This window comes from Salmo trutta, unplaced genomic scaffold (assembly GCF_901001165.1).
Source record: "Salmo trutta unplaced genomic scaffold, fSalTru1.1, whole genome shotgun sequence".
NCBI lineage: Eukaryota > Metazoa > Chordata > Actinopteri > Salmoniformes > Salmonidae > Salmo > Salmo trutta.
Window position 1 is genome coordinate 3,062 of NW_021822974.1, and position 72,089 is coordinate 75,150.

The window sequence follows — 72,089 nt, forward strand, 5'->3', positions numbered from 1 at the left end:
GCGCCGAATACAACATGTGTTGACCTTGCAGTGAAATGCTTACTTAACGATCCCCTAACTAACATGCAGTTTAATAAATATGGATGACGGCACCAACTACCCTGAGATCAATTCCAAATTATTCGCGATTCTTCCCTGCCGTCATCCCCCCTCCCTGAGGACCCCCATCCTTGGAGCGCCCCCCTGAAACTCCAGGGCAGGGCACTTCAGCTCTGCCTCTCCAGGTCTGCCAAAGAGCCCACAGGGTTGATAATCCCCATCTTCTCCTTGAAGGTATGGAAAGAGAGAAGGCCATTCAGAATCACAGGCTATAACAGCACAGGGCCACCAATGCCATTGACACCTCAGAACATTCAGAGTAATAAAGGAATAACATCACAGACATTGAGAGAGGAGAAAGGAGGGTTTAGTAGTTATTGGTGAGCAGAGGCGTAAAACAAGGAGATTGAGGCGTTTTAGCATATCCTGTTAGTATCGAGGCAGCCCGTGCAAGAGTAGTCGTGGGAAATCAAAGGCAATAAAGCACATGGAAGACAGACGACTGGGGGCCAGATCTGGTTGTTTGTGTGACACATGTGGCTCAGTTCTGGCACCACAATGTGTCATATGGCCCAGATCTGGTTCGAATGTTAGAGATGCGAACTGGGGGAGGTTGGCACTTTGCTTATGGGCCTCTCTGGCTTGAGTTGTGTGGCCCTAACAACTTCCCCATAGTTATTGGGCTACTTTTGGTCTGAAGTGGGCCACATCCACCTTGCCAGGCAAGCTCTGGACATTCATGCTATAGATCCACTTCAGTATCATAACACCAGTGGTTAACTGGGCAAAATGGTACATCGTTATATTGTAGATTAGGGCCGAATTTGGGCCATCGTATATTCTGCTGTCTGGGATGTGTGAGGGATGCTGTCTACCACTGAGACTTGTTGGGATTGGGGCTGGGTTGTTTAGGAACCTTACCGTGCTCTCCTCTAGAATGGAGTTAGAGCTTCTGGGCTCAAAGTTTGTCTTAAGCTGTGCAAGAGTAAGGGAAGAGAAAGAGACAGAAGGCAGAGAAGCGATGAAGCAGAAAACAGTGGTCTGGAAAGGCTATGGTGGCAGCTAATCCAGTGGTACTGGGACTCTCAAGCTAGGCCAGTAGTTGGCTGAGGAAATTTACATTTTCTCTAACATAAGAGGTTATATAGGTTAATCTCCACGGAACAATCCCTTAATCTACATCAAAATAGGTACATGAATTGAACGGGTGTTACAAATCCCTTTTGGCCCTGCAGTCTAGGGGGGGATGGATACGAGACCCATAACAATCATTATAGTGACAAGTAACAGTGGAGAACAAAAAAAACCACAGACAACTGAAATCTACCGTCAACACTACAGGTTTATTTTTAAACACACGGTAATGGGGGTGTGAGAAAAGGGGCTGAGCTGGACCCAAGCAAAGAAACAATAATCCAAAACACCCCTAAGCTAGCCTACTTCAACAACAGGCTAGCTAACTAAACAAAAATACAGTGGGTGGTCCACCCAGTTCTAACTAGAGTACTTAGACAAAGTATTCCTACGGGTAATGTAGGCCCATGGGCGTCTTGTCTTGGTATCCCTTTTCTCACCAAACATACAAACAGTCAACACTTTAACAAAAACAATACTCAGGTGGGATGGACAAAGTGACATGTAGTTGCAAAAACAAAAGAGAGAGAGAGAGAGAGAGACTTGACTTTTTGTCTTTCTTTATTGAACCATTCTCATTTCATTTAAAACTCACCACCCAACCTCCCCCTTAAAAATAAAACCAAAATACATCCTGTGATGCATACATGTACCATACTCGCCTTTCCAGCAACCACATGATACAAACCAACATCACAATACTCAAAACAATACCCACTCCTACAACCGTATATCCAAAACATCTTCCCCAGCTATACAGACAGCCAGACACACCATATCTCATGAAACATCTCCACATTTTTTATCATTTTATAGAACTCAAACTCAACCCTAAGGCGCGCAGAGACCATCCCATTAAACAATAGTAAGGGTCTGTTATCCCCCCACCTTTGACCCTGTTCCTCCTTGTTAGCCAAATAGAACACTTCGCCTGGCAAACAGAAAATTCAACAAAACACATTTGCCTTCTCCTTATTTGAATACCTGTACCCCATTATAAACACCCCAACAGTAAAGACCACCCCCAACCTCTCACACAGACATTCCAACAGAGACATTAATGGAATTAACCTGGTGCACACAGAAAACACATGGTGCACTGTTTCTTTCATTTTACAGAAAGGACACTCCTGCCAGCCAGCTGTTAGTGGCCAGGGCTCCATGTAGAACCCTCCACTGGAGGTCCCCTGACCTCTTTGGTGCTGGGGGTTTGTAGAGCCCCCTCCATCTAAAACCCACCATACTCTCCGCCCCACATACCCCCTGCCACTGATGTGCCTTTACTCCTGTTAGGCTCCTAATGTTCCTCACCTTAACACAGAGGTTGTAGCGGGCTTTACCCTCCCACCCCTTCAAACTCCCCCAGGCTCGGAGTGTTAAAATCTAACAAGTCCTCCAGACCCCCCTTGCCAGTCCTCCAGTCTCTTGCCGTCACCTGCAGTGGCGGAAAGCTTGGTGGCCCCTCTCCCTTTGGCTGCTCAAACATCCCTCTTACCCGGCTCAGACAGTGCCTCCTGGACCTCCTCCAGGAATCTCTCCAGCAGCCTAAGAGACATTATCCCTGTTTGCTGTGCCAAGACTTCCGGGCTTTTCCACCCCTCCTCTCCCAGCAGTCTCAAGTCACCCAGCCTTTTTACACCCCCTGCCATCAGTTGTCTCTGCAGGGTGGGCCGACTGGACCGATCTCAAAGGGATGGCTGGGTTGTGGAAGATAGGCTCCTCCCACACCCACACAGCCCAGGCTCCACACCCCCTTCTCGTGTGGGCCTTAGCAGCTGCCAGGCCCTCAGCACCCCAGAGTAAAAGTCTGAGAGACCTGCTGTACTCAGCCTCTCCAGCCTTCATGAGGAACAGCTGCCGATCCAAACCCTAATCCGCCAGCTCTCCTCAGCAGCGCGCATGCTGGTTCCCTCCAGCCAACATCAGTATGGTACAGCAGTCTCTGCACCGCCTTTAGCCGGAACGCAGCCATCCTGCTCTCCAGTTCCACCAGGCCCTGTCCTCCTTCATGGACGGTCATATACAACACTGCTGCCCTCAGCCAGTGATGGCCCGACCAGAAGAAGTCCACCAGCTTGCGTTGCAGGTCTGCGAGCAGACCGGCAGGGGGGGGGGTTGAGGACAGCCAGTTTATGCCACAGGGAAGATGCCACCAGGTTGTTAATTATCAGCACCCTCCCTCTATATGACACTTGGGACAGGAGCCACCTCCACCTGGCCAGTCTTGACACCACTGCCTGTGACAGGCCCTCCCAGTTCTTCCTGACCCACCTCTCCGAGCCCAGGTACACCCCAACACTTTAAGCCCTTCACAACCCCACTGCAAACCCCCTGGAAGCAGAGGAGGAGCCCTATCCCCCCATGCCCCGCATAACAGAGCTTTGCTCTTGCCCCAGTTTACCTTAGCTGAAGAAGCTCCCTCGTTACACCTTCAGACTGGTCTCCAGTGCCTGCATATCTTGGCCATCCCTGACCATCACAGAAACATCATCTGCATATGCTGACACTGCTATTCCTGTCAACACATCCATGCCTGTCCAGCACACTCCCTGCAGTCTCCTGCGTAGCGGTCCTAAAAAAAGGCTCAATGGCTAGTGTGTATAACTGCCCAGATAGAGGGCATCCTTGTCTAATGCCCCGTCTCACCCAGACTGGCCTACTGAGCCCCCCTCCCACCTTGACCATGCATGACGCCCCAGCATACAACAGCTTCACACAGGTCAAAAAACTCCTCCCAAACCCAAACACAGACATCACATTAAACAGATACTCATGGTCCACTCTTCAAAAGCCTTCTCTTGATCTAAAGAGACCAGTCCGAAGTTCACATTAGACCCTCTCGACAAGTCCAACATGTCCCTAATTAAGAACAAATTGTCCGTGATTGAGCGTCCCGGTACACAATATGTTTGGTCCTTATGTACTATCGAGTCCAAGTGGGACTTCAGTCTGTTAGAGAGGACCTTGGCAAATATCTTGTAATCCGCACAGAGCAATGCCACAGGCCTCCAGTTCTTAAGTTCACACAAGTCCCCTTTTTGGGCAGGAGAGTCAGAGCCGCCCGACGGCAGCTCATCGGCAACTCTCCTACCCCGACGCATTCACGCAACACGCAAAAGAAATCCTGTCCAATTATTCCCCAGAATTTTTTATAAAACTCCACTGGGAGTCCATCAACCCCCGGTGCACGACCGGTGGACATCTGGGTTACGGCCTCTGCCAGTTCATGGGACAACAGAGGAACGTCCAAATCATCCCTCTGTGCCAGAGAGAGTTTAGGGAGTCCTGTGAACAAGACCTGAGCACACAAAGGATCACACTCTTCTGCCCTATACAATTCAGTATAAAACTCCACAGTCCGCTCCCGCATCTCACCCACCACAGAGGTCACCCCCCCATCAGACAGCCGTAGACAATGCATACCCTTGGCTTCACTGCTCTGTCTTTCCAAACCAAAGAAGAAGGAGCTGGGAGCATCCATCTCCTTGAGCATGGAGAATCTAGCTCTTACAAGTGCTCCCTTTGCTTTACCTGGAAAAAAACTGCCCAGGTCCCTGCGTAATTCAGCTAAATTAGCCTGGAGGCCTACATTGCCTTGCCCCACCATCTGTACCTCCATCTCCCTAATACACCGCTCTAGTTCCCCCAAAACTCTCCTAGCCTCTGAGGATGAGAGAGCTGTGTACTGTTGACAGAAAAGCCGAATTTGGACTTTCCCCACATCCCACCATTGGCTCAGAGACTCATAATCCTCTATTCGCTGCCTCCACCTTTCCCAGAAGGTCTGGAAACCTGCGCAAAAAGTGGCATCTTGTAAGAGCTTTACATTGAATTTCCAATAGGATGCCTGCCGGGGCCCTGGTGAAATAGACAGCCGAGCCATGGTTATGTGATGATCGGAAAACCCCACCGGGAGAATGGTAGCGCCCAACAGCCTATTGCTCCGATTCCTAGACATATACAAACGATCAAGTCGGGCTGCACTCACCCTAGCCCCAAAAACCTTCACCCATGTATACTGTCTTGTGTTCGGATGTTTAGTTCTCCAAACATCCACTAGGTCAAACTGATTAATAATATCCCTTAACACTCCCACTGACACTGAATGAGGCTCTTCCCCATTTCTGTCTTTTGTAAAATCCATTGTGCAGTTCCAGTCCCCTCCAACCACCAGTGTCTCCTCAGGCGCTACCTGTGAGAGTTCCTGTCTAAGACTCCCAAATAGAACCCCTCTTTCTCTCCCTGTGTTAGGCGCATACACATTTATAAAGACAAACCCATGTTTGTTAATTTTCTGCTTTAACAACAAGGAGCCTACCCCTACACACCTCCTTTGAGGAGCAAATTTTACAGACAGACCCGGTGCAAAAAAGGGACTGCCACTCCTGCACTAAGATTTGTCCCATGGCTCAACACACTTGCCCCTTTCCACCAGAGCCCCCAATCGACTTCATTCAATACATCACTATGTGTCTCCTGCAGAAACAACACCTGTACTTTTTTTTGTTTTACATATTCACCCAACACACTCCTCTTTCCCCGCATCTCTGGCGCCATTTATATTGAGCGAGCCTACCCGTAGAGTCTCCATAAGAAGTGGGAGAAAAGGCCAGCAGAGAAAGGACCAATAGCAAAAGCTCAAAAACCCCAGTGTCAGAAAGAAAGTATACATCTAAACAGTGTCCCGAAGGTAGACCCTTACGCACTGTTGTGACCCACTTCCTCAACCTAAACCGTTTCCTGGGTGAGAGGACACCATGCCCCTCATTTCTCACAGCATGTTGTACTGATCGTACAAACTTCTTGAATCAGGGAAAAAAGCCTCAAGATTGACTTTTTTTCCCCTTGTCTCATTCAGGAACCTTGTCAGTTCCCTCACCGTGTACTTAGACCCCTCTGCTTGACTGGCTGTCAGCTCCGGGCCTATTGAAGAGGAGTCTGAAAAAAATAACTCCTCATCCTCTTCCTCAGACTCACTTTCCTCCTCATCTCTATCTCCCACCCTGACCACCTGCCCTTCCTCTCTGGTCAGGGCATCTCCCACAGCAACAGGCAAAGATTCCATTGTGCCTTTAACCACACCTTTTTTCCTTTTCCGCTTGGCACCCTCCTCCTCCCCCCCTAGTCTCTTACACTTCCCCACTGTACTCTCCTCATCCACTGTCATAACCTGACTAGACTTAGCATCCTCTACACCACCCTCCATATCATAGCTAAGCCCAGCCACCCCACCATCTCTAGCCTGACAAGGCTCAGCCTCCACTACCCCACCATCTCTAGCCTGACTAGACCCAGCCTCCACTACCCCACCATCTCTAGCCTGACTAGACCCAGCCTCCACTACCCCACCATCTCTAGCCTGACTAGACCCAGCCCTCCACTACCCCACCCATCTCTAGCCTGAGAGACCCAGCCTCCGCTACCCCCACCATCTCTAGCCTGACTAGGCCCCAGCCTCCGCTTACACCACCATCTCTAGTCTGACTAGACCCAGCCTCCGCTACCACCACCATCTCTAAGTCTGACTAGACCAGCCTCCTCTACCCTACCATCCTCTTTGCCTTTACTAGACCCAGCCTCAGCTACCCACCCATCCCTGGTATGACTAGGCCCAGCCTCTGCTGTCTGCATCTCATTACCCCCTGCACTTTGATCTCGATTTCCCCCACCAGCGCTTGTACCCTCACTTTGTCTACGGCATTTATGTGGGCATGCAAAGCTCTTATGCCCCAAATCCCCACACTCAAAACACCGTAGACTGTCTGTGCTGGCAAACCCTGCATAGAGCCCCTCCCCATGCCTCACTTTAAAATGCACATTTAGCTGTTGCTCATTGTTGTTCAGAAACATAAACACTTGCCTCCGGAACGAAACAACGTGCTTAACAGCAACTGCCTGAAAACCTGCCGACAGTACACGAAACCCGCTAGCAAACTTACCAAAAAGACTCAGCTCTTTCCTGATCTGATCGTCCGTAATAAACGGAGGTAAATTTGCAACGACTACTCTTGTCGAAGGGGTAGAAAGAGGTAAAACTGGCACCAACACATCCCTTACAAATATTCCGCTAGCAATTAGCCTACCAACCAAATGTTCTCTTTTCATGAACACAACCACAGCTTTGTTCATTCTAGAAGCAGAATGTATAAATTCAGCTCCTACCTGTTCGCCGACCGCGAGCAGAACCTCCTCCACCTTAACTCCATTCTCAGGAACACACCTGAATCCATGCCGTATAGACAGCATCTCCTCCGCGCTAGGCTGAGAAGCCATCGCGCATACCACACCTTGCAAACCCCAGAAAACTTACTCTGTCCTCTTCCAACCTAACTCTGAAAAAAAACTGTGGATACCGCTAAAACAAATATTGCATTAACCGTACACCATAGAAAATAAAATGTAAGGAAAAGATCAGACAAGAGTCTAGAAAGTTAGTTAGGACAGAGTCCTTCCTCACCAAACCTCAAGACTCCCAAAATTCCCAGCATGCGCGCGCGCACACAGAGAGAGAACAGAGAGAAGAGAGAGAGAAGAGAGAAAGAGAGAGAGGGGAGAGAGAAGAGAGAGAAGAGAGAGAGAAAGAGAGAGAGAGAGAGAGAGAGAGAGAGAGAAGAGAGAGGAGAGAGAGAGAGAGAGAGAGAAGAGAGGAGAGAGAGGAGAAAGAGAGAAAGAAGAGGGAGAAGAGAGAGAGAGAGGAGAGAGAGAGGGAGGAGAGAGAGGAGAGAGAAGAGAGAGAGAGAGAGAGAGAGAGAGATAATGAACACAAAGATTGATCTGGAGAGAAAACAACTGACTGGGTTTTTAAACCAAGGGAAAGGGATGTGATTGGGTGAGGGGGAAGAGGAGCAGGTGTCTTCTGTTTGGGGACTGATTGATGACTGATTGGGGAGTGATGATTGTCACCTGTGAGGGGAGAAGGAGAGAAAGAAATACAAATACAGATACACACTACGTGTATCCGTAACAACGGGTATAGTATCAGCAACGGGTAAATTATTATTATCATGTTCATCATCATCATCATGTCTCACCACTTTCTTTCTCAGACATTGTTTGTCCTTCTTGACTGTGCTGTAGTACAACGCTGGGTTCTCCAGTTTAGAGACCGTAGTACAACGCTGGGTTCTCCAGTTTAGAGACCAGGTACCGCCCAGGGTTGCCATTTCTCCGTGGGGTGGAGTTACAAGATCAGACTCGGTCTCATGGCCAATAACTCAGGGCGACACTCCAAGCCTGGGCATCCATTTTAAAACAAGTGCCTGTTTCCCAACGTAGTTAATAATCTTACATTTTATGGTTGATGGTTGACGTTCATGGTTATTGTTTCAAGGGTTTAGTTGTGGTTGAGCTGGCACATTGTCTTGGAGCGACTTTCTGTAAAAGCTTTCGTCGGAAATTTCAATCAAATTTATTTATAAAGCCCTTTTTACACCAGCCGATGTCACAATGTGCTATACAGAAACCCAGCCTAAAACCCCAAACAGCAAGCAATGCAGATGTAGAAGCACGGTGGCTAGGAAAAACTCCCTAGAAAGGCGGAAACCTAAGGAGAAACCTAGAGAGGAACCAGGCTCTGAGGGGTGGCCAGTCCTCTTCTGGCTGTGCCGGGTTGAGATTATAACAGTACATGGCCAAGATGTTCAAACGTTCATTGATGACCAGCAGGGTCAAATAATAGTAATAATCACAGTGTTTGTAGAGGTGCAACAGGTCAGCACCTCAGGAGTAAATGTCAGTTGGCTTTTCATAGCCGAGCATTCAGAGTTAGAGACAGCAGGTCCGGTAGAGAGAGAAAGTTGAAAACAGCAGGTCCGGGACAAGGTATCACGTCCGGTGAACAGGTCAGGGTTCCATAGCCGCAGGCAGAACAGTTGAAACTGGAGCTGCAGCACAGCCAGGTGGACTGGGAACAACAAGGAGTCAACAGGCCAAGTAGTCCTGAGGCATGGTCTAATAAACTATTGCAGCATAAATACTGTGATATATTGCTATAATTCTGAAGCATCTTAGTTAAGTTATTTTTAGCATAGCAGGCTAAGGATACAAAGCAGTATCAAAGCAGGGAAAAGAACCTGCAAACTTTCGGCTACGGTTAGACTGGCTTGCTAACCCAATCCACCAGGCAGCCATTTTGGATCTCCATCTCAGAGGATTTCAGAAATGGGACTAGGGATGGCAAATTAATTGAACTCGCTCTGGCGTTAGCATAACTTATGATTATCACGTTGTCCATCGTTCAATCATTTCCGCTAATGAATACACAGGTGTTTTAGAATGGATGGCTGGCTGAAGGGTTTCCTTATCGTCAATTCAAACAGGAAATTACTACCTGTAACTCGCATTGACCCCTGTCACAGTTAGTGAAGGGTGGATACTCACTTCTTGTTGTTATGGCCCACATATCTCACTGCTGCGATGATGAAGGCGATGACAGCCACTCCAACGATGGTGCCAACGATCCCTGCCATCATGTACTTCTCTAACATCGGACAAGCACATCATATTGAAGACAGTGTAGGAACAGAAATACAATTTAGCTAGGTACTATAACGTATTTACATTCAAGATAATGCCATTGCCATATCAAGCCAATGGGGTAGCCAGTTGGTGCTGTTACTTATACAGTCAACCTAGATATCATATAAAGGTACTACACTTCTGATTTCAGTTCTATCTCTCATGTATGCTTGGCTATACAATGTTTTGCATTTTAATTGTATGCGTTTGTTTCTGTGTTTAACGATAAACCTGAACTTGTGTACTCACTCTCCTGCTGTAACTCCAGATAAAAGCTCTCCGACCGTACATGTTGCTGACGCTGCAGTGCCCAGGTTGCTCACCCTTCTCCCGTAGTTTTATCATGCCCATGGACATGTGGCCATCCATGTGCATGTAGTAGTTGTAGAGGCCGTCTGTGTCGTTGATGTTCTTGTCGGGGAGGTAGAACTCAATGATGGGCTCAGGGTTACCCGTAGCCAAGAAAACACACTGGACTCCTTCCCTCACCACTGTGCACATGGACTCTTCCAGAATGAGAGTTGCATCTGAAGAGAGGTATGACTGATATGTAGAGTTGGGATGGTGTAATGTGGTACAATACTATTCGATTTTTACCTTGTCAGCTCGGGGATTTGATCTAGCAACCTTTCGGTTACTTGCCAAACACTTTAACCACTAGGCTACCTTCCACCCCAGAGCTGCTGGCTCGTCCATCTTTGTTCTCTGCCAGGCAGCAGTACTGTCTGTCTCCCATTGTGCATGGGCTTGGTGGTGAAGGTGAGCGTGCTTGACAGTGCGGCTGTGTTGCTCTCTTCCACGTAGTCTAAGGTATAGTGGGGTTCAGGCATGTAATCTGTGTACATCCATTGGATCTCTAGGCTATTCTCTGGACAGTTGTCTGGAGGATGCTGTAGCATGCCAACGTCATCAGCAACTATCTCCGCAGGGATGTCAATGTGGGCTGGTGTGGGGGACAGAGTGAATGAGTTAAAATAAACCAGTTCACAACATTTACCTATTCTCATTAAATTGAAAATAATTATAATCACAGCTAGGGCAATCCTAGGCTGGTCCCATATCTATTTGTGCTTGCCAACTCCTACTGTCATTGTTATGCCATGTCAACACAAACAGTGGCCACAGTAGTTGGCAAGACAGCACAAACAGATATGATACCAGGCGAGGGCAATCCAGACCATAAAAAACACTGTTAAAAAAAGCCTCTCGGGGTCTCAGCAGGCTTACCCAGCCCTTGAGCTCAGAGAAGTCTGGGTAGGTGTAGATGTTGGCACCGTCCAGGTCGGCACGGAAGTAGTACCTCAGGGAGTGCTCTGTACCTATATTACTGATGAGCAGGGTGCAGTTCCTTTGGTGCAGGTCCCCAATGAGCTTGGTACGCCCTTTGTAACTTTCACGCGCAATGTCTTGAACACCACAGGTGGGAAGAGCTGGGGGTAAGGCTTGCCAAAGTACCAGATGTCGTGGATGCCGCGGTGTGGCCGCATACATGAACGTGAAGTAGATGACCACGCAGGAGTTGGTCATGGCCGAGACGTCCCTTGGGACCCAAACATTCCACTGGCCACTGACATCTGAGAGAGGGAATGAGGGAGATTGGAAATTGGAATATTGAGAGCGAAACTGTATATCAATGAACAATCTACAATACATATACAGTTTCAAATGGAATCACTGAGAAAAGATGAGCAGAGAGAACAAAGAGAGAGAGAACAGAGGATGATATCATGAGGATCTCCCTGGGTGAGATGGTAGAGCAGACCCTATGTGGAGGAAGCATATGTCTCACTCTCACCACTCGCAACACTTTAAGTGAGAGGGACAAGGTTGATCCAAGATGGACGCCAGCCATCCCTCAGCACTGGAACATTAGTCTGATTCCCTGCTGCCATGTGTGACAGTTGGAACCTGTGTTTACTCTGTACCCTTTTGTTTTAGTGTTGTTTGCTGTAAGTTTGACACACTCCGTTATTTCGATTAAGACATTAACGAGCGAGCTAAGCCCGACGTACTGAATATAACTATGTGTTCAGCACTTTGAAATGTACAGCGACATAATTAGAACATGGGCTGTTCTTACAGTATTCTCCCTGTACACCAAGTCAGAACTGTAGGATAAATAAAGGGGGCAAAGAAGCAGACATTGAAAGCTCTTACAATATTCGAAAATGACTTTTCTCTAAAACAGGCTACAGGCTACATGTGCACCACCAAGTCAGAACAGTAGGCTAAGTTATGAGGGGGAAAGGGACCGAATTATTAGTGTGAGGCACATGGGCTACTAACAGCTTACTACACAACATACACTTAGTATTACTTTCTTGGAACAGTATAGATATCTCCCTGGCATTTACATTTACATTACATTTAAGTCATTAGCAGACGCTCTTATACAGAGTGACTTACAAATTGGTGCATTCACCTTATGATATCCTGTGAACAACCACTTTACAATTATTTATGCAGCAGCATACAATATATTTTTGGACTCACCTTGTTGTGCTGTGCTCACTTGAACAGGAATGGTGGCACGGTGGTCCTTTTGTTGGAAATGTTGTCATCAAACTTTGTCAAGTCTGGCATTCTCTGGATTTATGGGGCTTTTCAAGACAACTGGGAAACTCTGAAAAAACAAAGTCGAATCATGATGTCAGTGATCTTCAAGTCGGAGTGCTAGAAAGAGGCCCGAGTTCCCGACTTGGAATTTCAAGTTGGATGACCGTTCAAAATGTATTTTCCCAGTCAGAGTTTTTTCAGAGTACCCAGTTGTCTTGAACTCCACTGAAGTCTGAGATTTCCCAGTTCCGTGTTTCCAGTTGTTTTGAATGCGGCAGAAGTCATGCTGGATTGACAGCATGGCCAATGTATTCAACCTATTCTGGCCCATGGTTTTTGCATGTGAATGTTTATCCTTTTAAGCTTGGAAAAAAAGATCCTCAAACCCACACTTGGACCCACACACCCTCTCCACTGAATAGCAGGCTAGTGTTTGCTTTGCAAGTTAGCCACTGATTCCTTCCAAACCACTCACTGTTGAATTTGCCATTTCCAACTTGTTGTGTAACTCTTATGTCCAATGGTCGATGAGTACCGAAATGTTTTATGTATAATTTCTCTTCATATGACAAGGATTGAAAAGGATTTGCAAGTAGATTGTCAACTAGATTCATGATGATGACTGCTTGTCTGGCTTGCTAGCTAAGATTTTGAAAGTATGATGTCGACATGATGTGTCCAATCAATGCTGATTTGACATTTTATCTGTAGACCTTGAACCTTCTTGGATGGGCACTTCTAATGTAAATCTATGGCAGCACCCCAAGGGCTTGAATTTTCCAGCTCTACCCATAGATTTTGCGGTGCCGTAGTGTCCCCATGTGTGACCGAACACTGAGCCAATTGTGGCACAACTAGAGAACATTACCAAACCCTACGCTCCATATTTTCTGCTGGCTGCCCCACCACCAGAGAAAGGACTGAGCTAGGCTGAAACACCTGCATTTTGGAGATGCCTTACTCAAGAAAGCAAAAAAGATACCATGTTTATTAACTTAATTATCTTTTTTTTACAATGTTTGCGTACTGATAGGTGACACGTATTAATGCCAAAATAACATCCAAAACAGGCAACATCATAAATGTCTATATATAGGTTTTTGCTAAACATGTAAGGCTCTGCCACACCTGCCCTGAAAGACGGGTCACCACTTGATAGAAGACTCTTGAGCCCAAAGGCCGATTGTAGCACAGGCAGAGCCATTGAGGACTTAAACTATTTTGAAGTAGTCAACGGGTGGGACTTCCTATGGGTTAAAAACGTCTTCAGGATTGGTGGGTCCTCTGCGGGACAGTTGAGCTAACATAGGCTAATGCGATTAGCATGAGGTTGTAAGTAACAAGAACATTTCCCAGGACATAGACATATCTGATATTGGCAGAAAGCTTAAATTCTTGTTAATCTAACTGCACTGTCCAATTTACAGTAGCTATTACAGTGAAATAATACCATGCTATTGCTTGAGGAGAGTGCACAGTTTTGAACATGAAAAGTTGTTAATAAACAAATTAGGTACATTTGGACTGTCTTGATACAACATTTTGAACATAAATGCAATGGTTCATTGGATCAGACTAAAACTTTGCGCATACACTGCTGCCATCTAGTGGCCAATATCTAAATTGCACCCGGGCTGGAATAATACATTATGACCTTTCTCTTGCATTTCAAAGATGATGGTACAAAAACAAACAAAAAAACGGTTGTTTTTTTACTTTGTATTATCTTTTACCAGATCTAATGTGTTATATTCTCCTACATACCTTTCATATTTCCACAAACCTCAAAGTGTTTCCTTTCAAATGGTACCAAGAAAATGCATATCCTTGCTTCAGCTTTATACCTGTCCAGATAACACACTCTAGGTGGCAGTATGCACCATTTCAGTTTGTTTGCCCACTCAGAAGTTGGAAGAAGAAAATTCACTACTTCAAAATGGAGATGGCCTCAGATACAATGTCGAACTGAATCTATGTGTCGAATGGATACGTGTTCCAAAGTCAACATAGAATAAATGGTAAATGAAACTGAAATAGTTCTATAAAAAAATATATTCATTTTGGAGAATAAAAAAATATTCAGATTAACATTTATACCAGGGATGCCAATTGGTGGAGGCCCCCCTTTTGTAGGGCCACGGATCAATTCCAAAGAAAAATATATATATAATAATATTTTGGGGGAGGGAGGGGAACTCAGTCAGGGTCTCAGCTTACTGTTGAGAGTTAGGAATAGTATAATACACAAGGTGTAATTTCGAAATGTGGTTTTGCATCAGCAGTTTCTCTCTTGTTATGTCAGTCACTGATAGTTACTCAATTAGCCCATGTCAGCAAAAAAAAAGATTGGTAAGTTAGTCTAGAGGGCCAACTATCTAAACTTGTAGTTATCATGGTTGAGTTATCGACCGAGGGGGGCCCCATTGATTTTGCTAGTCACTCTCACTCAGATATCATATTAAAAGCTGCAAACATTTCTCTCCACCCTATGGCAAAATATGTATAATTGCAGGAGGCTAACTATAAAACTGCACATTTTTCTCTCCGCCCCATGGGAAAATGTGTGGATTTGAAGCAAACTTGCTCTAAAACTGCAACCTTTTCTTTACACCCCATTGCAAAATTTGTAGAATTGCAGTAAATTAACTCTAAAACCTCATTGTTTCTCTCCACCCTCAAGAGGGGAGACGTAAAATGTTGTGCTCGCAAGGTGGTGGAAAACAACATTTAACTTAGGGCCTCCAAAAGGATACGGCCGGCTCTGACTTCATGTGTGGGTATGGATGTGGGTATGCAGACCTCTGAGCCACTGAGGCCCCCTGTGATGATTTTTTTTCTTGTGGCCTCCACCCCCATCAAAGTTGCCCATTCCTGATTTATTCAATTGGTAGCCTATAATTACTGTTGAATGAAAAATGGTAAGTTGGAAAATATACTATTTATACATTCTTTTAACAGATTTCAGAGAACAAACAAATTAATATACAAAAAAAGATTGAGGTAGTGCCTCAATGTAAAACAATATTGCAATAATGCCCACTTATGAATAGAAAAATATTCTCATAAACGGGTTAGCTGACAATGTCATGAAAACGATATGCACGCTTCAATGGGGCAGAAGACTGTGTGTTGTCGTGATTCTGGATGGCCAGATATCTAGCAACAATGACACAATGCTGCCATGTGGGGAATTGTAGGTGGATTGTTTCATCAAGTTGTATGTTGTTCTTGAAATGTCTTTTTGAGTGTGTTATTTGCTAATATGGCACAAAAAAATGCTACATAGCTAACCAACAAACTAACAATGTATTTGAGAAACAACGTGCTCATTGTACAAATGTATTTATATTTTCAAACATTGGAGACTAAATATAGTTTACATGTTGTCAACAATCTAAGCCAACCCGTCTGTTTTACCCCATAGTTGTGTACGCATCTGTTTTGTTGCTAAACAACCAACCTGTCTATAGCACACAACCATTAAAAGCATGATGTACTTTTTTTATTGATTCATTTCATTTGAGCTCTCTGGCTAGCCCAAAATGAGAATTCTTAATAAATTTTGCCAACATTTCGCCCAGTGTATAAGAATAGTATTACAGAAATATATTGATTACATCCACACATACTACATAATATCCCCACCCACTTGTCAAATCAAAATGCTAAAATGAAAGGAAAGAGGAGAAAAAAAATATTAATGGTTTGACCTCTCTACTTTTCCAAACCACATCTTTGTCAGTCCTTCCACCTGGTGACAAAACATAATCATTACAAAAGTAAAATGACACATCCTTGAAAAACATTACCAAAACTTGCTTCTATGTACAACTAGAAAATATTCTTATTGAAAATATAAAACCACCAGATACATACAGTACCATCTGACACAGGGCTGTAAAATAAATCATTTACCAAAACTTGATTCAGCCACATGAGGAAACAACACCAAAACTACAGTAGTTTCAGTTTGAACAAAAGTCCCAGTATCAACATAAAACTTTCATTCTGGATTGAGGAAATGATATAAGAACACATGGCTATATAATGCTGCATGCTATCCCCCACGTTTCTAGCGAAAATTGCTTTGTCACTCACCACCCATAATAGCCCTTGACATTGGAGTAAAGCGCTGTATTCTCATCTCTCTGCTGCTGGCTCGTTCTCCTCCTCGTCCATCACTCCACTCCCTTCCCCTCTCCTCCATCTTCATCCCCTTCTTTCTTATTCTCTCGTTTGATTTTGGCGTACTCTGACTCTGTTGTGGTGGTCTTCTTTTCTGCCTCCTCAGAAGTCTTCTTCAGTTGGGAGTAGTTGATAGTGGCGTAGTGCACATCTTTTGGTTCTTCCCCTTGGCAGAGTTTCCTTCAGCTCCACTGGTCTGGGGTCCTGTGTTTTCAGCCCCCTCCATCAGCACCACTGTAGAGGGGTCTGTTCGCCCCGCACAGCCCGTCCTGCATCCGTCTATGGAGGTAGATTACAGAAAGCACTGTGTTAGGAATGTTGTTAGCTTGGTGGTCCAAGATCTGTTTATGCTGTCAATGCTAACTGAATGTTTATAAAGCTGAATAAAGAAGGAAACTGGTACTGCACCTGTTGGTCTTCACATGCCACCATCTCCAGGTTCGTTAAAGGGCTTTTGGAGTCTGAGTCCTTTGGGATCCTCTCTTTGCGTCTAGGGAAAATATTATAAATAACATGTCTCAATAACTATATGTTAGAGGGATTAGCAAGCACCTCCATTACAACATGGTGCAAGGCATTGCAACTTTTGACAATATATCTGATACTCTTGATAGGAAATATGATTTCTGATGACAATCAACCAACCTCATATAACACTAACTGTACTCAGTACAGAATGCATGTACCTTTACATTTCCCTGGCCAAACACAGAAGATACAACAGATTGGTGCTGAGAAGGCTGCACCAATCGCAATGCAGCAATCAGTGGTGGGTTTCAACAGCATAGCCAAGATGTCTTTAGATACTTCCTCTATGAAGAGAACAAAGCATGTATGTTTTCAGAAGCGGCTTGCAACTGTGACATGTTGCAAACACAAACTCACTTGAAAATAAGTATATAATCAGTTTATCATGGTCATGAAATATAACTGTTGAAGCAGCAACAAGAGTTGGGTTTGCAAACAAAAGTAAGGTCAGATGATGTAGGCTACTGTCATGACTGTCCTGATCAGTCGGGTACAGGAGACCACCACCCACAGATTATCTCCCAAACCCCCAACAGAGGAGGAGAGATCTAGGGGTCTGAAGATGTGGGGGTTTTATGACACCTCATGCCCATAATACAGAGAAATTCCTTTGTCCTAACAATGGAGAACTGGCCTCAGAACATTAAACATGCAATAAAGGGACTTTGGAACAATGGTTTCCGTCAGCCACAATGGTGGTTATGACGAAAAGTGGAATATTAAATGTATGTAACTTTTGTATTTGTTTTTTAAAGGTTAAGAGATGACGTTATTATGAAAACATTGTACCTTTAAGAGTTTTCCCAGTATATGCCTGATGTTTATACATTGTACGCTGTTTGGAAAATATCCAAATCAAACAGAATGTTTTGATAAAGATGAAATGTGAAGTTAGTGTCTAAAATCGGATTTTTAGCCAAATCTAAGCCTTGCCCCCTTTACTTGGTCCGCCCAGAGAATTGCCCTAAAGGCTGTTACACCCACTTCTGACCCGAGGGTATAAGACAGGAGAGTGAAGAATTAAGATAGAAGACTATTGACCCCAAGCTGCAGCTAAGGTCTAACAAAGTCGACGAACCCAAAACGAAAAACACACAAGGTTGAAGACAAAGAAAATTTTTCTACACGAGCTACGGACGAGTAACTGTGTCTAAGCGGGTGAATTCAAGCCGAACCACCCAGCCTCCACTCTCCATTGAATCGTGGTATCGACACCATTCGAGCCGAAGCTGTGAGCTCTGAGCTACAGAGCTGTCTGTCCTCAGAAGACCCCTTTCCGATCAAGGGTGAGGATCAGACCACTTAGCCAAGAAGGACACTGACATCGTGAGGACAACCAGAGAGTTGCGCCGGAGAACTGCGTCATTTAGAAGCCTAAACGACCCACGCGGAGCTTCCCACCTGAGACTCCAACACGTAATTACATCATTATATTCTGACCCATAAGAGCGGCAGTTCGGGGCAAGGCTAGTTAAATAAGCATGGCTGACAAATGAACCCAAATGTATATTTCTCTCGTGTACTTCCTTTCTTTCTCTCTCTTTAAAATCCCCATTTTGGGTAACAAGCGCCATAGTGTGTTGGCCCGTTATACTAAGTCCTAATCAATAGCTAGACTGTGTTTTGTGTATGTGCATTTTTATCATCATTTTAGCTTGCTAGTAAATAATCAACTAAGATTGGTGTGGTAAATTCAGTGGTAAAGCCCGGGTCCGTGCAGATTCCCGGATTATACGACTTTCAGATTATGAGACTGTAGAGGAAATTGATTAATTTAGCGACTGTTGTAATCGATATTCTGATATCCTTTGAGTTAATTTGGGAAATAGAAACTCAATCAAAACAATGTTCCCATGGTGCCCCAGGTTAATGAGTTAATAATTGCTTGATTCATTGCTTAATTCATTTAATCACGTAATTATAAACCGTTAATCATTCGATGAGCAACAGTCGTCACATTAACTAATACAACGTCACGACACTACTTACGAGTCACATTCAAAGTCACTGTCTCCTCAGTGGTGATGTTCCCTTTGAATGTCACTTGGCACGTGACCTTGGTGGTGTGGTGCTGAGCTGAAGGTGTGAAGGTCAAAGTTGAGAAGTGGGTTGTAGTGACGCTGGTCAGATCCTCTCTCTTTTGTATAGTGGTGTTATCTCTGAGCTCAGTGATGTTGTCTCCTGTCCCTCTCCATGTCCATGTGATGTTAGGAGGAGTTCCAGAGCAGATCCCTGGGGCAGTGCAGGTCAGAGTAGCTGGTTCTCCCTCTGTCAGAGGAGGAGTCAACACTGAGGGCTTCTGGGTCAGAGCTGGGAGACAGGATATAGAAACACAGACTGAGGTCTAAATTCAATCAGGATCGTGGAAGATTCGCACAACAGCGTGATTTACATTTAGAGACAATGTTCCCGTATTCATGGTAAATGCACATGTCGGCTCAATAGGAATTTGCCTTTACATTTAAGTCACGCTATAACATGGATTTTGTATCCATGTAGAAACCTGCAGAAACATATACTCATATAAAGTATGAAATCATAGAGCCGGTTTAGAAAAAGAAACACTTTGAAATGGGAGACTTGGGAAATCTTGGGCTTTGTAAATTGGATCTACGTATGCTGCAGTCAGTGTACATGATTAATTACACTAAAGTAATACTCATGTCACTGTAACTAACAGTAATAGTAATGCTGCACCTTTCACTGCAATTTTTATTTTCTCTCGGAATGTAGATTTATTTTTTTTCCACTTTTAAATGTTCCGGACAGTCTTAGTTGATAGTCTCCAGCATCAGTCTTAGTGATGTCGTTGATGATCATACTGCAGTTCTTCTTTGTCAGGTCTGTTTCCAGTAGGGACGCTCGCCTTCTATAACCCTCCTGAGCTTTAGATGGATTTCTTGAGTGGAGAATAGAGTCAATTTCGACTTTAATACTACAGCGTGCATCAGGGCATTTAAACCATATTGCTATGCGAGGAATGAAGTCATCAGGGTGAGTGAACGAACATGGAATAACAGCACATAGTCCAGTCTGTGGTGTTATCTCTGCTGGACTGAAGGTGATGTTGTATGCTGCTGCAGGGGCCTCATCTGATGAAGGGAAATTAATACAGTCATGAGTAATACAAGAAGCACTGAAACTACTTCACTTGTTCGTCAAAAATTGTTATGAGATAGTATCTGTTGGGATGTATGCCATGTGTGTATTAACAATAGTAGTGATAAAGGGGACCTTACTTTTGCACGTGACTCTCTCTGTCAGAGAGAGAAGTAGAGCTGCCCAGATGAGGACCCACATCCTTCCTCTACTGCCTCGATGAGTCAATCACAGCACCGGGGTCTCTCTCCTCTTTCTCTAATGGTCACTATCTCTGTCTGTGTCTACTGGTCTGGAGCACAAGACGAGTGTGAAATAGAATATGAAATGGTGTTGTGATAATAACATATAGCAATACACATATTAATATTTCATTACACCTTTATGAGTGCTACAGTGGCATTCATAACAACCTTCTTAGCACTTTTATTCAACTAAGATATATTTTGCTGTAACGCCTAGAGAGAAAGTCAAAGAAACATTTATGGTAACAGTTCATATGAATGCCTTTTTCTCTATTGCTCATAAATATATTTAACTGCATTCATAAATATGTATTTCTATTCTATTTAAAGCCTTATGAAGCAATGTGTTGTAATTCCATAAATGAATAATATTACCATTATATTACATAGCCATAATCAAGTTTTAACAGTCCTTCAATGTAACGAGTCAAACATATTTAATGGTTTAATAGCTTGTCTGTTGATCCATGCAGAGAATAAGACTGAATCAGCACATTACCTCTCTCTGTGTGCTCTCTCTTCCTGTTGACTGTGAGCTCTTTGTGAGACTCTGATGGGTGTGAACTGTCACTTCATGTCCCCAGTCTGTTACTCCACCCTCTAACCTGGTGCTGCAATCCAGGACGTCCCTCTGTACTGCATACCACCCAGCCATACTGTACTGTATCTAGACCATAATCAACCCAAACACATCAACCAACCCATCAAACACCACCAATCCACACTTATCAACCAACCTTGATCAACATTGAAATCCTCTTGCCTTGTATATTCAGATGAAGCTTTATTTCACTATAAGAACATTTCTATAAGATTTCTATAAGAAAATGTGTACATATTTCAAGATTGGCTGTTTGTAACATGTGCATGTGAATTATATAGAGAATGCCTTGCATTGGATAGAGATAAGCTGGCAATAGTCTCACTGTTTTTGATGCCCTCTGTGGTCTGAGAAATTAAGCCCTGTCCCCAATATGAAAGATCTGCTGCAAAAAGGGTACTGCCATAATCTGTAGTAACTGACAAGTAACTATAGTCAGTATAGTGTGCTAAATGCACTTATTATGGGCGACAGGTAGCTTAGCAGTTAAGAGTGTTGGGCCAGTAACCGAAAGTTTACTGGTTTGAATCTAAGGGGCCGGCAAAGGGTAAGAATATGCAGGGTAGGGTTAAATGCAGAAGGCACATTTCGGTTGAATGCGTTCAGCTGTGCAACTGACTAGGTAATCCCTTTATTATCAACATTAGAGGCTACTGGGTTGTATTCAATATATTTTTGTGTTGGTGTTATACCACAATCTTTCACATATACTGACATATCAGACCCACTTTGGAAGAGTGATGATTCCTCTTTCACCGTTACATTATGTTGACCTAATAACAAGAAGACATGGTAATAATGCAACTGATCACAGCCTGAAATGGAAGAAATTGGTGACAACAACGCCTGATACTTTATCAATAATATGTAAACTGTCAGATGAATTTCAGTGTCAATTTGTGTAGATGTAATGGAAGTGCATGTAGTCGTAAATAGTTTAGTTCCTCTTCACACTTTGAGACTGTGATATTTGCTATATTATTTAGGTCGGGTGTTACTTCCCAGAAATACTTACATTTAAACTCTACACCATGTTCCTTGAAATATACAGTGCCTTCGGAAAGTATTCAGACCCCTTAGCTTTTTCCACATTTTGTTACATTACAGCCTTATTCTAAAAAGGTTTAAATAAATAAAAAATGTCATACATCTGCACACAATACCCCACAATGACAAAGGCAAAAAAAATGTTTTATTCAATGTTTGCAAATGTATTAAAACAGAAAACAGAAAACAGAAATACCTTATTTCAATAAGTATTCAGACCCTTTGCTATGAGACTCGAAATTGAGCTCAGGTGTATCCTGCTTCCATTGATCATCCTTGAGATTTTTTTCCAACTTGATTGGAGTGTGGTAAATTCAATTGATTGGACATGATTTGGAAAGGCACACACCTGTCTATGTAAGGTCCCATAGTTGATGGCACATGTCAGAGCAAAAACTAAGCCATGAGGTCGAAGGAATTGATGGTAGAGCTCCGAGACAGGATTGTTTCAAGGCACAGATCTGGGGAAGGGTACCAAAAGATGTATGCAGCATTGAAGGTCCCAAAGAACAGTGGCCTACATCAGTCTTAATTGGAAGAAGTTTGGAAACACCATGACTACCTAGAGCTGGCCACCCGGTCAAACTGAGCAATCTGGGGAGAAGGGCAAGATTCTCTAGTGTGATCAAATCAAGATTTAACGTCTGGAGGAAAGCATGGTGGTAAGTGCATCATGCTGTGGTGATGTTTTTTAGCGGCAGGGACTGTGAGAATAGTCAGGATCGAGGGAAAAATGAACGGATCAAACTACAGAGAGATCCTTGATGAAAACCTACTTCAGAGCGCTCAGGACGTCAGACTGGGGGGAAGGTTCACCTTCCAACAGTACAATGACACTGAGCACACAGCCAAGAGAACGCACGAGTGGCTTCGGGATAAGTCTCTGAATATCCCTGAGTGACCCAGCCAGAGCCCTGACTTGAACCTCATCTAACATCTCTGGAGAGACCCTAAAATAGCTGTGCAGCGATGCTCCCCATCCAACCTGACAGAGCTTGTGAGGCTCTGCAGAGAAGAATGGGAGAAACTCCCCATTTACAGATGTGTCAACCTTGTAGCTTCATACCCAAGAAGACTCTAGGCATGTCATCGCTGTAAAAGGTGCTAATCAGATGGCGCCGGAGGGGATGGCTGCCGTTTTATGGGCTCATAACTAACCATGCTTTTATGTTTGTTTTTTCGCATTGTTTGTAACTTATTTTGTACATAATGTTGCTGCTACCATCTCTTATGGCCGAAAAGAGCTTCTGGAACATCAGAACAGCGCTTACTCACCTTGAACTTGGACAAACATTTTTCTTTAATTGAGCCGGACGCGATGGATTTACTCCAGACACCTGACAAGGCCCTCATCCCGTCATTCGCAGGAGAAAGAGGCGGAGATATCGCAGATGGAGGTCAGGGTTGCCTTGTAAGGTTGCGGCGATGAGTGGCTAATCTGCAGCTTTACCATCGGTCTATTGGCCAACGTACAATTATTGGATATAAAGGGACAAACTACAAGCACATGAATAACATACAGCTGGCGGGTTAGACACTGTTATCGCAGGAAAGAACAGCAGCCTCTGGTAAGACACGGTGTGTGGGTCTATGTATATTTGTAAACAACAGCTGGTGCACGATATCTAAGGAAGTTTCAAGGCTTTACTCGCCTGAGACCACCTTTACGGCTGTAGACACACAGAGACGCGAACACAAGCTCTCCCTCACCCTCCATTTGGCAAATCTGACAGTAATTCTTCTTCCTGATTCCTGCTTACAAGTAAAAACTAAAGCAGGAAGCACCAGTGACTCGGTCAATAAAAAAGTGGTTAGATAAAGCAGATGCTAAGCTACAGGACTGTTTGCTAGCACAGACTGGAATATGTTCCGGGATTCTTCCGATGGCATTGAGGTGTACCCCACATCAGTCACTTGCTTCATCATAAGTGGCATAGATGACATTGTCCCCACAGGACTAAGATCGAATCGTACTACACCGGCTCCAACGCTCGTCGGATGTGGCCAGGACTTGCAAACTATTACAGACTACAAAGGGAAGCACAGCCGCGAGCTGCCCAGGGACACAAGCCTACCAGATGAGCTAAATAACTTCTATGCTCGCTTCAAAGGCAGTAACACTGAAACATGCATGAGAGCATCAGCTGTTCCGGATGACTGTGTGATCATGCTCTCCCCTAGCCGATGTGAGTAGGACCTTTAACAGGTCAACATTCACAAGGCCGCAGGGCCAGACGGATTACCAAGACGTGTTGTCCGAGCACGCGCTGACCAACTGGCAAGTGTCTTCACTGACATTTTCAACCTCTCCCAGTCTGAGTCTGTAATACCAACATGTTTCAAGCAGACCACCATAGTCCCTGTGCCCAAGAACACTAAGGTAACCTGCCTAAATGACTACCGACCCGTAGCACTCACGTCTGTAGCCATGAAGTGCTGTGAAAGGCTGGTCATGGCTCACATCAACACCATTATCCCAGAAACCCTAGACCCACTCTAATTTTGCATACCGCCCCAACAGATCCACAGATGATGCAATCTCTATTGCACTCCCACACTGCCCTTTCACACATAGACAAAAGGAACACCTATGTGGAATGCTATTCATTGACTACATCTCAGCATTCAACACCATAGTTCCCTCAAAGCTCATCACTAAGCTAAGGACCCTGGGGACTAAACACCTCCCTCTGCAACTGGATCCTGGACGTCCTGACGGGCTGCCTCCAGGTGGTAAGGGTAGGTACAACACATCCGCCATGCTGATCCTCAACAACGGGGGCCCCTCAGGGTGCGTGCTCAGTCCCCTCCTGTACTCCATGTCCACTCATATCTGCATGGCCAGGGACGACTCCAACACCAATCATTAAGTTTGCTGATGACACACAGTGGCAGGCCTCATCACAGACAACGATGTGACAGCCTATAGGGAGGAGGTCAGAGACCTGGCCATGTGGTGCCATGACAACAACCTCTCCCTCAACGTGATCAAGACAAAGGAGATGATTATGGACTACAGGAAAAGGAGGAACCGAGCACACACCCCTTATTATCGACGGGGCAGTAGTGGAGCAGGTTTAAATCTTCAAGTTCCTTGGTGTCCACATTACCAACAAACTAACATGGTCCCAGCACACCAAGTCAGTCGTGAAGAAGGCACGACAAAACCTATTTCCCCTCAGGAGACTGAAAAGATTTGGCATGGGTCCTCAGATCCTCAAAAAGTTATACAGCTGCACCATCAAGAGCATCTTAACTGGTTGCATCACTGCCTGGTAGGGCAACTGCTTGGCCTCCGACCGCAAGGCACTACGGAGGGTAGTGCGTACGGCCAAGTACATCATTGGGGCAAAGCATCCTGCCATCCAGGACCTCTATACCAGGCAGTATCAGAGGAAGGCCCTAAAAATTGACACCCTAGTCATAGATTGTTCTCTCTGCTACCGCACAGCAAGCGGTACCGGAGTGCCAAGTCTAGGTCATAAAGGCTTTTAAAAGCTACTACTCTCTGCTTATTATCTATGTATAGTCACTTTAATAACTCTACCTACATGTACATATTACCTCGACTAACCAATGCCCCCGCACATTGACTCTGTACTGGTACCCCCTGTATATAGCCTCGCTATTGTTATTTTACTGCTGCTCTTTAATTAGTTGTTACATTTATTTCTTATTTTTGTAGGTATTTTTCTTAAAACTGCGCTTTTGGTTAAACCTGTTGGGGATAGGGGGCAGTAATATGCACGGCCGGATAAAAAAACGTACCCGAATTAATCTGGTTACTACTCCTGCCCAGTAACTAGAATATGCATATAATTAGTAGATTTGGATAGAAAACACTCTAAAGTTTCTAAAACTGTTTGAATGGTGACTGTGAGTATAACAGAACTCATATGGCAGGCCAAAACCGGAGAATATTCCATGCAGGAAGTGGAAATGTGATTTGTGGAATCACCTTCAACACTTTGCCTATGAGAAACACCGTGAGTTAGGATTCATTTAGCACTTCCTAAGGCTTCCACTAGATGTCAACAGTCTTTACAAAGTGGTTTGAGTCTTCTATGGTAGAAATTCACCAAAAGAGAGGCTTGGAAAGTTGGTCACAGGGGGAGGGCCATTACTACTATGATCCGGGCGCCCATGGGGTACTCTCTGATTCCGAAACATTTAGTAAGACAATGCAATCGTCCGCCTTGAATATTATTGAAGCTCTGGTTGAAAAAAAAACCTAAGATTTATGTTATACAACGTTTGACATGTTTGAACGAACGTAAATATATATTTTTTTCTCTTTCGTGGCGACAAGTCCCGCGCGCTACAGTACATTATGAGTAGCCTTCGGAACGCGCTAACAAGAAGAAGCTATTAGGACATAAATTATTAACTTTTTCAAACAAAACTACATTTGTTGTGGACCTGGGATTCCTGGAAGTGCCTTCTGATGAAGATAATCAAAGGTAAGGGAATATTTACAATAGTATATTTGATTTTAGATGGTTCCAAGATGGCGCTAATCTGTATCGCCTAGCCTATTTTTCTGAACATACCACGTCGTTTATTGCAAGAGTGTGATTTCCCAGTAAAGTTATTTTTAAATCTGGCAATGTGGTTGCATTCACAAGATGTTAATCTATAATTCTTTGAATGACAATATTACATTTAACAATGTTTTCTAATAGTAATTTTGTAAATTGTAGCCCTGATTCACCGGAAGCATTTGAGAGAAAATATTTTCTGAACGTCATGCGCTGATGTAAAATGCTGTTTTTATATATAAATATGAACTTTATTGAACAAAAAATGCATGTATTGTGTAACATGAACAAGGAGATTCATCTGATGAAGATTGTCAAATGTTAGTGCTGCATTTAGCTGTGTTTTGGGTATTTGTGATGCATGCTAGTCGCTTTGAAAATGGCAGTGTGATTTTTTTTTGACAGGGTACTCTCCTAACATAATCTAATGTTTTGCTTTTGCTGTAAAGCCTTTTTGAAATCAGACAACGTGGTTCGATTCAGGAGAGGTGTATCTATAAAATGGTGTAAAATAGTCATATGTTTGAGAAAATTGAAGTTATAGCATTTGAGGTATTTGTATTTCGCGCAACGCAATTCCACTGGCTGTTGACTACGGTGGGACGCAAGCGTCCCAGGTTCCCAGACAGGTTAAGGGCTTGTAAGCATTTCATTGTAAGGTCGCATGTGACAACTGACGATTGATTTGATTTGAACAAAGTACTGAGTAAAGGGTCTGAATGTACATTAAATATTTGTTTTCTTATTTTTATACATTTCCCAAAATTTCTAAAAACCTGTTTTTGTTTTGTCAGTATGGGGTATAGTGTGTAGACTGATAAAAAATATTATTTTATACATTTTAGAATAAGGCTGTAATGTACAAAATGTGGGAAAAGTCAAGGGGTCTGAATACTTTCCGAATGCACTGTATAGGTTGTTTATACTCAGTTTATGCAGAGTTTAATAAACTATAGTTTATAAAATCACCTCTTTATAAAACACATTGTTTCATGATTTGGACTAGGCCCATTAGTTCCAGTGAAGGGAAATCTTGAGGCTACAGCATACAATGACATTCTAGACGATTCTGTGCTTCCATCTTTGTGGCAACAGTTTGTGGAAGGCCCTTTCCTGTTTCAGCATGACAATGCCCCCGTGCACAAGCGAGGTCCATACAGAAATGATTTGTCGAGATCGGCGTGGAAGAACTTTACTGGCCAGCAGAGCCCTGACCCTCAACCCCATCGAACACCTTTGGGATGAATTGGAACGGCGACTGTGAAACAGGCCGAAATCGCCCAACATCAGTGCCCGTGGCTGAATGGAAACAACCCCCGCAGCAATGTGCCAGCATCTAGTAAAAAGCCTTCCCGAAGTGGAGGTTGTTGTGGGAGGCTGTTACAGCAGAAAAAGGGGGACCAACTCCATACTAATGCCCATAATTTTGGAATGAGACGTTCGATAAGCAGGTGTCCACTTACTTTTGGGTCATGTAGTGTGTCAGTTACCACATTTCCATCCACAATGTTTATTGCTGGTAAAGTCAACCTCTTATTCAGAATGTCTCAGGATTTATGCACAAAAAAAATCTATTATAACCAAATTGTGTAGTATTTTATGTAAAAGCACAAGTTTTTATCTTCAACTATGTTGCAAATATTATCAAGTGAAATGGTTTAAAATAAGCTTTGTGAGATGTAGCAACTGCAAACAATGAGGGGTGGTGTGGGGGGGAATAACTGTTACATACTGTATCAATAAAGTAATACTAATGCATGGAGATACAGAATGTATTCAGAAACATGGCTTTGCTTGAGGCGGGACAGACTTGTAAAATAAAGAGAATGATCAAACGTCATCATAGAGCTCTTATTGTCATTAAGTAATAACAGTACTAATTTGCAGAAGGATTGCAGAATTCTGATCGGAATTATTGTGTCAAAGATATAATTTTTTTTTTTAAAAATCACAATAATAATGAATACCACAAAGTAAGAAAGTACAAATCTGCTTTACCAAACACACTGAGACAAACAAATTAGATAAGACATGAACAACGCTTCTCCATTTTGTTCCCAGGTTCAGAAAGAAATAAACCCCCCCATGAGGCGTTCAAGAGAACTGACGACAGTTAAGTGTTACTAACCGGATGTCCATATTGGCATGTCTCAATGTTGGGTAACACATCTTGAACGCTCTGCCATTAGGTCTAGTGACTTAACCATGTCAGAACAATTACATAAAATATGTTATTAACAGTCATGACAGCTGACATAAGCTTGACTGTCATGGCACAAATCTTTGCTTCAGTCAGCTTATTGGCTTAGCATACCGCTAGCCAACTCATTTACATAAATACCAATTTGTGTCATGACAGTGTAAAGGGTTGTCAGTATTTTGACATCAGTTTTCATGACCGAAAATGACGTGTTATGTTATGACAGCGTTATGTCACCCTTATGACAGAGAAGTCAATTAAAGTGTTATCAAACGTGTAAACCATTGTTGTAATAGTGAGCATGTACATACCGTAGTGTATTTACACATATGGCTCACAGCATAATAGTCATGCAGGGTATTTATTTACATAATGTATACTGGTATCCTTTTACCCATCCATATGCAGCGTATTAATATTGTATTAACAGTCATTGTTATCTAGTGTTGCCATTAGTGAGCTTACATTACATTACATGAGTTGATAAATTATATTTGAATAGCACAACCAACTGGTATAACAACTTCATGTTGTGCCACTCAAATGTCTCAACTGATACAACCCTATAGGATTAGGCATCGATTTCACACTCCACAACCTTTGAAGACATTTTGTGGGAAGCGGTCTCAGGTAAAGTGATCTTTTGAAACAGCCACAGTGATCAGTGTTCGCTGATCTTTCAGCACTGTTTACACAAACACAGTCTCAACGAGATACATTTTGGCCTGCTGTGCGAGTGTTACAGTGGAGTCATGTATGCCAGATTGATCCAAAATGTATTCTAACCTATTGGTTCCCATTTAAGGATAAGTAACACTTCCCCTTAGCAAAACAGAGAAATCGTCCAAAAATACTAGTAATTAAATCATTGGCAACGGCATTAATAGAACATTCTGTGTTACCCCAGCATATTTCCTCAAGAGCAAAACACAATGCAATCAGTGCTTATAATGCATAAAAACAAAAAAAAAAAAATCAGGCCACTTCTTGCACAAACAGAACCTTGTGTTCGAGGCTCGACAAACCTCTAAGAGTATCCATCTTCTCCCTTCATATAAAATCTAAGAAAAAGTCATTTCTCATCAAAAGCCACTAAATCACAGTACACATCACTATTGAACTATATGTGGGAACAGAATATGTGAGATGAAGATGACTGGCTTCAATTGGATGTGTATCAGGCCTGACGTTTGTTGAACACTGGTCAGTGTTGACAACCACTGGATCAGGAAGAGAGAAGAGATCCCTCATTTCCTCCAGATCCAGGGTCACAAATAGAGGTATTTAAAAAAGTACAAAACACACACCTTTCCCTGACACTTCGACTGGCAGCGGACACAGTGGAGAAGAACTATAACGGACCGATCTAGAACAGGAGCAGGTACAAGGTAGCCTGGTATCCAAACTGAATGTGCTGCGTTACAGGAAAATAGTGGTGAGCGCAGCGTTCAATCTGGTTTAACCAGGCTAGCTATGAGTATGATATAGGGTGACATGCAGAAGGGGAGCCCCAGAAAATGTGTTACCGTTTCCCAAGCATGACAGCAGTGCCAACAATTAATGGTGTAGAGATGGAAATAGCAACATTGAATCTAGATGATACAGTACAGTATCAAACCCATTGCACCTGTTGTGAGGGAATTGTTTGACTATGAACAGTAGAGTAAGAGCTGGGAGACCGACAGCTGCCGATAAGAGCTTTTTACATTGTCCAATGGCCTGTGTTCCGACCCTGAAAGTAGCTACCGGCAGTCCTGGGTGGCGAGATGTGACTGGGGCTCCCCCTGGAGGCCGGGGGGTTGACTAACGGAGACGTCATTTGAGATGAGCCAGGGACGGGGGGAGATCAAATCAAATTGTATTAGACACATGCGCCGAATACAACATGTGTTGACCTTGCAGTGAAATGCTTACTTACGATCCCCTAACTAACAATGCAGTTTAAATAAATATGGATGACGGCACCAACTACCCTGAGATCAATTCCAAATTATTCGCGATTCTTCCCTGCCGTCATCCCCCCTCCCTGAGGACCCCCCATCCTTGGAGCGCCCCCCTGAAACTCCAGGGCAGGGCACTTCAGCTCTTGCCTCTCCAGGTCTGCCAAAGAGCCCACAGGTTGATAATCCCCATCTTCTCCTTGAAGGTATGGAAAGAGAGAAGGCCCATTCAGAATCACAGGCTATAACAGCACAGGGCCACCAATGCCATTGACACCTCAGAACATTCAGAGTATAAAGGAATAACATCACAGACATTGAGAGAGGAGAAAGGAGGGTTAGTAGTTATTGGTGAGCAGAGGCGTAAAACAAGGAGATTGAGGCGGTTTAGCATATCCTGTTAGTATCGAGGCAGCCGTGCAAGAGTAGTCGTGGAAATCAAAGGCAATAAAGCACATGGAAGACAGACGACTGTGGGCCAGATCTGGTTGTTTGGTGACACATGTGGCTCAGTTCTGGCACCACAATGTGTCATATGGCCCAGATCTGGTTCGAATGTTAGAGATGCGAACTGGGGGAGGGTTGGCACTTTGCTTATGGGCCATCTCTGGCTTGAGTTGTGTGGCCCTAACAACTTCCCATAGTTATTGGGCTACTTTTGGTCTGAATGTGGGCCACATCCACCTTGCCAGGCAAGCTCTGGACATTTCATGCTATAGATCCACTTCAGTATCATAACACCAAGTGGTTAACTGGGCAAAATGGTACATCGTTATATTGTAGATTAGGGCCGAATTTGGGCCATCGTATAATTCTGCTGTCTGGGATGTGTGAGGGATGCTGTCTACCACTGAGACTTGTTGGGATTGGGGCTGGGTTGTTTAGGAACCTTACCGTGCTCTCCTCTAGAATGGAGTTAGAGCTTCTGGGCTCAAAGTTTGTCTTAAGCTGTGCAAGAGTAAGGGAAGAGAAAGAGACAGAAGGCAGAGAAGCGATGAAGCAGAAAACAGTGGTCTGGAAAGGCTATGGTGGCAGCTAATCCAGTGGTACTGGGACTCTCAAGCTAGGCCAGTAGTTGGCTGAGGAAATTTACATTTTCTCTAACATAAGAGGTTATATAGGTTAATCTCCACGGAACATCCCTTAATCTACATAAAAATAGGTACATGAATTGAACGGGTGTTACAAATCCCTTTTGGCCCTGCAGTCTAGGGGGGGATGGATACGAGACCCATAACAAATCATTATAGTGACAAGTAACAGTGAGAACAAAAAAACCACAGACAACTGAAATCTACCGTCAAACACTACAGGTTTATTTTTAAACACACGGTAATGGGGGTGTGAGAAAAGGGGCTGAGCTGGACCCAAGCAAAGAAACAATAATCCAAAACACCCCTAAACTAGCCTACTTCAACAACAGCTAGCTAACTAAACAAAAATACAGTGGGTGGTCCACCCAGTTCTAACTAGAGTACTTAGACAAAGTATTCCTACGGGTAATGTAGGCCCATGGGCGTCTTGTCTTGGTATCCCTTTTCTCACCAAACATACAAACAGTCAACACTTTAACAAAAACAATACTCAGGTGGGATGGACAAAGTGACATGTAGTTGCAAAAACAAAAGAGAGAGAGAGAGAGAGAGACTTGACTTTTTGTCTTTCTTTATTGAACCATTCTCATTTCATTTAAAACTCACCACCCAACCTCCCCCTTAAAAATAAAACCAAAAATACATCCTGTGATGCATACATGTACCATACTCGCCTTTCCAGCAACCACATGATACAAACCAACATCACAATACTCAAAACAATACCCACTCCTACAACCGTATATCCAAAACATCTTCCCCAGCTATACAGACAGCCCCCCCAACACACCATATCTCCTGAAACATCTCCACACTTTTTATCATTTTATAGAACTCAAACTCAACCCTAAGGCGCGCAGAGACCATCCCATTAAACAATAGTAAAGGGTCTGTTATCCCCCCACCTTTGACCCTGTTCCTCCTTGTTAGCCAAATAGACAACTTCGCCTGAGCAAACAGAAAATTCAACAAAACACATTTGGCCTTCTCCTTATTTGAATACCTGTATCCCATTATGAACACCCCAACAGTAAAGACCACCCCCAACCTCTCACACAGACATTCCAACAGAGACATTAATGGCATCAACCTGGTGCACACAGAAAACACATGGTGCACTGTTTCTTTCATTTTACAGAAAGGACACTCCTGCCCAACTCCCGGTTGAACCCGTGCCAGCCAGCTGTTAGTGGCCAGGGCTCCGTGTAGAACGCTCCACTGGAGGTCCCCTGACCTCTTTGGTGCTGGGGATTTGTAGAGCCCCCTCCATCTAAAACCCACCATACTCTCCTCCCCACATACCCCCTGCCACTGATGTGCCTTTACTCCTGTTAGGTCCCGAATGTTCCTAACCTTAACGCATAGGTTGTAGAGGGCTTTTACCTCCCACCCCTTCAAACTCGCCCAGGCTCGGAGTGTTAAAATCTAACAAGTCCTCCAGACCCCCTTGCCAGTCTCCAGTCTCTGCCGTCACCTGCAGTGGCGGAAAACTTGGTGGCCCCTCTCTCCTTTGGCTGCTCAAACATCCCTCTTACCGGCTCAGACAGTGCCTCCTGGACCTCCTCCAGGAATCTCTCCAGCAGCCTAAGAGACATTATCCCTGTTTGCTGTGCCAAGACTTCCGGGCTTTTCCACCCCTCCTCTCCCAGCAGTCTCAAGTCACCCAGCCTTTTTACACCCCCTGCCATCAGTTGTCTCTGCAGGGTGGCCGACTGGACCGATCTCAAAAGGATGGCTGGGTTGTGGAAGATAGGCTCCTCCCACACCCCACACCCACAGCCCAGGCTCCACACCCCCTTCTCGTGTGGGCCTTAGCAGCTGCCAGGCCCTCAGCACCCCAGAGTAAAAGTCTGAGAGACCTGCTGTACTCAGCCTCTCCAGCTTCATGAGGAACAGCTGCCGATCCAAACCTAATCCGCCAGCTCTCCTCAGCAGCGCGCATGCTGGTTCCCTCCAGCCAACGTCAGTATGGTACAGCAGTCTCTGCACCGCCTTTAGCCGGAACGCAGCCATCCTGCTCTCCAGTTCCACCAGGCCCTGTCCTCCTTCATGGACGGTCATATACAACACTGCTGCCCTCAGCCAGTGATGGCCCGACCAGAAGAAGTCCACTAGCTTGCGTTGCAGGTCTGCGAGCAGACCGGCGGGGGGGTTGAGGACAGCCAGTTTATGCCACAGGGAAGATGCCACCAGGTTGTTAATTATCAGCACCCTCCCTCTATATGACACTTGGGACAGGAGCCACCTCCACCTGGCCAGTCTTGACACCACTGCCTGTGACAGCCCCTCCCAGTTCTTCCTGACCCACCTCTCCGAGCCCAGGTACACCCCCAACACTTTAAGCCCTTCACAACCCCACTGCAAACCCCCTGGAAGCAGAGGAGGAGCCCTATCCCCCCATGCCCCGCATAACAGAGCTTTGCTCTTGCCCCAGTTTACCTTAGCTGAAGAAGCTCCCTCGTACACCTTCAGACTGGTCTCCAGTGCCTGCATATCTTGGCCATCCCTGACCATCACAGAAACATCATCTGCATATGCTGACACTGCTATTCCTGTCAACACATCCATGCCTGTCCAGCACACTCCCTGCAGTCTCCTGCGTAGCAGTCCTAAAAAAGGCTCAATGGCTAGTGTGTATAACTGCCCAGATAGAGGGCATCCTTGTCTAATGCCCCGTCTCACCCAGACTGGCCTACTGAACCCCCCTCTCACCTTGACCATGCATGACGCCCAAGCATACAACAGCTTCACACAGGTCAAAAAACTCCTCCCAAACATCACATTAAACAGATACTCATGGTCCACTCTATCAAAAGCCTTCTCTTGATCCAAAGAGACCAGTCCGAAGTTCACATTAGACCCTCTCGACAAGTCCAACATGTCCCTAATTAAGAACAAGTTGTCCGTGATTGAGCGTCCCGGTACACAATATGTTTGGTCCTTATGTACTATCGAGTCCAAGTGGGACTTCAGTCTGTTAGAGAGGACCTTGGCAAATATCTTGTAATCCGCACAGAGCAATGCCACAGGCCTCCAGTTCTTAAGTTCACACAAGTCCCCTTTTTTGGGCAGGAGAGTCAGAGCCGCCCGACGGCAGCTCATCGGCAACTCCCCTACCCCGACGCATTCACGCAACACGCAAAAGAAGTCCCGTCCAACTATTCCCCAGAATTTTTTATAAAACTCCACTGGGAGTCCATCAACCCCCGGTGCACGACCGGTGGACATCTGGGTTACGGCCTCTGCCAGTTCATGGGACAACAGAGGAACGTCCAAATCATCCCTCTGTGCCAGAGAGAGTTTAGGGAGTCCTGTGAACAAGACCTGAGCACACACAGGATCACACTCTTCTGCCCTATACAATTCAGTATAAAACTCCACAGTCCGCTCCCGCATCTCACCCACCACAGAGGTCACCCGCCCATCAGACAGCCGTAGACAATGCATACCCTTGGCTTCACTGCTCTGTCTTTCCAAACCAAAGAAGAAGGAGTTGGGAGCATCCATCTCCTTGAGCATGGAGAATCTAGCTCTTACAAGTGCTCCCTTTGCTTTAACCTGGAAAAAACTGCCCAGGTCCCTGCGTAATTCAGCTAAATTAGCCTGGAGGCCTACATTGCCTTGCCCCACCATCTGTACCTCCATCTCACTAATACACCGCTCTAGTTCCCCCAAAACTCTCCTAGCCTCTGAGGATGAGAGAGCTGTGTACTGTTGACAGAAAAGCCGAATTTGGACTTTCCCCACATCCCACCATTGGCTCAGAGACTCATAATCCTCTATTCGCTGCCTCCACCTTTCCCAGAAGGTCTGGAAACCTGCGCAAAAAGTGGCATCTTGTAAGAGCTTTACATTGAATTTCCAATAGGATGCCTGCCGGGGCCCTGGTGAAATAGACAGCCGAGCCATGGTTATATGATGATCGGAAAACCCCACCGGGAGAATGGTAGCGCCCAACAGCCTATTGCTCCGATTCCTAGACATATAAAACCGATCAAGTCGGGCTGCACTCACCCTAGCCCCAAAAACCTTCACCCATGTATACTGTCTTGTGTTCGGATGTTTAGTTCTCCAAACATCCACTAGGTCAAACTGATTAATAATATCCCTTAACACTCCCACTGACACTGAATGAGGCTCTTCCCCATTTCTGTCTTTTGTAAAATCCATTGTGCAGTTCCAGTCCCCTCCAACCACCAGTGTCTCCTCAGGCGCTACCTGTGAGAGTTCCTGTCTAAGACTCCCAAATAGAACCCCTCTTTCTCTCCCTGTGTTAGGCGCATACACATTTATAAAGACAAACCCCATGTTGTTAATTTCTGCTTTAACAACAAGGAGCCTACCCCTACACACCTCCTTTGAGGAGCAAATTTTTACAGACAGACCCGGTGCAAAAAGGACTGCCACTCCTGCACTAAGATTTGTCCCATGGCTCAACACACTTGCCCCTTTCCACCAGAGCCCCCAATCGACTTCATTCAACACATCACTATGTGTCTCCTGCAAAAACAACACCTGTACTTTTTTTGTTTTACATATTCACCCAACACACTCCTCTTTCCCGCATCTCTGGCGCCATTTATATTGAGCGAGCCTACCCGAAGAGTCTCCATAAGAAGTGGGAGAAAAGCCAGCAGAGAAAGAGACCAATAGCAAAGCTCAAAAACCCCAGTGTCAGAAAGAAAATATACATCTAAACAGTGTCCGAAGGTAGACCCTTACGCACTGTTGTGACCCACTTCCTCAACCTAAACGGTTTCCTGGGTGAGAGGACACCATGCCCCTCATTTCTCACAGCATGTTGTACTGATCGTACAAACTTTCTTGAATCAGGGAAAAAAGCCTCAAGATTGACTTTTTTCCCCTTGGTCTCATTCAGGAACCTTGTCAGTTCCCTCACCGTGTACTTAGACCCCTCTGCTTGACTGGCTTTCAGCTCCGGGCCCATTGAAGAGGAGTCTGAAAAGAATAACTCCTCATCCTCTTCCTCAGACTCACTTTCCTCCTCATCTCTATCTCCCATCCTGACCACCTGCCCTTCCTCTCTGGTCAGGGCATCTCCCACAGCAACAGGTAAAGTTTCCATTGTGCCTTTAACCACACCCTTTTTCCTTTTCCGCTTGGCACCCTCCTCCTCCCCCCTAGTCTCTTACACTTCCCCACTGTACTCTCCTCATCCACTGTCATAACCTGACTAGACCTAGCATCCTCTACACCACCCTCCATATCATAGCTAAGCCCAGCCTCCACTACCCCACCATCTCTAGCCTGACTAGACCCAGCCTCCACTACCCCACCATCTCTAGCCTGACTAGGCCCAGCCTCCACTACCCCACCATCACTAGCCTGACTAGGCCCAGCCTCCGCTACACCACCATCTCTAGTCTGACTAGACCCAGCCTCCACTACCCCACCATCTCTAGCCTGACTAGGCCCAGCCTCTGCTACACCACCATCTCTAGTCTGACTAGACCCAGCCTCCGCTACACCACCATCTCTAGTCTGACTAGACCCAGCCTCCGCTACACCACCATCTCTAGTCTGACTAGACCCAGCCTCCTCTACCCTACCATCTCTTGCCTTACTAGACCCCGCCTCAGCTACCCCACCATTCTTGGTATGACTAGGCCCAGCCTCTGCTGTCTGCATCTCATTACCCCCTGCACTTTGATCTCGATTTCCCCCACCAGCGCTTGTACCCTCACTTTGTCTACGGCCTTTATGTGGGCATGCAAAGCTCTTATGCCCCAAATCCCCACACTCAAAACACCGTAGACTGTCTGTGCTGGCAAACCCTGCATAGAGCCCCTCCCCATGCCTCACTTTAAAATGCACATTTAGCTGTTGCTCATTGTTGTTAAGAAACATAAACACTTGCCTCCGGAACGAAACAACGTGCTTAACAGCAGCTGCCTGAAAACCTGCCGACAGTACACGAAACCCGCTAGCAAACTTACCAAAACGACTCAGCTCTTTCCTGATCTGATCGTCCGTAATAAACGGAGCTTTGTTCATTGCCCTAGCTGTGGGTAATAAACCACAGCTTTGTTCATTCTAGAAGCAGAATGTATAAATTCAGCTCCTACCTGTTCGCCGACCGCGAGCAGAACCTCCTCCACCTTAACTCCATTCTCAGGAACACACCTGAATCCATGCCGTATAGACAGCGTCTCCTCCGCGCTAGGCTGAGAAGCCATCGCGCATACCACACCTTGCAAACCCCAGAAAACTTACTCTGTCCTCTTCCACCCAAACACTCAAACTCCCAAAATTCCCAGACACACACACACAGACAGACAGACAGACAGACAGACAGACAGAGAGAGAGAGAGAGAGAGAGAGAGAGAGAGAGAGAGAGAGAGAGAGAGAGAGAGAGAGAGAGAGAGAGAGAGAGAGAGAGAGAGAGAGAGAGAGAGAGAGAGAGAGAGAGAGAGAGAGAGAGAGAGAGAGAGAGAGAGAGAGAGAGAGAGAGAGAGAGAGAGAGAGAGAGAGAGAGAGAGAGAGAGATAATGAACACAAAGATTGATCTGGAGAAAAAACAACTGACTGGGTTTTTAAACCAAGGGAAAGGGATATGATTGGGTGAGGGAAGAGGAGCAGGTGTCTTCTGTTTGGGGACTGATTGATGACTGATTGGGGAGTGATGATTGTCACCTGTGAGGGGAGAAGGAGAGAAAAGAAATACAAATACAGGATACACACTATGTGTATCCGTAACAACGGGTATAGTATCAGCAACGGGTAAATTATTATTATCATGTTCATCATCATGTCTCACCACTTTCTTTCTCAGACATTGTTTGTCCTTCTTGACTGTGCTGTAGTACAACGCTGGGTTCTCCAGTTTAGAGACCAGGTACCGCCCAGGGTTGCCATTCTCTCTGGGGGGTGGAGTCACAAGATCAGACTCGGTCTCATGGCCAATAACTCAGGGCGACACTCCAAGCCTGGGCATCCATTTTAAAACAAGTGCCTGTTTCCCAACGTAGTTAATAATCTTACATTTTATGGTTGATGGTTGACGTTCATGGTTATTGTTTCAAGGGTTTAGTTGTGGTTGAGCTGGCACATTGTCTTGGAGCGACTTTCTGTAAAAGCTTTCGTCGGAAATTTCAATCAAATTTATTTATAAAGCCCTTTTTACACCAGCCGATGTCACAATGTGCTATACAGAAACCCAGCCTAAAACCCCAAACAGCAAGCAATGCAGATGTAGAAGCACGGTGGCTAGGAAAAACTCCCTAGAAAGGCGGAAACCTAAGGAGAAACCTAGAGAGGAACCAGGCTCTGAGGGGTGGCCAGTCCTCTTCTGGCTGTGCCGGGTTGAGATTATAACAGTACATGGCCAAGATGTTCAAACGTTCATTGATGACCAGCAGGGTCAAATAATAGTAATAATCACAGTGTTTGTAGAGGGTGCAACAGGTCAGCACCTCAGGAGTAAATGTCAGTTGGCTTTTCATAGCCGAGCATTCAGAGTTAGAGACAGCAGGTCCGGTAGAGAGAGAAAGTTGAAAACAGCAGGTCCGGGACAAGGTATCACGTCCGGTGAACAGGTCAGGGTTCCATAGCCGCAGGCAGAACAGTTGAAACTGGAGCTGCAGCACAGCCAGGTGGACTGGGAACAACAAGGAGTCAACAGGCCAAGTAGTCCTGAGGCATGGTCTAATAAACTATTGCAGCATAAATACTGTGATATATTGCTATAATTCTGAAGCATCGTAGTTAAGTTATTTTTAGCATAGCAGGCTAAGGATACAAAGCAGTATCAAAGCAGGGAAAAGAACCTGCAAACTTTCGGCTACGGTTAGACTGGCTTGCTAACCCAATCCACCAGGCAGCCATTTTGGATCTCCATCTCAGAGGATTTCAGAAATGGGACTAGGGATGGCAAATTAATTGAACTCGCTCTGGCGTTAGCATAACTTATGATTATCACGTTGTCCATCGTTCAATCATTTCCGCTAATGAATACACAGGTGTTTTAGAATGGATGGCTGGCTGAAGGGTTTCCTTATCGTCAATTCAAACAGGAAATTACTACCTGTAACTCGCATTGACCCCTGTCACAGTTAGTGAAGGGTGGATACTCACTTCTTGTTGTTATGGCCCACATATCTCACTGCTGCGATGATGAAGGCGATGACAGCCACTCCAACGATGGTGCCAACGATCCCTGCCATCATGTACTCTCTAACATCGGACAAGCACATCATATTGAAGACAGTGTAGGAACAGAAAATACAATTTAGCTAGGTACTATAACGTATTTACATTCAAGATAATGCCATTGCCATATCAAGCCAATGGGGTAGCCAGTTGGTGCTGTTACTTATACAGTCAACCTAGATATCATATAAAGGTACTACACTTCTGATTTCAGTTCTATCTCTCATGTATGCTTGGCTATACAATGTTTTGCATTTTAATTGTATGCCTTTGTTTCTGTGTTTAACGATAAACCTGAACTTGTGTACTCACACTACTGCTGTAACTCCAGATAAAAGCTCTCCGACCTGTACATGTTGCTGACGCTGCAGTGCCCAGGTTGCTCACCCTTCTCCCGTAGTTTTATCATGCCCATGGACATGTGGCCATCCATGTGCATGTAGTAGTTGTAGAGGCCGTCTGTGTCGTTGATGTTCTTGTCGGGGAGGTAGCACTCAATGATGGGCTCAGGGTTACCCGTAGCCAAGAAAACACACTGGACTCCTTCCCTCACCACTGTGCACATGGACTCTTCCAGAATGAGAGTTGCATCTGAAGAGAGGTATGACTGATATGTAGAGTTGCGATGGTGTAGTGTGGTGTAATGTGGTACAATACTATTCTATTTTTACCTTGTCAGCTCGGGGATTTGATCAAGCAACCTTTCGGTTACTTGCCAAACACTTTAACCACTAGGCTACCTTCCACCCCAGAGCTGCTGGCTCGTCCATCTTTGTTCTCTGCCAGGCAGCAGTACTGTCTGTCTCCCATTGTGGATGGGCTTGGTGGTGAAGGTGAGCGTGCTTGACAGTGCGGCTGTGTTGCTCTCTTCCACGTAGTCTAAGGTATAGTGGGGTTCAGGCATGTAATCTGTGTACATCCATTGGATCTCTAGGCTATTCTCTGGACAGTTGTCTGGAGGATGCTGTAGCATGCCAACGTCATCAGCAACTATCTCCGCAGGGATGTCAATGTGGGCTGGTGTGGGGGACAGAGTGAATGAGTTAAAATAAACCAGTTCACAACATTTACCTATTCTCATTAAATTGAAAATAATTATAATCACAGCTAGGGCAATCCTAGGCTGGTCCCATATCTATTTGTGCTTGCCAACTCCTACTGTCATTGTTACCAGGCGAGGGCAATCCAGACCATAAAAAACACTGTTAAAAAAAAGCCTCTCGGGGTCTCAGCAGGCTTACCCAGCCCTTGAGCTCAGAGAAGTCTGGGTAGGTGTAGATGTTGGCACCGTCCAGGTCGGCACGGAAGTAGTACCTCAGGGAGTGCTCTGTACCTATATTACTGATGAGCAGGGTGCAGTTCCTTTGGTGCAGGTCCCCAATGAGCTTGGTACGCCCTTTGTAACTTTCACGCGCAATGTCTTGAACACCACAGGTGGGAAGAGCTGGGGGTAAGGCTTGCCAAAGTACCAGATGTCGTGGATGCCGCGGTGTGGCCGCATACATGAACGTGAAGTAGATGACCACGCAGGAGTTGGTCATGGCCGAGACGTCCCTTGGTACCCAAACATTCCACTGGCCACTGACATCTGAGAGAGGGAATGAGGGAGATTGGAAATTGGAATATTGAGAGCGAAACTGTATATCAATGAACAATCTACAATACATATACAGTTTCAAATGGAATCACTGAGAAAAGATGAGCAGAGAGAACAAAGAGAGAGAGAACAGATGATGATATCATGAGGATCTCCCTGGGTGAGATGGTAAGAGCAGAGACCCTATGTGGAGGAAGCATATGTCTCACTCTCACCACTCGCAACACTTTAAGTGAGAGGGACAAGGTTGATCCAAGATGGACGCCAGCCATCCCTCAGCACTGGAACATTAGTCTGATTCCCTGCTGCCATGTGTGACAGTTGGAACCTGTGTCTACTCTGTACCCTTTTGTTTTAGTGCTGTTTGCTGTAAGTTTGACACACTCGAAAAGTCAACTGGGTCAATGCAGTAAAACCACCAAATCAGTTTTACAGTGCAATTGCATATCTAGATTACTGCTTTTCTAGTATTACATATGTAGTCTTTAAATACATTTCCGCAGTCTAAGATATTGTTGTGTAATTGAGTAGTTATTCACACTGACAAGAGGGAATGAGAAACATAAGAGTTTTACCTTTGATGTTCAGCAACAGGGGCAGAAGCAGCTCCAAACACCAACCACATGGTTTCTGTTGAATCCTCCACCAGAGACCTCTGCAACAGACATCGGACCTCAATTACACATCAACTACTTCACACTTTACCATTCTGTTTTGGACCAATGGAGCCCCATGCTATGTGATATATGTCAATATAATGTTATATTCAATATATAAGTAATATGTTACCTGTGGTCAACTAATGTCAGTAGCTGTGACATATAACTGAAATGGTTAATATCACTATTTTGTACATATTCTAATGAGCCTATGTTGCTTTTATCTCAGGTAAGAATGACATATGTCAAGATAATTGTGTGTAAAAAGACAATAGTTGTATCTGAGGATCACCTTGAATTGTTGAACATGGGAAAAGTAGCCAAGACAGAAAATGTCTGATTCTTCAGCTTGGTGGTGGTAGTAGTAATAATGTTCACTAGAGGGCGCCCAATAAACTCCCAGACAGCTCTACAGTCCTCTGCCTCAAAAATGATGTCGTTACCCTTAACGCATTTGCCGTTCGTAGGGCATTTGTACCATATTGCTGTTCTAAACTTGACGTGATCAGGGTGAGTGAAAGTACATGAAATAACAGCACATAGGCCAGTCTGTGCTGTTATTTTTTCTGGACTGAAGGTTTGCTGTATTTGTTTGCAGCTGCTGGAGCTGCTGCTGGAGGTGCCTGTCCTGATGGAGGGAATTTAATAGAGTCATGAGTAATACTTCACTTGTCCGTGTAACGATCGTCGTAAGGAGTGGACCAAAATGCAGCGGGTATATTGACCATCTTCTTATTTATTGAAGGAAAAAACACAAACAAAACAAACGACGAAAACAGTCCCGTAAGGTGCACAGACTATACAGAAACATCCACCCACAAAACACAAGAGAAAACTAACCCAACTAAATATGGCCTCCAATTAGAGGCAACAACAACCAGCTACCTCTAATTGGAGGTCCTATCAAAACCCCAACATAGAAATAGATAAACTAGATAAACACATAGAAATAGAAAATGTAGAACATAACCCAAAAACCCGAACCACACAAAACAAACCCCCTGCCACGCCCTGACCAAACTACAATAACAAATAACCCCTTTTACTGGTCAGGACGTGACAGTACCCCCCCCCCCCCCCCCCCACCCAAAAGGTGCAGACCCCGAAGGCACCTAAACAAAAACCCCACAAAAAATAACCCCAAATAACCCCTAACCCTAACCCTAACCCTAACCCCCCCCCCCCAATCCTCCAACTACGGAGGTGGCTCTGGCTCCGGCCTTAGTCCCCATTCTAACCTGCCCACCCCCGCTGAAGGCTCAGGGCTGTAGACCACTGTTGAAGGCTATGGGCTAAGGTGCGTCGCTGGAGACTCAGCCCTGAGGAGCGTCGCTGGAGACTCAGGGCTGAGGAGCGTCGCTGGAGACTCAGGGCTGAGGAGCGTCGCTGGAGACTCAGGGCTGAGGAGCTTCGCTGGAGACTCAGGGCTGAGGAGCGTCGCTGCACAGTGACTGTATGTACAAACCCCAACCAGAAGCCATGGATTACAGGCAACATTCGCACCGAGCTAAAGGGCAGAGCTGCTGCTTTCAAGGAGCGGGACTCTAACCCGGAGCTTATAAGAAATCCCGCCTCCCGACGAACAATCAAACGGACAAAGCTGAATACAGGACTAAGATCGAATCATACTACTCCGGCTCTGGCACTCGTTGGATGTGGCAGGGTTTGCAAACTTTTACAGACTACAAAGGAAAGCACAACCGAGAGCTGCCCAGTGACACGAGCCTACCAGACGAGCTAAATAACTTCTATGCTCGCTTCGAGGAAAGTAACACTGAAACATGCATGAGAGCATCAGCTGTTCCGGATGACTGTGTGATCACGCTTTCCGCAGCCGATTGAGTAAGACCTTAAAACAGGTTAACATTCACAAGGCCGCTGGGCCAGATGGATTACCAGGACGTGTTGTCCGAGCATGCACTGACCAACTGGCAAGTTTCTTCACTGACATTTTCAACCTCTCCCTGTCTGAGTCTGTAATACCAACATGTTTCAAGCAGACTACCATAGTCCCTGTGCCCAAGAACACTAAGGTAAACTGCCTACATGACTACCAACCCGTAGCACTCACGTCTGTAGCCATGAAATGCTTTGAAAGGCTGGTCAGGGCTTACATCAACACCATTATCCCAGAAACCGTAGACCGTAGACCATTATCCCAGAAACCGTAGACAAATTGCATACCGCACCAACAGATCCACAGATGATTCAATCTGTATTACACTACACACTGCCCTTTTCCACCTGGACAAAAGGAACACCTATGTGAGAATACTACTCATTAACTACAGCACAGCGTTCAACACCATAGTGCCCTCAAAGCTCATCACTAAGCTATCGATCCTGGGATTAAACACCTCCCTCTGCAACTGGATCCTGGATATCCTGACGGGCCTCCCCCAGGTGGTAAGTGTAGGTAACAACACATCCGCCACGCTTATCCTCAACACGGGGGCCCTTCAGGGGTGCGTGCTCAGTCCCCTCCTGTACTCCCTGTTCACTCATGACTCCATGGCCAGGCACAACTCCAACGCCATCATAAAGTTTGCTGATGACACAACAGTCAGAGAGCTAGAAAGAGGCCCGAGAAAGAGGCCCGAGTTCCCGACTTGGAATTTCGAGTTGGATGATCATTCAAAATGTATTTTCCCAGTCAGAGTTTTTCAGAGTTCCCAGTTGTCTTGAACTCACTGAAGTCTGAGATTTCCCAGTTCCGTGTTTCCAGTTGTTTTGAATGCGGCAGAAGTCATGCTGGATTGACAGCATGGCCAATGTATTCAAACTATTCTGGCCCATGGTTTTGCATGTGAATGTTTATCCTTTTAAGCTTGGAAAAAAATATCCTCAAACCCACACTTGAACCACACACCCTCTCCAGTGAATAGCAGGCTAGTGTTTGCTTTGCAAGTTAGCCACTGATTCCTTCCAAACCACTCACTGTTGAATTTGCCATTTCCAACTTGTGGTCGGTGAGTACCGAAATGTTTTATGTATAATTTCTCTTCATATGACAAGGATTGAAAAGGATTTGCAAGTAGATTGTCAACTAGATTCATGATGATGACTGCTTGTCTGGCTTGCTAGCTAAGATTTTGAAAGTATGATGTCGACATGATGTGTCCAATCAATGCTGATTTGACATCATTTTATCTGTAGACCTTGAGCCTTCTTGGATGGGCACTTCTAATGTAAATCTATGGCAGCACCCAATTTTGCGGTGCCGTAGTGTCCCCATGTGTGACCGAACACTGAGCCAATTGTGGCACAACTAGAGAACATTACCAAACCCTACGCTCCAAATTTTCTGCTGGCTGCCCCACCACCAGAGAAAGGACTGAGCTAGGCTGAAACACCTGCATTTTGGAGATGCCTTACTCAAGAAAGCAAAAAAGATACCATGTTTATTAACTCAATTATCTTTTTTTTTACATTGTTTGCGTACTTATAGGTGACACGTATTAATGCCAAAATAACATCCAAAACAGGCAACAGCATAAAATGTCTATATATAGTTTTTTGCTAAACAGGTAAGGCTCTGCCCCACCTGCCCTGAAAGACGGGTCGCCACTTGATAGAGGACTCTTGAGCCCAAAGGCCGATTGTAGCACAGGCAGAGCCATTGAGGACTTAAACTATTTTGAAGTAGTCAACTGGGTGGGACTTCCTATGGGTTAAAAACGTCTTCAGGATTAGTGGGTCCTCTGCGGGACAGTTGAGCTAACATAGGCTAATGCGATTAGCATGAGGTTGTATGTAACAAGAACATTTCCCAGGACATAGACATATCTGATATTGGCAGAAAGCTTAAATTCTTGTTAATCTAACTGCACTGTCCAATTTACAGTAGCTATTACAGTGAAATAATACCATGCCTCTGCTTGAGGAGAGTGCACAGTTTTGTACATGAAAAGTTGTTAATAAACAAATAAGGTACATTTGGACTGTCTTGATACAACATTTTGAACATAAATGCAATGGTTCATTGGATCAGACTAAAACTTTGCGCATACACTGCTGCCATCTAGTGGCCAATATCTAAATTGTACCCGGGCTGGAATAATACATTATGACCTTTCTCTTGCATTTCAAAGATGATGGCACAAAAACAAACAAAAAAAATGTAGTTTTTTTCTTTGTATTATCTTTTACCAGATCTAATGTGTTATATTCTCCTACATACCTTTCATATTTCCACAAACCTCAAAGTGTTTCCTTTCAAATGGTACCAAGAAAATGCATATCCTTGCTTCAGCTTTATACCTGTCCAGATAACACACTCTAGGTGGCAGTATGCACCATTTCAGTTTGTTTGCCCACTCAGAAGTTGGAAGAAGAAAATTCACTACTTCCAAATGGAGATGGCCTCAGATACAATGTCGAACTGAATCTATGTGTCGAATGGATACGTGTTCCAAAGTCAACATAGAATAAATGGTGAATGAACTGAAATAGTTCTATAAAAAAAAAAAAATTATTTTGGAGAAGAAAAAAATATTCAGATTAATATTTATACCAGGGATTCCAATTGGTGGAGGCCCCCTTTTGTAGGGCCACGGATCAATTTCCAAAGAAAAAATATATATAATAATATTTTGGGGGAGGGAAGGGAACTCAGTCAGGGTCTCAGCTTACTGTTGAGAGTTAGAATAGTATAATACACAAGGTGTAATTTCGAAATTTGGTTTTGCATCAGCAGTTTCTCTCTTGTTATGTCAGTCACTGATAGTTACTCAATTAACCCATGTCAGCAAAAAAAAAGGTTGGTAAGTTAGTCTAGCGGCCAGCTATCTAAACTTGTAGTTATCATGGTTGAGTTATCGACCGAGGGGGCCCCATTGATTTTACTAGTCACTCTCACTCAGATATCATATTAAAAGCTGCCAACATTTCTCTCCACCCTATGGCAAAATGTGTATAATTGCAGGAGGCTAACTATAAAACTGCACATTTTTCTCTCCGCCCCATGGGAAAATGTGTGGATTTGAAGCAAACTTGCTTTAAAACGGCAACCTTTTCTTTACACCCCATTGCAAAATTTGTAGAATTACAGTAAATTAACTCTAAAACCTCATTTTTTCTCTCCGCCCTCAAGAGGGGAGACGTAAAATGTTGTGCTCGCAAGGTGGTGGAAACAACATTTAACTTAGGGCCCCCAAAAGGATATGGCCGGCTCTGACTTCATGTGTGGGTATGGATGTGGGTATGCAGACCTCTGAGCCACTGAGGCCCCCTGTGATGATTTTTTTCTTGTGGCCTCCACCCCCATCAAAGTTGCCCATTCCTGATTTATTCAATTGGTAGCCTATAATTACTGTTGAATGAAAAATGGTAAGTTGGAAAATATACTACTTATACATTCTTTTAACAGATTTCAGAGAACAAACAAATGAATATACAAAAAAAAGTTTAAGTGAGGTAGTGCCTCAATGTAAAACAATACTGCAATAATGCGCACTTATGAAGAAAAAATATTCTCATAAAAGGGTTAGCTGACAATGTCATGAAAACGATACGCACGCTTCAATGGGGCAGAAGACTGTGTGTTGTCGTGATTCTGGATGGCCAGATATCTAGCAACAATGACACAATGCTGCCATGTGGGGAATTGTAGGTGGCTTGTTTCATCAAGTTGTATGTTGTTCTTGAAATGTCTTTTTTTTGTGTTATTTGCTAATATGGCACAAAAAAATGCTACATAGCTAACCAATGTATTTCAGAAACACCGTGCTCATTGTACAAATGTATTTATATTTTCAAACACTGGAGACTAAATATAGTTTACATGTTGTCAACAATCTAAGCCAACCCGTCTGTTTTACCCCATAGTTGTGCACGCATCTGTTTTGTTGCTAATCAACCAACCTGTCTATAGCACACAACCTTTAAAAGCATGATGTACTTTTTTTCTTGATTCATTTCATTTGAGCTCTCTGGCTAGCCCAAAATGAGAATTCTTAATAACATTTTGCCAACATTTTCGCCAGTGTATAAGAACAGTATTTACAGAAATATATTGATTACATCCACACATACTACCTAATATCCCCACCCACTTGTCAAATCAAAATGCTAAAATGAAAGGAAAGAGGAGGAAAAAAAGAAATGGTTTGACCCCTCTACTTTTCCAAACCACATCTTTGTCAGTCCTTCCACCTGGTGACAAAACACAATCATTACAAAAGTAAAATGACACTTCCTTGAAAAACTTTACAAAAACATTACCAAAACTTGCTTCTATGTACAACTAGAAAATATTCTTATTGAAAATGTAAAACCACCAGATACATACAGTACCATCTGACACAGGGCTGTAAAATAAATCATTTACCAAAACTATTAACTACAGTAGTTTCAGTTATTATACAATGTCTCTGTATTATCATAAAACATTCCAACTTGATTCAGCACATGAGGAAACAACACCAAAACTACAGTAGTTTCAGTTGAACAAAAGTCCCAGTATCAACATAAAACTTTCAATCTGGATTCAGGAAATGATATAAGAACACATGGCTATATAATGCTGCATGCTATCCCCCACGTTTCTAGCGAAAATTGCTTTGTCACTCACCACCCATAATAGCCTTGAAATTGGAGTAAAGCGCTGTATTTTCATCTGTCTCTGCTGCTGGCTCGTTCTCCTCCTCGTCCATCACTCCACTCCCCTCTCCTCCATCTTCATCCCCTTCTTTCTTATTCTCTCGTTTGATTTTGGCGTACTCTGACTCTGTTGTGGTGGTCTTCTTTTCTGCCTCCTCAGAAGTCTTCTTCAGTTGGGAGTAGTTGATAGCGGCGTAGTGCACATCTTTTGGTTCTTCCCCTTTGGCAGAGTTTCCTGCAGCTCCACTGGTCTGGGGTCCTGTGTTTTCAGCTCCCTCCATCAGCACCACCTGTAGAGGGGTCTGTTCGCCCCGCACAGCCCGTCCTGCATCCATCTATGGAGTAGATTACAGAAAGCACTGTGTTAGGAATCTTGTTAGCTTGGTGGTCCAATATCTGTTTATGCTGTCAATGCTAACTGAATGTTGATAAAGCTGAATAAAGAAGGAAACTGGTACTGCACCTGTTGGTCTTCACATGCCACCATCTCCAGGTTCGTTATAGGGCTTTTGGAGTCTGAGTCCTTTGGGATCCTCTCTTTGCATCTAGGGAAAATATTATAAATAAAATGTCTCAATAACTATATGTTAGAGGGATTAGCAAGCACCTCCATTACAACATGGTGCAAGGCATTGCAACTTTTGACAATATATCTGATACTCTTGATAGGAAATATGAATTTCTGATGACAATCACCAACACTCATATAACACTAACTGTACTTCAGTAACAGAATGCATGTACCTTTTACATGTCCCTGTCAAACACAGGAAGATACAACAGATGGTGGCTGAGAAGGCTGCACCAATCGCAAATGCAGCAATCAGTGGTGGGTTCAACAGCATAGCCAAGATGTCTTTAGATACTTCCTCTATGAAGAGAACAAAGCATGTATGTTTTCAGAAGCGGCTTGCATCTGTGACATGTTGCAAACACAAACTCACTTGAAAATAAAGTATATAATCAGTTAATCATGGTCATGAAATATAACTGTTGAAGCACAACAAGATGTTGGGTTGTGCAAAATAAGGTCAGATGATGTAGGCCACTTACGAGTCACATTCAAAGTCACTGTATCCTCAGTGGTGATGTTCCCTTTGAATGTCACTTGACACGTGACCTTGGTGGTGTGGTGCTCAGCTGAAGGTGTAAAGGTCAAAGTTGAGAAGTGGGTTGTAGTAACGCTGGTCAGATCCTCTCTCTTTTGTATAGTGGTGTTGTCTCTGAGCTCAGTGATGTTGTCTCCTGTCCCTCTCCATGTCCATGTGATGTTAGGAGGAGTTCCAGAGCAGATCCCTGGGGCAGTGCAGGTCAGAGTAACTGGTTCTCCCTCTGTCAGAGGAGGAGTCAACACTGAGGGCTTCTGAGTCAGAGCTGGAGACAGGAAATAGAAACACAGACTGAGGCCTAAATTCAATCAGGATCGTGGAAGATCAGTACAATAGCATGATTTACATTTAGAGACAATGTTCCCGTATTCATGGTAAATGCACATGTCGGCTCAATAGGAATTTACCTTTACATTTAAGTCACGCTATAACATGGATTTTGTATCCATGTAGAAACCTGCAGAAACATATACTCATATAAAGTATGAAATCATAGAGCCGGTTTAGAAAAATAAACACTTTGAAATGGGAGACTTGGGAAATCTTGGGCTTTGTAAATTGGATCTACGTATGTTGCAGTCAGTGTACATGATTAATTACACTAAAGTAATACTCATCTCACTGTAACTAACAGTAATAGTAATGCTGCACCTTTCACTGCAATTTTTATTTTCTTTCGGAATGTAGATTTATTTCTATTTCCACTGTTCAATGTTCCGGACAGTCTTAGTTGATAGTCTCCAGCATCAGTCTTAGTGATGTCGTTGATGATCATACTGCAGTTCTTCTTTGTCAGGTCTGTCTCCAGTTGGGACGCTCGCCTTCTATAACCCTCCTGAGCTTTAGATGGATTTCTTGAGCGCTATTACTACTTCACTTGTTCGTCAAAAATTGTTATGAGATAGTATCTGTTGGGATGTATGCCATGTGTGTATTAACAATGGTAGTGATAAAAGGGACCTTACTTTTGCACGTCACTCTCTCTGTCAGAGAGAGAAGTAGAGCTGCCCAGATGAGGACCCACATCCTTCCTCTACGTGCACTGATGAGTCAATCACAGCACCGGGGTCTCTCTCCTCTTTCTCCTCTTTCTCTAATGGTCACTATCTCTGTCTGTGTCTACTGGTCTGGAGCACAAGACGAGTGTGAAATAGAATATGAAATGGTGTTGTATTAATATCAACATATAGCAATACACATATTAATATTTCATTACACCTTTATGAGTGCTACAGTGGCATTCATAACAACCTTCTAAGCACTTTTATTCAACTAAGATGTATTTTGCTGTAATGCCTAGAGAGAAAGTAATAGAAACACATGGTCAAGGTTTATATGAATGCCTTCTTCACAATTGCTCATAAATATATTTAACTGCATTCATAAATATGTATTCCTATGCTATTTAAAGCTTTATGAAGCAATGTGTTGTAATTCCATAAATGAATAATATTACCATTATATTACATAGCCATAATCAAGTTTTAACAGTCCTTCAATGTAACGAGACAAAAATATTTAATGGTTCAATAGCTTGTCTGTTGATCCATGCAGAGAATAAGACTGAATCAGCACATTACCTCTCTCTGTGTGCTCTCTCTTCCTGTTGACTGTGAGCCCTTTGTGAGACTCTGATGGGTGTGAACTGTCACTTCATGTCCCCAGTCTGTTACTCCTCCCTCTAACCTGGTGCTGCTTCCAGGAAGTCCCTCTGTACTGTTTACCGCCCAGCCATACGGTACTGTATGTAGACCATAATCAACCCAAACACATCAACCAACCCATCAAACCCCATCAATCCACACCTATCAACCAATCTTGATCAACACTGCAATCCCCTTGCCTTGTATACTCAGATGGAGTTTTATTTCACTATATGATAGTTTCTATAAGGTTTCTATAAGAAAATGTGTACATATTTCAAGATTGGCTGTTTGTAACATGTGCATGTGAATAATATGGAGAATGCCTTGCATTGGATAGAGATAAGCTGGCAAGAGCCTCACTGTTTTTGATGCCCTCTGTGGTCTGAGAAATTAAACCCTGTACCCAATATGAAAGATCTGCTTCAAAAAGGGTACTGCCATATTCTATAGTAAAGGCCATATCTATAGGAACTGCCATATTCTATACTAACTGACATAATAACTATGGTAAGTATGGTGTTCTGAATGCACTTATTTTGCATTCAGCTGTGCAACTGACTAGGTATTTCCTTTATTATCAACGTTAGAGGCTAATGGGTTGTATTCAATATATTTTTGTGTTGGTTTTATACCCCAATCTTTCACGTAAAAAGACATATCAGACCCACTTTGGAAGAGTGATGATTCCTCTTTCACCGTTACATTATGTTGACCTAATAACAAGAAGACATGGTAATAATGCAACTGATCACAGCCTGAAATGGAAGAAATTGGTGGCAACAACGCCTGATAAAGTGTCAGTAATGTGTAAACTGTCAGATGAATTTCAGTGTCAATTTGTGTAGTTGTAATGGAAGTGCATGTCGTCATAAATAGTTTCGTTCCTCTTCACACTTTGAAACTGATATTTGCTTTTTTTGTTAGGTAGGGTGTTACTTCCACAAGATACTTACATTTAAGCTCTATACCATGTTCCTTGAAGTATTCAGACCCCTTAGCTTTTTCCACATTTTGTTACGTTACAGCATTATTGTAAAAATGATTAAATAAATAAAACATCTCATACATCTACACACAATACCCCACAATGACAAAGGCAAAAAACTGTTTTTTATCAATGTTTGCAAATGTATTAAAAACAGAAATACCTTATTTACATAAGTATTCAGAACCTTTGCTATGAGACTCGAAATTATGTTCAAGTACATCCTGTTTCCATTGATCATCCTTGAGATGTTTCTACAACTTGATTGGAGTCCACCTGTGGTAAATGAAATTGATTGGACATGATTTGGAAAGGCACACAACTGTCTACATAAGGTCACACAGTTGACCGCGCATGTCAGAGCAAAATATAAGCCATGAGGTCGAAGGAATTGTTCGTAGAGCTCCGAGACAGGATTGTGCCAAGGCACAGATCTGGGGAAGGGTACCAAAAGATGTCTGCAGCGTTGAAGGTCCCAAAGAACACAGTGGCCTACATCATTCTTAAATAGAAGAAGTTTGGGAACACCAAGACTCTTCCTAGAGCTGGGCCCGCCCAGCCAAACTGAGCAATCAGGGAAGAAGGTCCTTGGCTTGGTCAGGGAGGGGACCAAGAACCCGATGGTCACTCTGACAGAACTCCAGGTTTCCTCTGTGGAGATGGGAGAAACTTCCAGAAGGACAACCATCTCTGCAGCACTCCACCAATCAGACCTTTATGGTAGGTTGGCCAGATGGAAGCCACTTCTCAGTTAAAGGCACATGATAGCCCACTTGGACTTTGCCAAAATGCACCTAAAGGCTCTCAGACAATGAGAAACAAGATTCACTAGTCTGATGAAACCAAGATTTAACTCTTTGGCCTGAATGCCAAGTGTCAGGTCTGGTGGAAACCTGGTACCATCCCTACAGTGAAGTATGGTGGTGGCAGCATCATGCTGTGGGGATGTTTTCAGCGGCAGGGACTGGGGGTCTAGTCAGGATCGAGGAAAAGATGAACGGAGAGATCCTTGTTGAAAACCTGCTCCAGAGCGCTTAGGACCTCAGACTGGGGCGAAGGTTCACCTTCCAACAGGACAACGACCCTAAGCACACACTCAAGATAACGTAGGAGTGACTACGGGACAAGTCTCTGAATGAGTGGCCCAATCAGAACCCAGACTTGAACCTGAACAAACATCTCTGGAAAGACCTGAAAATAGCTGTGCAGTGACGCTCCCCATCCAACCTGACAGACCTTGAGAGGATCTGCAGAGAGGAATGGGAGAAACTCCCCAAATTCAAGTGTGCCAAGCTTCTAGCGTCATACCCAAGAAGAATTGCGGCTGTAATTGCTGCCAAAGGGGCTTCAACAAAGTATTGAGTAAATGGTCTGAATACTTATGTAATGTGATATTTCAGTTTTTTATTTGTAATAATTTAGCAACAATTTCTATAAACCTGTTTTTTCTTTCTCATTATGGGGTATTGTGTGTAGATTGATCGGGGGGAAACAATTTAATTAACTTTAGAATAAGGCTGTAATGTAACAAAATGTGGAAAAAGTCAAGGGGTCTGAATACTTTTCGAATGGAGTGTATGTGTTGCTGCTGTTGAACAAGTGGTGTTAAGTACAGGTCTCTTGAGCAGCCCTCATTCTGTAGAAGGGACTGTAGAGCAAACAGTTTGCAGTAATCATGGTCGAATTACCGACCGAGGGGGCCCCATTGATTTTGTTAGTCACTCTCACTCAGATATCATATTAAAAACTGCAAACATTTCTCTCCACCCTATGGCAAAGTGTGTAGAATTGCAGGAAACTAGCTATAAAACTGCTAATTTTTCTCTCCACCCACGGGAAAAATGTGTGGATTTGAAGCAAACTTGCTTTAAACTGAGTTGCAGGAAATTACCTCCAAAACCTACATTTTTTCTCTCCAGTGTCAAGAGGGGAGACCTAAAATGTTGTGCTCGCAAGGTGGGGGAAACAATATATAGCTTAGCGCCCCCAAAAGGATAGGGCCGGCTCTGAATTCATGTGTGGGTATGGATGTGGGTATGCAGACCTCTGAGCCACTGAGGCCCCCTGTGATGATTTTTTTCTTGTGGCCTCCACCCCCATCAAAGTTGCCCATCCCTGATTTATACCATTGGTAGCCTATAGTTACTGTTGAACAACATTTGTGGAGATGGTAGGTTGGAAAATATACCATTGATGCATTCTTTGCACGCTTCAATGGGGCAGAAGGCCGCGTGTTGTCATGATTCTAGATGGCCAGGTAGCTACAGTAGCAACAACGACACGAAGCTGTCGTGTGGGGAATCGTAGGTGGCTCATTTAAGCAAGTTTTATGTACTTGATATTGTGTATTTTTTGTTGGTGTTATTTGCTAATATGCCCCCAAAACTTGCTACCCAGCTAACCAACAACTGTAACAATGTATTTGAGAGACAACAAGTGCTCAATGAGCAAATGTATTTATATTTTCAAACATTGGAGACTAAATATAGTTTACATGTTGTCAACAATCTAAGCCAACCCGTCTGTTTTACCCCATAGTTGTGCACGCATCTGTTTTGTTGCTAAACAACCAACCTGTCTATAGCACACAACTTTTAAAAGCATAATGTACTTTTTTCCTTGATTAATTTCATTTGAGCTCTCTGGCTAGCTCAAAATGAGAATTCTTAATAACATTTTGCCAACATTTTCTGCAGTGTATCAATATTCTATTTACAGAAATATATTGGTTAAAATCACACATACTACTAATATCCCCACCCACTTGTCAAATCAAAATGCAAAACTGAAAGGAAAGAGAAAGAAAAAGAAATGTTTTGACCCCTCTACTTTTCCAAATCTTTGTCAGTCTCACGGTCGTCGTAGTAAGTGGACCAAGGCGCAGCGGGTCGAGTGCTCATCTTAACTTTATTTGTGAACCCTTAAATAAACAAAACAAGAAACGAACGAACGAACTAACAGTCTTGCAGGCTAAATACAGCAGTGCAAAAAACAACCTCCCACAATACCCATAACAAACATACTCCTAAATATAGGACCTTCAATCAGAGGCAACGATAACCAGCTGCCTCCAATTGAAGGCCCCAATCCCAATTACCTAAACATAGATCTAAATACCCTAGAACAGACATAGAACTATACAACATAGAACTAAACCAAAAACCCCGGAATACATAAATCAAACGCCCCTCTACATAAACACACACTCAAAACCATATAAAACAAATACCCCCTGCCACATCCTGACCAAACTATAATAACAAATAACCCCTTTACTGGTCAGGACGTGACAGTCAGTCCTTTCCCATGGTGACAAAACAATCAATAAAAAAGTAAAATGACACATCCTTGAAAAACATTACCAAAACTTGCTTCTATGTACAACTAGAAAATATTCTTATTGAAAATGTACAACCACCAGGCACATACAGTAACATCTGAAACATGGCTGTAAAATAAAGTATTTTCCGAAACGATTAAGTACAGTAGTGTCATGTCCTGTCCAGGTAAAAGAGTCATTTGCCATAGTAGAATGGTCAGGGCGTGGCAGGGGGGTTGTTTTGTGTGTTTTGGGGTTTGTTGGTTTCTAGGGGAATGTGTTCTAGTTTTCATTTTCTATTTTTCATTTTCCAGGTTTGGCCGAGTATGGTATCCAATCAGAGGCAGGTGTCTTTTGTTGTCTCTGATTGGAAGCCATACTTAATCAGCCTGTTTTGTGGGTGGTTGTTTCCTTATAGTCGTTGTACCTTACGGAACTGTTGTTTGTCGTTTGGTTTATTTTGTTCAAGTGTTCTCTCAAAATAAAAGAAGATGAGCACAATACACGCTGCGCCTTGGTCTGTTGAAAACGATGCCTGTGACAAGTAGTTTGTTATTAAACAACATCTCTGTATTATCATAAAACATTCCAATTGGATTCAGCACTAGGAAACAACAAAATGATTAACTACAGTAGTTTCAGTTGAACAAAAGTCTCAGTATCAACATAAAACATTCAATCTGGATTCTGAAAATTATACAAGAACAGAAGCGGGTTGTTGTGACGCTGGTCAGATCCTCTCTCTTTTGTGTAGTGATGTTGTTTCTGAGCTCAGTGATGTTGTCTCCTGTCCCTCTACATGTCCATGTGATGTGAGGAGGGGTTCCAGAGCAGATCCCTGGGGCGATGCAGGTCAGAGTAGCTGGTTCTCCCTCTCTCAGGGGAGGATTAAACACTGAGGGCTTCTGGGTCAGAGCTGGAGACAGGAAATAGAAACACAGACTGAGGCCTAGATTCAATCAGGATAGTGGAAGATTCGCACAATAGCATGATTTACATTTAGAGGCAATGTTCCCGTATTCATGGTAAATGCACATGTCGGCTCAATAGGAATTTACCTTTACATTTAAGTCACGCTATAACATGGATTTTGTATCCATGTAGAAAACAGCAGAAATGTACACTCATGTAAAATATGAAATCATAGTGCCGGTTTAGAAATATAAACACTTTGAAATCGGAGACTTGGGGAATCTTGTGACTCTCGCCTTCTGTAACCGTCATGAGCTATAGAGGAATGTTTTGAGTGGAAAATTTTGTCCATTTCGACTTTAATACTACAGCGTGCATCAGGGCATTTAAACCATATTGCTATGTGAGGAATGAAGTCATCAGGGTGAGTGAACGAACATGGAATAACAGCACATAGTCCAGTCTGTGGTGTTATCTCTGCTGGACTGAAGGTGATGTTGTATGCTGCTGCAGGGGCCTCATCTGATGAAGGGAAATGAATACAGTCATGAGTAATACAAGAAGCACTGATACTACTTCACTTGTTTGTAAAAAAAAATATGACAGTATCTGTTGAGATGTATGCCATGTGTATATGAGCAATAGTAGTGATAAAAGGAACTTACTTTGGCATGTGGCTCTCTCTGTCAGAGAGAGAAGTAGAGCTGCCCAGATGAGGACCCACATCCTTCCTCTACTGCCTCGATGAATCAACCACAGCACCGGGGTCTCTCTCCTCTTTCTCCTCTTTCTCTAATGGCCACTATCTCTGTCTGTGTCTACTGGTCTGGAGCACAAGACGAGTGTGAAATACAATATTAAAACCTCTTGACGGTCGCCTAGGATAGGGGGCGCTACAGCGATTTTTGAAAAAAAATCGTGCCCATTTTAAATGGCCTCCTACTCAAACTCAGAAGCTAGGATATGCATATAATTAATACTTGTGGATAGAAAACACCCTAAAGTTTCTAAAACTGTTTGAATGGTGTCTGTGAGTATAACAGAACTCATATGGCAGTCAAAACCCCGAAACAGATCGTAACAGGATGTGGAATTCTGAATTGCGGACTCAACTTCATCACTTTGCCTATAAATCACACCGTGAGCTATGGTTCATTGAGCACTTCCTATTGCTTCCACTAGATCTCCCCAGTCTTTACAAAGTGGTTTGAGCCTTCTACTGTGAAAACTGACAGAATGAGAGTCTGTGGAACGTGGTCACATGGGGAGGGCCATCACCATTATGACGCCGGCGCCCCTGGCTACCCTCCCCTTTCGAAATGTTTTGAAGACAATGCAATCGTCCCCCTTGAATGTTATTAGAGCTCTGGTTGAAAAAGGCCCTAAAGATTTATGTTATACAACGTTTGACATGTTTGAACAAACTTAAATTTAAAAAAAAACAATTTTGGTAAGAGTGGAGTCCCGCACATGACGGTACTTTTGGTGCAGCCTTCAGAACACGCTAACAAGAAGACATAAAGGATTTACTTTTTCGAACGAAAATACATTTGTTGTGGACCTGGGAATCCTGGAAGTGCCTTCTGATGAAGATAATCAAAGGTAAGGGATTATTGACAATAGTATACAAGACTAGATTTGATATGCGATTGTTCCAAGATGGCGCTGACCTGTATTGCTAGCCTATTGTTCTGAGTATCGCATCCCCTTTTATCGCAAAGTGTGATTACCCAGTAAAGTTATTTTTAAATCTGGCATTGCAGGTGCTTTCAAGAGATGCTAATCTATAAATCTTAGAATGACAATATTACATTTTAAAAATGTTTTCGAATAGTAATTTAGTAAATTGTAGCGCTGTTTCACCGGACGCATTTGAGGGAAAATAGTTAGTCAACGTCACGCGCCGATGTAAAATGCTGTTTTTAGATATAAATATGAACTTTATCGAACAAAAGAATGCATGTATTGTGTAACATGATGTCCTAGGAGTGTCATCTGATGAAGATTGTCAAAGGTTAGTGCTGCATTTAGCTGTTTTTTGGTTATTTGTGATGCATGTGGTTGGTCGGAAAATGGCTATGTGGCTACTTTTACGATATACTCCTCTAACATAATCTAATGTTTTGCTTTTGCTGTAAAGCCTTTTTGAAATCGGTTCGATTCAGGAGAGGTGTATCTATAAAACGATATAAAATAGTCCTATATTTGAAAAAAATAAAAATGTAATTTTGTTATGCAAATGGCGATAGGATTTTTCGCTGGACTTCAATAACAAATGTAGGTTTGGTCCAAAATAATCCATAGTTATGTTCCAACAGCGGCGTTTGCGTTCAAGACACTATCCCAATGGTAAATAAGGGTCACGCGCATGGCGCATTTCATGACAAAAGATTTCTAAATATTTCATTACCTGTCACGTCCTGGCCAGTATAAGGGTTAATTAGTATTGTAGTTTGGTCAGGACGTGGCAGAGGGTATTTGTTTTATGTGGTTCAGGGTGGTGTGGTTGTTTAAAGGGTGTTTGATTTAGTATTTCCGGGTTTTTGGTTGATGGTCTATGTTTATGTATTTCTATGTGTAGTCTGGTGAGTGTGTTCTATGTTTGGTTAATTGGGGTTGGGACTCTCAGTTGAAGGCAGGTGTTGTCTATCTGCCTTTGATTGAGAGTCCCATATATTAGGGTGTGTTTGTGTTTGGTATTTGTGGGTGATTGTTCTGTGTTTAGCCTTGTGCCTTACCAGACTGTTTTTGTTGATCGTTCGTTTTTTTGTTATTTTTGTAAGTTCATTTTGAGAGTAATTAAAAATCAAGATGAGCCTGCACATACCTGCTGCGTTTTGGTCCTCCTTCACCGACGACAACCGTGACAGAATCACCCACCACTCAAGGACCAAGCAGCAGAGGAAGGAGCAGAAGGAATTCGAGTTGGACTGGCGGGAGAAGTGGACCTGGGAGGAAATTCTGGACGGGGCCGGACCTTGGCATCAGGCTGGGGATTATCGCCTCCCGCAGTGGGAAATTGAGGCAGCCAAGGCAGAGAGGCGGTGGTACGAGGCCATAGACGCGCTGAGGGAGAAGCACGAGAGGCACCCCAAATATTTTTTTGGGGGGGGCACACGGGTAGTTTGGCTAGGCGTAGGAAGAGCCGGAAGCCAGCTACCCGTGGTTATATGGAGGAGCGTATGGGGTGGAGAGCGCTATGTTTCGCTGAGAAGCGCACTCTCACCCATACGCACGCACAGTCCGGTGCGAGTTATTCCAGCCCCTCGCAGGTGCCGTGCTAGAGCGGGCATCCAGCCTGGTAGGAGGATGCCTGCGCAGCGCATCTGGTCGCCGGTACGCCTCCGAGGACCAGGCTACCCAACTCCCGCTCTACGCACGGCTACCATCAGGCCCCTGCACAGCCCAGTCTGCCCTGTACGAGCACCCCGCTCGTACAGGGCTACTAGTTCCATCCAGCCAAGGCGGGTTGTGCAGGAGGTAAGATCTAGACCGGCTGTGCGCCTCCCTAGCCCTGGGTTTCCAGCTCCTGTCTCTCATGCGGACCCGGAAGTGCGTCAACCCAGTCCGACTCGTCCTGTTCCCGCTCCCCGCACTAGCCTTCAAGTGCGTAAATCCAGCACCGCCAGTCAACAGTCGTCAGAGTTGCCCGCCAGTCAACAGTCGTCGGAGCTGCCCGCCAGTCAACAGTCGTCGGAGCTGCCCGCCAGTCAACAGTCGTCGGAGCTGCCCGCCAGTCAACAGTCGTCGGAGCTGCCCGCCAGTCAACAGTCGTCGGAGCTGCCCGCCAGTCAACAGTCGTCAAAGCTGCCCGCCATTCAACAGTCGCTGGAGTGGCCAGACTACGCTGAACTGCCGGAGTGGCCAGACTGCGCTGAACTGCCGGAGTGGCCAGACTGCTCTGAACTGCCGGAGTGGCCAGACTGCGCTGAACTGCCGGAGTGGCCAGACTGCGCTGAATTGCCGGAGTGGCCAGACTGCCCAGACTGTCCCGAGCTGCCAGACTGCCCAGACTCTCCCGAGCTGCCAGACTGCCCAGACTGTCCCGAGCTGCCAGACTGGCCAGACTGTCCCGAGCTGCCAGACTGGCCAGACTGTCCCGAGCTGCCAGACTGCCCAGACTGTCCCGAGCTGCCAGACTGGCCAGACTGTCCCGAGCTGCCAGACTGGCCAGACTGCCCCGAGCTGCCAGACTGGCCAGACTGTCCCGAGCTGCCAGACTGGCCAGACTGCCCCGAGCTGCCAGACTGCCCAGACTGTCCCGAGCTGCCAGACTGGCCAGACTGTCCCGAGCTGCCAGACTGGCCAGACTGCCCCGAGCTGCCAGAGTGGCCCGACTGCCCAGAACGGCCAGGACCGGAGCCACCTCCTATTATAGGTGGGTTGGGGAGGGGGGGGTGTAGCACAGTGCCGTTGTTGACGGCAGCCACCCTCCCTTCCCTCCCTTTAGTAGAGGGGAATTTTTGTTTTGTTGTTTGGGGTTGTTGTTTTTGTTTTGTTTTTTGTTTTAAAGGTGCTTCCGGGGTTAGCACCTTTAAGGGGGGGGGGGGTACTGTCACGTCCTGGCCAGTATAAGGGTTAATTAGTATTGTAGTTTGGTCAGGACGTGGCAGAGGGTATTTGTTTTATGTGGTTCAGGGTGGTGTGGTTGTTTAAAGGGTGTTTGATTTAGTATTTCCGGGTTTTTGGTTGATGGTCTATGTTTATGTATTTCTATGTGTAGTCTGGTGAGTGTGTTCTATGTTTGGTTAATTGGGGTTGGGACTCTCAGTTGAAGGCAGGTGTTGTCTATCTGCCTTTGATTGAGAGTCCCATATATTAGGGTGTGTTTGTGTTTGGTATTTGTGGGTGATTGTTCTGTGTTTAGCCTTGTGCCTTACCAGACTGTTTTTGTTGATCGTTCGTTTTTTTTGTTATTTTTGTATGTTCATTTTGAGAGTAATTAAAAATCAAGATGAGCCTGCACATACCTGCTGCGTTTTGGTCCTCCTTCACCGACGACAACCGTGACAGAATCACCCACCACTCAAGGACCAAGCAGCAGAGGAAGGAGCAGAAGGAATTCGAGTTGGACTGGCGGGAGAAGTGGACCTGGGAGGAAATTCTGGACGGGGCCGGACCTTGGCATCAGGCTGGGGATTATCGCCGCCCGCAGTGGGAAATTGAGGCAGCCAAGGCAGAGAGGCGGTGGTACGAGGCCATAGACGCGCTGAGGGAGAAGCACGAGAGGCACCCCAAATAATTTTTTTTGGGGGGGCACACGGGTAGTTTGGCTAGGCGTAGGAAGAGCCGGAAGCCAGCTACCCGTGGTTATATGGAGGAGCGTATGGGGTGGAGAGCGCTATGTTTCGCTGAGAAGCGCACTCTCACCCATACGCACGCACAGTCCGGTGCGAGTTATTCCAGCCCCTCGCAGGTGCCGTGCTAGAGCGGGCATCCAGCCTGGTAGGAGGATGCCTGCGCAGCGCATCTGGTCGCCGGTACGCCTCCGAGGACCAGGCTACCCAACTCCCGCTCTACGCACGGCTACCATCAGGCCCCTGCACAGCCCAGTCTGCCCTGTACGAGCACCCCGCTCGTACAGGGCTACTAGTTCCATCCAGCCAAGGCGGGTTGTGCAGGAGGTAAGATCTAGACCGGCTGTGCGCCTCCATAGCCCTGGGTTTCCAGCTCCTGTCTCTCATGCGGACCCGGAAGTGCGTCAACCCAGTCCGACTCGTCCTGTTCCCGCTCCCCGCACTAGCCTTCAAGTGCGTAAATCCAGCACCGCCAGTCAACAGTCGTCAGAGTTGCCCGCCAGTCAACAGTCGTCGGAGCTGCCCGCCAGTCAACAGTCGTCGGAGCTGCCCGCCAGTCAACAGTCGTCGGAGCTGCCCGCCAGTCAACAGTCGTCGGAGCTGCCCGCCAGTCAACAGTCGTCGGAGCTGCCCGCCAGTCAACAGTCGTCAAAGCTGCCCGCCATTCAACAGTCGCTGGAGTGGCCAGACTACGCTGAACTGCCGGAGTGGCCAGACTGCGCTGAACTGCCGGAGTGGCCAGACTGCTCTGAACTGCCGGAGTGGCCAGACTGCGCTGAACTGCCGGAGTGGCCAGACTGCGCTGAATTGCCGGAGTGGCCAGACTGCCCAGACTGTCCCGAGCTGCCAGACTGCCCAGACTGTCCCGAGCTGCCAGACTGCCCAGACTGTCCCGAGCTGCCAGACTGCCCAGACTGTCCCGAGCTGCCAGACTGCCCAGACTGTCCCGAGCTGCCAGACTGGCCAGACTGTCCCGAGCTGCCAGACTGGCCAGACTGCCCCGAGCTGCCAGACTGGCCAGACTGTCCCGAGCTGCCAGACTGGCCAGACTGCCCCGAGCTGCCAGACTGCCCAGACTGTCCCGAGCTGCCAGACTGGCCAGACTGCCCCGAGCTGCCAGAGTGGCCCGACTGCCCAGAACGGCCAGGACCGGAGCCACCTCCTATTATAGGTGGGTTGGGGAGGGGGGGGTGTAGCACAGTGCCGTTGTTGACGGCAGCCACCCTCCCTTCCCTCCCTTTAGTAGAGGGGAATTTTTGTTTTGTTGTTTGGGGTTGTTGTTTTTGTTTTGTTTTTTGTTTTAAAGGTGCTTCCGGGTTAGCACCTTTAAGGGGGGGGGGGTACTGTCACGTCCTGGCCAGTATAAGGGTTAATTAGTATTGTAGTTTGGTCAGGATGTGGCAGAGGGTATTTGTTTTATGTGGTTCAGGGTGGTGTGGTTGTTTAAAGGGTGTTTGATTTAGTATTTCCGGGTTTTTGGTTGATGGTCTATGTTTATGTATTTCTATGTGTAGTCTGGTGAGTGTGTTCTATGTTTGGTTAATTGGGGTTGGGACTCTCAGTTGAAGGCAGGTGTTGTCTATCTGCCTTTGATTGAGAGTCCCATATATTAGGGTGTGTTTGTGTTTGGTATTTGTGGGTGATTGTTCTGTGTTTAGCCTTGTGCCTTACCAGACTGTTTTTGTTGATCGTTCGTTTTTTTGTTATTTTTGTATGTTCATTTTGAGAGTAATTAAAAATCAAGATGAGCCTGCACATACCTACTGCGTTTTGGTCCTCCTTCACCGACGACAACCGTGACATTACCGTACTTCGAAGCATATCAACCGCTGTTTAAAATCAATTTTTATGCAATTTTTCTCGTAAAAAAGCGATAATATTCCGACCGGGAATCTGCAATTAGGTAAACAGCCGAAAGAAAATACAGCACGGGGTCGACTCGGGCACGCGCCTAATTCCTTTGTCCTCTTATCGGCCACTTGGCAAAGGCGATAATGTGTTTCAGCCTGGGGCTGCCTCGTCATCGTTCAGCTTTTTCCCGGGCTCTGAGAGCCTATGGAAGCCGTAGGAAGTGTCACGTTACAGCTAAGATCCCCACTCTTCAATAAACAGAGACAAGAAGAACGACTCCTTGTCCGACAGGCCACTTCCTGCATGAAATCTTCTCAGGTTTTTGCCTGCCATATGAGTTCTGTTATACTCACAGACACCATTCAAACAGTTTTAGAAACTTTAGGGTGTTTTCTATCCAAAGCCAATAATTATATGCATATTCTAGTTACTGGGCAGGAGTAGTAACCAGATTAAATCGGGTACGTTTTTTATCCGGTCGTGTAAATATTGCCCCCTAGCCTTAACAGGTTAAAGTCTTATGAAGGAATGTGTTGTTATGCCCTAAATGAATAATATTACCATTACATTACATAGCCATAATCTAGTTTTAACAGTCATTCAATGTATCGAGACAAAAATATAGGTTTCAATAGCTAGTCTTTTTGTCACGATTGTCGTATGAAGGAGCGGACCAAAGCGCAGCGTGTGTATCGTTCCACATCTTTATTTAACTGTGAAACTATGCAAGACATACAATAAACTAATAAACAAAAACAACAAACCGTGACGAAGAGGTGCAACATACACTAACTCAAAATAATCTCCCACAAACTCAGGTGAGAAAAACATCTACTTAAATATGATCCCCAATTAGAGACAACGATGACCGATGACCAAAAACAGAAACTAGAACATAACATAGAAAATTTTAACTAGACAAAACCCCGTCACTCCCTGACCTACTCTACCATAGAAAATAAAAGCTTCTATGGTCAGGATGTGACTGTACCCCCCCCCAAAGGTGCGGACTCCGAACGCAAAACCTGAAAAAAAAATAAAAAGGGAGGGTTAGGATGGGTGTCTAATGTTGGTGGCGGCTCTGGTGCAGGATGAAGAACCTTCTCATCCCGCGGATCCTCCTGTATCGGGGGCGGCTCTGGTGCAGGACGACGAACCCTCCCATCCTGCAAATCCAGCATAGGAGGCGGCTCTGGCGGCTCAGCTCATCCAGTGAATCCGCCCTCATCGGTGGAAGCTCTAGGCCACCGACCATCGCTGGTGACTCCGGACCGCCGCTGGGGACCCCGGACCGCAGACCATCTCAGGGTACTCCGGCCTGGGGGACGTCGCTGGAGGCTCCGGACCGGGGGATGACGCTGGAGGTTCTGGGCCGTGGGCCATCTCAGGTGGTTCCGGGCTGTGGGCCATCTCAGGAGGTTCCGGGCCGTAGGCCGTCTCAGGAGGTTCCGGACTGTAGGCCGTCTCAGGAGGTTCCGGACTGGGAAGTGTTGCCGGAAGCTCCGGACTGGGAAGTGTTGCCGGAAGCTCCGGACTGGGAAGTGTCGCTGGAAGCTCCGGACTGGGAATTGTCGCCGGAAGCTACGGACTGGGAACTGTCGCCGGAAGCTCTGGACTGGGAACTGTCGCCGGCAGCTCTGGGAATTCGCACTGGAGGCCTGATGCGTGGGGCTGGCACAGGTGGCGCCAGACTGCTAACACACAACTCAGGGCGAGTGTGGGGAGCAGGAACAGGACACGCCGGACTTGGCAGGCGGACTGGAGGCCTGATGTGTGGGGCTGGCACAGGTGGCGCCAGACTGGTAACACGCACCTCAGGGTGAGTGCGGGGAGCAGGAACAGGACACACCGGACTGGGCAGGCGCACTGGAGGCCTGATGCGTGGGACTGGCCCAGATGGCGCCAGACTGGAAACACGCACCTCAGGGCAAGTGCGGGGAGCAGGAACAGGACACACCGGGCTGTGGAGACGCACTGGAGATACTGTGCGCAACACTGCATAGCATGGTGCCTGTCTGGTCACGCGTTCCTTAAAGCGAGTACGTGGAGGAGACACAGGACGTACCAGACTGGGTAGGCGCACTGAAGGCCAGATGCATGAAACAGGTGCAAAACCCCGTCACGCCCTGTCAAATAAACATTTATCGTCAAGGTTTATATGAATGCCTTCTTCACAATTGCTCATAAATATATTTAACTGCATTCATAAATATGTATTCCTATGCTATTTAAAGCCTTATGAAGCAATGTGTTGTAATTCCATAAATGAATAATATTACCATTATATTACATAGCCATAATCAAGTTAACAGTCCTTCAATGTAACGAGACAAAAATATTTAATGGTTCAATAGCTTGTCTGTTGATCCATGCAGAGAATAAGACTGAATCAGCACATTACCTCTCTGTGTGCTCTCTCTTCCTGTTGACTGTGAGCCCTGTGTGAGTCTCTGATGGGTGTGAACTGTCACTTCATGTCCCCTGTCTGTTACTCCACCCTCTAACCTGGTGCTGCATCCAGGACGTCCCTCTGTACTGCATACCACCCAGCCATACTGTACTGTAGCTAGACCATAATCAACCCAAACACATCAACCAACCCATCAAACCCCACCAATCCACACCTATCAACCAATCTTGATTAACATTGCAATCCTCTTGCCTTGTATATTCAGATGAAGCTTTATTTCACTATAAGAAAGTTTCTATAAGATTTCTATAAGAAAATGTGTACATATTTCAAGATTGGCTGTTTGTGTCACAACATCCACAGAAGGTGGCGCCTCTCCTCGGTCGAGCGGCGCTCGGCGGTCGTCGTCGCCGGCCTACTAGCTGCCACCGATCTGTGTTTCAGTGTCTGTTAGTTATGTCTGTTTTTTGATTGCACCTGTTTTGTGTTTGCCATTAGTGGGGGGGTATTTAGTCTGTCTGTGTTTAGCCAGGATTCGTGCGGGATTGTTCTTTGTCACGTGTGGTGTTACTTTATTGTATAGGCATTAGGGTTGCCGGGCTGCGCCCCGTCTGCCTTTTGAGCGGAGCTTCGTTTAGTCATTTTTGACTGTTATGCTCTTAGCCATATATGGATCTTGCCCTTGGATTATTAAATTAAGTTTGTTCCAACGGACCTCAGTCTCCTGCGCTTGACTCACTCCTTAAACGGTTCATTCCGCTCGTGACAGTTTGAAACGTGCATGTGAATTATATGGAGAATGCCTTGCATTGGATAGAGATAAGCTGGCAATAGTCTCACTGTTTTTGATGCCCTCTGTGGTCTGAGAAATGAAGCCCTGTACCCAATATGAAAGATCTGCTGCAAAAAGGGTACTGCCATATTCTATAGTAACTGACATAGTAACTATAGTAAGTATAGTGTGCTAAATGCACTTATTATGGGCGACAGGTAGCTTAGCAGTTAAGAGTGTTGGGCCAGTAACCGGAAGTTTACTGGTTTGAATCTAAGGGGCCAGCAAAGGGTAAGAATATGATGGGTAGGGTTAAATGCAGAAGGCACATTTCGGTTGAATGCGTTCAGCTGTGCAACTGACTAGGTAATCCCTTTATTATCAACATTAGAGGCTACTGGGTTGTATTCAATATATTTTGTGATGGTTTTATACCACAATCTTTCACGTAAAAAGACATATCAGACCAACTTTGGAAGAGTGATGATTCCTCTTTCACCGTTACATTATGTTGACCTAATAACAAGAAGACATGGTAATAATGCAACTGATCACAGCCTGAAATGGAAGAAATTGGTGACAACAATGCCTGATACTTTATCAATAATATGTAAACTGTCAGATGAATTTCAGTGTCAATTTGTGTAGATGTAATGGAAGTGCATGAAGTCATAAATAGTTTAGTTCCCCTTCACACTTTGAGGCTGTGATATTTGCTATATTATTTAGGTCGGGCGTTACTTCCCTGAAATACTTACATTTAAACTCTACACCATGTTGTCAGGCTTGGGCGTAGTGGGTGAGGAATCAAGCGCAGGAAGCAGCGATACAGGGTAGTGGCTTTTAATGAGCACAACGGCGAAACACAAGCCACCCCAACAGCGATCCAGAGCGCACACAAAACAATGTGCCCCAAACACAGGGGACAGAAAACAGTCGGCGCAAAACCACGCACTAGAGCATGAACACAATCAGCGTGAACACAAGCCAAAAAACATAGCAACACAATCACGTACAAACACATACATCCTACGCTAACCTAAATAACCCCCCCTTTCTAATGACTAACCCAAAACAGGTGCGTGCCTACCTAGACCTAACCAAACGAAAGTGAAACAAAAAGGGATCGATGGCAGCTAGTAGGTCGGCGACGACGACCACCGAGCCCCGCCCGGCCGAGGAGGGGCGCCACCATCCGTCACTGTCGTGACACATGTTCCTTGAAATATACAGTGCCTTCGGAAAGTATTCAGACCCCTTAGCTTTTTCCACATTTTGTTACGTTACAGCCTTATAATAAAAAGGTTTAAATAAATAAAAAATCTCATACATCTGCACACAATACCCCACAATGACAAAGGCAAAAAAAAAATGTTTTATCAATGTTTGCAAATGTTATTAAAACAGAAAACAGAAAACAGAAATACCTTATTTCAATAAGTATTCAGACCCTTTGCTATGAGACTCGAAATTGAGCTCAGGGTGTATCCTGTTTCCATTGATCATCCTTGAGATGTTTTTCCCACTTGATTGGAGTGTGGTAAATTCAATTGATTGGGACATGATTTGGAAAGGCACACACCTGTCTATGTAAGGTCCCACAGTTGATGGCGCATGTCAGAGCAAAAACTAAGCCATGATGTCGAAGGAATTGATGGTAGAGCTCCGAGACAGGATGTTTCAAGGCACAGATCTGGGGAAGGGTACCAAAAGATGTATGCAGCATTGAAGGTCCCAAAGAACACAGTGGCCTACATCAGTCTTAATTGGAAGAAGTTTGGAAACACCATGACTACCTAGAGCTGGCCACCCGTCAAACTGAGCAACCTCGGGAGAAGGGCAAGATTCTCTAGTCTGATCAAATCAAGATTTAACGTCTGAAAGCATGGTGGTAAGCGCATCATGCTGTGGTGATGTTTTTTTTAGCGGCAGGGACTGTGAGAATAGTGAGGATCGAGGGAAAAATGACACGGATCAAACTACAGAGAGATCCTTGATGACAACCTACTTCAGAGCGCTCAGGACGTCAGACTGGGGGGAAGGTTCACCTTCCAACAGTACAATGACACTGAGCACACAGCCAAGAGAACGCACGAGTGGCTTCGGGATAAGTCTCTGAATATCCCTGAGTGACCCAGCCAGAGCCCTGACTTGAACCTCATCTAACATCTCTGGAGAGACCCTAAATAGCTGTGCAGCGATGCTCCCCATCCAACCTGACAGAGCTTGTGAGGCTCTGCAGAGAAGAATGGGAGAAACTCCCCATTTACAGATGTGTCATCCTTGTAGCTTCATACCCAAGAAGACTCTAGGCTGTCATCGCTGTAAAAGGTGCTAATCAGATGGCGCCGGAGGGGATGGCTGCCGTTTTATGGGCTCTTAACCTGTTGGGGATAGGGGGCAGTATTTGCACGGCCGGATAAAAAACGTACCCTATTTAATCTGGTTACTACTCCTGCCCAGTAACTAGAATATGCATATAATTGTTTGATTTGGATAGAAAACACCCTAAAGTTTCTAAAAACTGTTTGAATGGTGTCTGTGAGTATAACAGAACTCATTTGGCAGGCCAAAACCTGAGAAGATTCCAAACAGGAAGCGCTCTCTCTTAACCAACCATGCTTTTATGTTTGTTTTTTCGCATTGTTTGTAACTTATTTTGTACATAATGTTGCTGCTACCATCTCTTATGGCCGAAAAGAGCTTCTGGACATCAGAACAATGATACTCACATTGAACTGGACAAATCATTTTTCTTTAATGAGTCGGACGAGATTGATTTACTCCAGACAAGGCCCTCATCCGTCATTCGCAGGAGAAAGAGACGGAGATATCGCAGATGGAGGTCAGGGTGCCTTGTAAGGTGCCGGCGATAAGTGGCTAATCTGCCTTTACCATCGGTACCTATTGGCCAACGTACAATTATTGGATAATAAAGTGGATAAACTACAAGCACATGAATAACATACAGCTGGCGGGTTATCACTGTATCGGCAGGAAAGAACAGCAGCCTCTGGTAAGACACGGGGTGTGGGTCTATGTATATTTGTAAACAACAGCTGGTGCACGATATCTAAGGAAGTTTCAAGGCTTTACTCGCCTGAGACCACCTTTTACGCTGTAGACACACAGAGACTGCGAACAAAGCTCTCCCTCGCCCTCCATTTGGCAAATCTGACAGTAATTCTTTCTTCCTGATTCCTGCTACAAGTAAAAACTAAAGCAGGAAGCACCAGTGACTCGGTCAATAAAAAAGTGGTTAGATAAAGCAGATGCTAAGCTACAGGACTGTTTTGCTAGCACAGACTGGAATATGTTCCGGGATTCTTCCGATGGCATTGAGGTGTACCCCACATCAGTCACTTGCTTCATCAATAAGTGCATAGATTGACATCGTCCCCACAGGACTAAGATCGAATCGTACTACACCGGCTCCAACGCTCGTCAGATGTGGCAGGACTTGCAAACTATTACAGACTACAAAGGGAAGCACAGCCGCGAGCTGCCCAGTGACACAAGCCTACCAGATGAGCTAAATAACTTCTATGCTCGCTTCAAGGCAGTAACACTGAAACATGCATGAGAGCTGTTCCGGACGACTGTGTGATCATGCTCTCCCTAGCCGATGTGAGTAGGACCTTAAAACAGGTCAACATTAACAAGGCTGCAGGGCCAGACGGATTACAGGTTGTGTTTGTCCGAGCATGCGCTGACCAACTGGCAAGTGTCTTCACTGACATTGTCAACCTCTCCTTGTCTGTGTCTGTAATACCAACATGTTTCAAGCAGACCACCCATAGTCCCTGTGCCCTTGAACACTAAGGTAACCTGCCTAAATGACTACCGACCCGTAGCACTCACGTCTGTAGCCATGAAGTGCTGTGAAAGGCTGGTCATGGCTCACATCAACACCATTATCCCAGAAACCCTAGACCCACTCTAATTTTGCATACCGCCCCACAGATCCACAGATGATGCAATCTCTATTGCACTCCACACTGCCCTTTCACACATAGACAAAAGGAACACCTATGTCAGAACGCTATTCATTGACTACATCTCAGCGTTCAACACCATAGTTCCTCAAAGCTCATCACTAAGCTAAGGACCCTGGGGACTAACACCTCCCTCTGCATCTGGATCCTGGACTTCCTGATGGGCTGCCTCCAGGATGGTAAGGGTAGGTAACACACATCCGCCAGCTGATCCTCAACACGGGTGCCCCTCAGGGGTGCGTGTTCAGTCCCTCCTGTACTCCATGTTCACTCATATCTGCATGGCCAGGGACAACTCCAACCATCATTAAGTTTGCTGATGACACAACAGTGGCAGGCCTCATCACAAGACAATGATGTGACAGCCTATAGGGAGGAGGTCAGAGACCTGGCCATGTGGTGCCAGGACAACAACCTCTCCTCAATGTGATCAAGACAAAGGAGATGATTATGGACTACAGGAAAAGGAGGTCCGAGCACACAGCCCTTATTATCGACGGGGCATTAGTGGAGCAGGTTTAAATCTTCAAGTTCCTTGGTGTCCACATTACCAACAAACTAACATGGTCCAAGCACACCAAGTCAGTCGTGAAGAGGGCACGACAAAACCTATTTCCCCTCAGGAGACTGAAAAGATTTGGCATGGGTCCTCAGATCCTCAAAAAGTTATACAGCTGCACCATCAAGAGCATCTTAACTGGTTGCATCACTGCCTGGTAGGGCCACTGCTTGGCCTCCGACTGCAAGGCACTACAGAGGGTAGTGCGAACGGCCAAGTACATCATTGGGGCAAAGCATCCTGCCATCCAGGACCTCTATACCAGGCAGTATCAGAGGAAGGCCCTAAAAATTGACAACCTAGTCATAGACTGTTCTCTCTGCTACCGCACGGCAAGCGGTACCGGAGTGCCAAGTCTAGGTCCAAGAGGCTTTTAAAAAGCTACTACTCTCTGCTTATAATCTATGCATAGTCACTTTAATAACTCTACCCTACATGTACATATTACCTCGACTAACCAGTGCCCCCGCACATTGACTCTGTACT

The 72,089-nt window shown here is 44.9% G+C and overlaps 2 protein-coding genes and 2 pseudogenes across 3 annotated transcripts; all 4 read right to left on the minus strand.

Annotated features, from left to right (window-relative positions):
• Nucleotides 1-8,125: 8,125 nt before the first annotated feature.
• On the minus strand, nt 8,126-11,542 carry LOC115187834 (myelin-associated glycoprotein-like; annotated as a pseudogene).
• A 5,004-nt stretch (nt 11,543-16,546) lies between these two features.
• LOC115187831 (sialic acid-binding Ig-like lectin 14) lies at nt 16,547-23,668 on the minus strand. The gene is made up of 5 exons (XM_029746872.1): nt 23,600-23,668; nt 19,657-19,708; nt 18,949-19,269; nt 17,118-17,243; nt 16,547-16,710 (listed from the first exon to the last, which is right to left on the minus strand). The coding sequence occupies exons 1-5, from the start codon at nt 23,666-23,668 to the stop codon at nt 16,547-16,549; spliced, it is 732 nt and encodes a 243-aa protein (XP_029602732.1).
• Nucleotides 23,669-30,679: 7,011 nt separating this feature from the next.
• LOC115187832 (myelin-associated glycoprotein-like) lies at nt 30,680-42,310 on the minus strand (annotated as a pseudogene).
• Nucleotides 42,311-47,857: 5,547 nt separating this feature from the next.
• Nucleotides 47,858-51,459, minus strand: LOC115187833 (uncharacterized). Of its 2 annotated transcripts, XM_029746873.1 has the most exons (7): nt 51,438-51,459; nt 50,823-50,984; nt 49,802-50,122; nt 49,493-49,619; nt 49,212-49,293; nt 48,720-49,083; nt 47,858-48,301 (listed from the first exon to the last, which is right to left on the minus strand). In XM_029746873.1, exons 2-7 carry the CDS (start codon nt 50,881-50,883, stop codon nt 48,210-48,212), a joined length of 1,047 nt encoding a protein of 348 aa, XP_029602733.1. In that variant the 5' UTR covers nt 50,884-50,984; nt 51,438-51,459; the 3' UTR covers nt 47,858-48,209. The 2 variants fall into 2 exon arrangements, with proteins under 2 accessions (XP_029602733.1, XP_029602734.1); XM_029746874.1 differs by lacking the exon at nt 51,438-51,459 and having other exon boundaries at nt 47,858-49,083; nt 50,823-51,143.
• Nucleotides 51,460-72,089: the final 20,630 nt, after the last annotated feature.

Coding starts and splice junctions, on each gene's coding strand:
- LOC115187831 (XM_029746872.1), bottom strand. CDS start 23,668: ATGGAGGGTGAGGGAGAGCTTGTGTTCGCGTCTCTGTGTGTCTACAGC. Junction 19,709..23,599: donor GTAAAGGTGGTCTCAGGCGA/GTAAAGCCTTGA, acceptor AACATTTAAAAG/TGGAAAAAAAATAAATCTAC. Junction 19,270..19,656: donor AATAAAAATTGCAGTGAAAG/GTGCAGCATTAC, acceptor CCTGTCTCCCAG/CTCTGACCCAGAAGCCCTCA.
- LOC115187833 (XM_029746873.1), bottom strand. CDS start 50,883: ATGTGGGTCCTCATCTGGGCAGCTCTACTTCTCTCTCTGACAGAGAGA. Junction 50,123..50,822: donor AGAGAGAGTGACGTGCAAAA/GTAAGGTCCCTT, acceptor TCCTGTCTCCAG/CTCTGACTCAGAAGCCCTCA. Junction 48,302..48,719: donor TTTCAAGGCTATTATGGGTG/GTGAGTGACAAA, acceptor TTTTGTCACCAG/GTGGAAGGACTGACAAAGAT.